The sequence below is a fragment of the Neoarius graeffei genome, chromosome 18, assembly GCF_027579695.1.
Source record: "Neoarius graeffei isolate fNeoGra1 chromosome 18, fNeoGra1.pri, whole genome shotgun sequence".
Taxonomy (NCBI): Eukaryota; Metazoa; Chordata; class Actinopteri; order Siluriformes; family Ariidae; genus Neoarius; species Neoarius graeffei.
The window spans coordinates 67,501,073-67,573,161 of NC_083586.1; the positions used below are offsets into that span (position 1 = coordinate 67,501,073).

The following is a 72,089-nucleotide window of genomic DNA, read 5'->3' on the forward strand; positions in this document are numbered from 1 at the left end:
ATCTTTGTGATCCGTTCTTTGAAAAGAGCCGTTCAGAAGACTGGCTCATTTGGCTCTTTTTAAATATTTATTCAGTTTTAAGAAGACAGCGTCTAAAGAAGCCAGATCCCTCTGCTTAGACAGTGACATCAATATTTCTGGACATACCTTTTATATAAAGCAACCTAGACTTACATTATTGTAACCCCTAAACGCTCATAAATAACCATTAAAAAACAATGAGGGCTTCAATGAATGTCCATGCAGAACGGCTTTTCTGTAAAAAAAAAAAAAAAGAACCCACTCAAGAACATAGTTATCAAGAACGCAAGAATATTTTATAGAAAAACACTTGTTTTACAAAAATATTTAAGTCTGAGATAGAAAATAGATACAACTACAATAAATATAACACAAGAACATTTTAATAAAAAAACTTATATTAAAAATATTGAAATTGTAACAAAAATAGATACAACTAAACAGTCAGATAAATAGATAAAGTTATAACAAGAAAACAAGATTATTTTAATAGGAAAAAACAAACTATTAATGCAAAAAATATATTATTAGAAAAATAGATACAACTAGACAAACAGATAAATAAATAAAATACACAAAAATAGAACAAACAAAATGACGATAGAATAAATTAAATGAACGTCCGTGCAAAGTAGTTTTCCCACAATATTATCATTAATATCACACAACATTATAAACTATATACAAAACAATTTGAACTATTAGGCAAACAGATAAAACCTGAATAAATAAAAGGCAAATGAATACTTGCTTGCACGCGCGCGCGCACACACACACACACACACACACACACCATTATGAATGATGTTTTTATATTTCATTTTCACCTGTTGCCAGGTGCGTTTGGCACTGCTATTGCCTCTGAAATGTTCACAGGACATACACCAACTTAGTCAAAGGGACTGAACAGTCAGTCATCCTAATTCATGTGACTCTGTGCACATATCAGCTTAAGTAGGCTACTCCATGAATTTACCATACCAAATTTTATTCAGGATTTTTCGGACATTAAACAAGCTATATATGACTGGGGCCACGTCGAAGGACCATTTTCTGTGACTTGTGATTGATCATGAAGCTTTCTCTCATCCTATACTTCTGTTCTGGAACATGTAGAAGGGAGAATGTACTTACGCATTTTCCCGATCGGCAATTCATTGCCAACATGCTTGCCGCTCCTTATTGGCAGCCGCTGTGTTAGATTTTGCTCTTAATGTTGTTTTGAACTCCTCGTAGCTTTGCATTATGACAGCGCATTCTTCCTCCGTGAAGTACGGCGACCATGCCATTGTGAACAGTGGTGGTTTGCGCTGATAACCTCCCCTTTAACATGAACGTGCATTAACTCTGATTAGGTTAACACCCTGGGTTACTTCTGGGTAGGTTAACCTCCGTTCGTAGTACAGGGCCCAACAAACTCGTGATAACAGCAACGGTATGTGAACCCACAAGAATAAAGTGGAGTGTCAAACGACTTAAACAAATCTGAGCTGTTTTATTTATGATTTATTGGCCCAACAGTAGACTTGAAAGAAACCTGTGAGACTTGGCAAAAAACTGTGTATATAATGGATAAGTCTGTGCATGATCTGAGGACACTTTGAGGTAAGCAAACGCAAGAAATTCAGATTTAAAACATGCTAAATTGGCCTCAAGTTGATAACTGTATGAGGAGCAAGCCTCCAAGACTTCTACAATTTAACAATAATAACTATGTGTAGGTTATTCTTAATAACAGCTGTAATATCACGAACCAAGCCACTAACAACATAATTGTAAGCCTGTAGCCCTTTGTAGGCTTTCAAGTCATCAGCAGTGTAGGCACTGGGTGTAAACTACAAATAGTTTACAATGTCTGGGTAGCAAACAGATGGTAGAATTGGTGTCCGGTCCTCCTTATGTATCTGACACGGAGAAATAATATAAATCGTGCTGCCTACCAGATTACAGTCGTCTGTTTTATTGTATCAGTACTAGTATCACTTACTATACTCATCAGTCATAGATTAGTCCAGTACAACATGACCAGCTTGCTTTTTTTCCATTTGACTGTCGCAAGTTTTTTCAGGCTGGTACAGTCAAAAATTGAAAAAAGTTTTGGCCTACTAAACTAGTCATCGATTCTACTAGTGTATTAATTGGAGTCGACATGAAAACGTTAGGTAAAAACTTTAAACCAGTACAATCTCTTCTTCAAAGTTTCACCAAATGGTTTTATTTATGCAATTTAAATCTCATAATACTGTATAACTTTGGTCGAGCAAAAGCACGGAGCAAAAACATGGCTGAATCCTGAATGACTCCTATTTGTTTAAATAAGGGACTACATAGGCGGCAGAATGTAGTTTCTTTTTCCTTGCCATGGAAGCGCACTTGTATACCGAGGAGGAAAGCAATTTGCATTACAGCCATGAGGTGGCTCAGCTCGGTTTTCCCTTTCGGGCGCTCTCGTTTTCTGTTAGAATTTGGTAAAGAAAAAAAAATAAATATTATTTACCAGCTTACCGGGTCCATTAACATAAATCTGACAGCTGACAAGGTCGGGATATAAATGAACTTTTGCGTTAAACTGTGTGCTTGGATTCGCATAATTTTTTCTGAGTCTTATCATATGGGTCAAACCCATCAATCACAGCCAGTTTCTCCACATACCGTGCCCTTTCTGCAACTGGTAATGTACTCACATAACCCGAGTTATCATCCATCGTGTCACTTTACTCTCGCTTGTACTTTGTTTTATATTGTGAGTGCATGTACTTGGTCTTCCAATATGGCGCCTAACAAAATCTCGCGGCGCAGTGACATCATGTGAAAGGGTAAGCCACGTACTTTTCCCTCAGATTTAAACTATAAAATATTTGAAATATGACCCCTTGAAAGTTCGTTTTGTTGAGTTATTTTGTATGTTGAAATATTAAGCTCTTACGAGCTGAGTGATTTGTGAATCTAATACTTGTATTTTTTGTATTATAAACGGTTTACACTATGACTGAAAATGAATGCTAACGGCAATGGGAATTTGTATGGAGCTGTATTAGCCTTTTATAGCAATGTCTCTTTTTTTACTGTTTGAAAACTTATTCGAGTATTGATAATCAACCCTATAGAAAAGCAACAATAAATCAACCCCATCAATCCCGAACCCCTTCGTGTGCATCTGAGTCCTTCCAACCGGCTGTGCCCCCGTCAGCCACCCACTACAGAATAACACAACGCAGAGCCAACGGCGTGTGGAGGTGCCAGAGAGCCGGCAGGCGAGCGTGGAGTGACAGAAGAGCAGGGTTACATCTTGGTGCCGTGACCCGGATGGTGGCGTTGCATTCTGAGGAGGATATCGTACATCCAGACTGGTATCGAATATTGAACTGTGAACTGTTTATCTGATGAATGGACTTTTGCCAGTGATTTCGTGATGGTCATCCCTTTATATCCTTTAATGACTTTTATGAATCTAAATCATTTTTCTATTGCAATTTGAGTATTTTTCTGCATATTTTGAGTATTTATGAGTGACATTTAAGTGGTATTACTGAATTTTTATGATATATGACATCTTTTGGAGTTTATCTATGCTTGTTAATGCAGCTAACTGATATTTAGTGACATTTTGAAGTTAAAACTGAAGTGAACTGATAGTATTTAGCTGAGCAGCCTTTTATTACTTATTTTACTTACTTTACTTGCTTTAAAGAACTAATATAATTGCTTACTCTATTAGTATTGAATCACACACTAATCGTTTTGAAACATTTTATTTGTGCATACAGTACATATCCACATACATATTACATTGCTATGACATTTCATTTGCTCTCCACATTCTACATGTAAACAAGATGACACAGAATTACACTAACCCAGCACTTGAGTTGCAGTCCCCCTCCAATGTGATGTCCAGCCTCTTACCTTCAGCTGCTGATGTGCCGCCACCCCTTGAGCGACACACTACCCCGCCCCTCATGCGCCCGTCTTACATGGATCAGCACATCACCTCAGCCCTTCCATCCAGGCTGCTCGGCTCCAGGGCTGCAGGACAGGTACCCCCACTCTGCCTTGACACCAGCCCTGTCACTAATCCCAGCAGTTTAACAGAGCAATTGGCAGGTGGTACTCTTCCCAACCCCAGTGTACATGGCTCCACAGGCCCCCTGCCTCTGCAAATAACCTCCTCTAGTGTCAGCACCATACCAGCAGCTCCATACCTGTTTACTAAGCCCTTCCCAGTTGCTCACCCCTATGCACTCCAGTCAATTAGACCAAGCCCTCAGGTGCTTCTAAGCTACCCACACTCCACCCCTGCTACCCAGGTGCCCGAGCCACGTTTTCAACCACCACTGTCAGTGAGCACAACCAGCAGTCCCGCCAGTACAACGCCGGCCCCCAAAGTGCATTTTTCTTACACTGCTCTGAGTCCATTGCCTCTACCCACTCCTCATGTGAGCGCCCCGAACACAAACACCTATAGCCCCCAAGTAGTGTCAGAGCATACCACTGCTGGTGTACACCCTGGCCCCACCACATTGCCCAGTCTGTACACTTATCCACATGTGCCACAGTCAGTCATCCCTGTTCAAGCCATGGCCAGCCAAGTCCCCCCAGTGTCAGCCTATGGTGGCTTCATGCAAACTCATCAAGTGAAAAATGTCCCAGTTTTCACCGGAAGCCCTGACTGTAAGATCCTAGTGGAGGACTGGATACGTGACATGCAATACCTTCTAGAAGTGATAGAGCTCCCTCTGCACTTGTGTTTTTCCATGGTGGTGAGGCTCGAAAGTTGGTTCTAAACCTGCCTGCCCATACCCAGACCCCAGAGAAAGCCTTTGAGGAACTGAAAGCAGAGTATGGTGACACGCGAGGTTCACTAGACCCATTGACTGACTTCTATGAGCGGAGCCAGAACCCCGGTGAGTCCGCCTGCTCCTTTGCCATAGCTCTAGAGTCGAAATTGCGGGATGTGGAGGAGAAGCAGAGGGGTGGCAGGCCCTTCCCTGATCGTAACAGCAAACTCATCTGAAAGTTCATGAGAGGCCTCACTGATGAAGAAGTGTATATGAGAATAGCACCCATGACACCCCGTCTTATGAGTTTTTGAGAGCTGCAGTCTGAGCTTCGCAACATGGCAAGAGAAAGCAAAAGGTTCCAGCCCCAAAACAGAACAAAGAAGGCAGTAACACAAGTTCATGTCATGTCAGAGGAAAGAGAAAATGTGGAAAGTTCTCAATTGTCTGAGCTGACAGAGATGATACAGAGGCTAGCTCACAATCAGGAGGAACAGATGGTAAAGTTGTCCCACCTTGAGCTAAGAATAGCTTTGCCACCCCCTGCCCCCCTACCAGCAGCCCAGCCAGCACCGGTGAGAGCAGCCCCGCGCCCAAACTTCATCTGTCACCGTTGTGGTAAGCCTGGCCACACCGCCCGAGTTTGTAGAGCCGTGCTCCCCCCTCTCAGCCCGGCTGGGACTCCCCAACCTACCACCCCTGCCGAGAGGCCCACACCCCAGTCTGCCCAGTCATTAAATGCTTAAAGCCTGTGGTCGCCGGGGCAACCATGGGCATCCAGCAAGAGCCCCACTCACCACAAAGAAATGAAAGCACTGGAGACAATGGAACACCCATAGTCGGACCTAGGAATGAGGGAGAGGTTGAAGTTAGCGGCATGAAGTGCAGGGCTCTCGTTGACTCTGGCTCTCAGATAACCAGTATCACGCACTGCTATTGGCAGAGCCACCCTGTCTTAAAGTGGCTGCAATTAAAGCCATCCAAGTTACCCATTGAAGGTGCAGCAGGCCAGGCTGTTCCCTACCACGGTGTTGTACATATTGACCTGAATGTCCTTGGAAAAGAGCATAAAGCTGTGCCTACCTTTGTCATTCCTGACTCTGACTACCGCTCTTCAGTCCCCCTTCTTGTCAGCACAAATGTCATTCGAGCCTCCCGCAGTCACCTCCAAGCATTCTATGGCCAACAGTTCCTACACCTGGTGAAGGAGAAGCACCCAGAGTGGTATACAGCACTGCTGAAGGTGGGGAGCGCTGAGCAGAGTGAAATGCATGACGTCGTAGGTCCTGCTGTGTACACCAGTCGCAAAGTGCGTATACCTGCAGGGAAAGAGATGGATTTGAGGTGCAAGATTCAAGCTGGCCCCCAGAGAAAGACCTACACCGCCCTGATCAAAAGCCAGGCTTCAGTGCGGCTTCCCCAGGACCTCCTGGTTGCCAAGGTCCTTGCCGATGTACAGAGAGGGTGTGCTCCAGTCAGAGTGATGAATCTCTCCCAGCGTGTCATAACCATCAAGCCCCACACTCACCTGGCCAATGCAGTCCTGGTACAAAGCGTCATGGAGTTTCCTGAGAACAAACAGGGTGAAGCTGGCAACGAAGGTGCATGCCTCAGTTTGGGCCAAGTTGTGACAAGTTGTGGAGTGGACGTAAGTGAAGCAGCTGTGGAGAATGAAGACCAGCGTGCCTGCCTCCAAGAGCTGCTTGACAAGAATGCAGATGTGTTCTCCCAGCATTCCCTGGACTACGGTCACACCACAACCATACAGTATGAGATTCCACTGGTGGACTCCAGGCCCTTCCAACTGCCATACCGGAAGATACCCCCATCCCAGTTTCAAGACGTGTGCCAGATGCTGACTGAGATGAAGGCAGCAGGGGTCATCCGTCCCAGTAAGAGCCCTTATGCCTCACCAGTGGTGGTCATGACCAAGAAAGATGGATCGCTGAGACTGTGCATTGACTACAGAAAACTCAATTCCTGCAGCACCAGAGATGCCTTCCCTCTACCAAGGATTGAGGAGGCCCTCAAGTCATTGGGGCAAGCCAAGTACTTCTCCACACTTGACCTTTCCTCCGGTTACTGGCAGGTGGAAGTTGCAGAACACGATAAGCACAAGACCGCGTTCAGCACTCCCATGGGGCTTTTCGAGGCAAACAGAATGCCATTTGGCCTCCAAAACGCTCCCTCCACCTTCCAAAGACTGATGACCTGCTGCTTCGGTGACTTGAACTTCACACAACTTCTTATTTATTTGGATGATTTGATCATTTTTTCCTCATCTTTTGATGAACACTTGGAAAGACTGCAACGGGTCTTTGACAGACTTAGGGAGCATGGCCTGAAGCTTAAGCCCTCAAAGTGCCAGTTTGTTTGGAAGGAAGTGAACTACCTCGGTCACCTGGTGTCGGCACACGGCATCAGGACAGACCCAGAGAAGATAAGCCGGATGAAGGACTGGCCGCGGCCAACAGATCGAAAGGAAGTACTCCAGTTCCTCGGGTTTGCTGGCTACTACAGATGGTACGTGAAGTCCTACTCCAGTCTGGCTGCTCTCTTGTACCACCTCACCTCAGGGGACCCCAGAATGAAGAAGAGAGGGGCCCAGAAAAGTCCACGCCCCGAAAAACCCTTTCTGTGGACTGCTGAATGTGAGGAGGCCTTCCAGGCATTGAAAGTGAAGCTGACCAACGCACCGGTGCTGGGCTATCCAGACTACAGTCTACCGTTCCTGCTGCAGACTGATGCATCCAGAGATGGGCTCGGTGCTGTGCTCGCACAGATCCAGGGTGGAACAGAGAGAGTCATCGCGTATGCCAGCAGAGGCTTGACCCCTCCTGAGACAAGGTATCCTGCACACAAGCTCGAGTTCCTCGCTCTTAAGTGGGCAGTCACAGGCAAATTCCATGACCACCTTTATGGGTGCAAGTTCTCGGTTCTCACAGACAACAATCCCCTGAAGTACGTGATGACCACAGCCAAACTCAACGCCACCGGCCAGCGGTGGGTTTCTCACCTGTCAATATATGACTTCGACATCCAGTACCGGAGAGGACAAGACAACTCCAACGCCGATGCCCTCTCACATCTGTCCTACCAGGAAGTCACTGAGATCCTGCAGACCTGTCCTCAGCATGTGATCGACGCTGGGCAGAGGCATGATGTGGCACAAGTCGCCCAGGGAGTGGAGTCCCCCACTGTGGAGATTGCTGCTGCAATGGAGGAGCCTGAGAGCCGTCAGTCACCAGAGTCCAGTGAGCTATATGCAGAGGTGGGAATGGAGGCACTGCCTGCTATGACAACACAGGAGATCCGAGCAGTGCAAAAAGAAGACCCAGCCATCGGCCCAGTCCTGCACTTCAAGACCCGCAACCAGAAACCAAGCCGTGGTGAGAGGATGGAGGTGAGCGCAAGTGGGGGCCTTCTCTTAAAAGAGTGGAGGAGATTGGTGGTGCGAAATGGTGTCATGTACCGCCGGGTCCGGGACTGCCATAGAGGACAGGTGGAGCAGCTAATACTGCCAGAGAGGCTGCGTGAAGCTGTGAAAACCGCTCTTCGTGATGACTCTGGGCACTTGGGATTCGAGAGAACGCTGCAGATGATACAGGAGAGATTCTACTGGCCAAGAATGTTCCAGGAGGTCAAAGCCTGGTGTGAACAGTGAGAGCGATGTTGCCTGAGAAAGACCCCCACGGCCAACATCAGGGCTCCCCTAGCCAGTATCCACACAAGTGCACCCATGGAGCTGGTCTGCATTGACTTTCTGACGCTTGAGAAGTCCAAAGGTGGCCTGGAGAATGTGCTTATTGTCACTGACCACTTTTCCCATTATGCGCAGGCCTACCCCACCAGAGACCAAAAGGCGGGCACAGTGGCAAGAGTACTGTGGAAGAACTTCTTCTGTCGGTTTGGCTTCCCCGCAAAGCTGCACGCAGATCAGGGGCGCAACTTCAAAAGTGCCATCGTGAGGGAGCTATGCAAGTGTACCGGCATCACTAAAACACACACAACACCCTACCACCCCCAGGGTAATGGGACAACCGAAAGGTTCAACCGGACCCTGATGAACATGCTTGGAACACTAGAACCTCACTTGAAGCCCCGCTGGCACGAACATGTGGATGCCATGACCCATTCCTACAATTGCTCACAACATGACTCCACGGGGTATAGCCCATACTACCTGATGTTCGGTAGGCATCCAAGACTCCCAGTTGACCTGATCTTCCAGTCCTCCACCGTTAATAAGCCCTGTGAGTACAGTGACTACGTCCAAACGCTGCATGATACAATTTTCCTTCCATGCAAAGTATGCCCAACACAATTATGAAGTACAAAAATATGTCCTAAAGTATACTTTAACGTTTTGTGGTTGAAAAATTACTCATACCGTAAGAAAGAAAGATAGCACGATGATGACACAACTAACACAACACTAGTTTCATGTAAAGCCTCGGTCACAACCGGCCGTATGTGCTCCTACGGCCGGTCTACATGCAAAAAATGCAAGACACACATGGAGAGCGCACATGAAACGCACGAGAGCGCGCGTGTGAAAAGCACGAGAGCGTGCATGTGATGTGCTGATTTTCGAGCCACAGACCAGCCGCAAAGGTTCTTTGTCATGTCAAACAAACTCTACGGGCGCTTACATTTTTTCAGGTTGCAAGACAAACTTACGGCCAACGCGCGTCTTTCTCCGTGAACAAAAAAAAACCGCAGCGATTTGGGAAACGCCAAAAATCACACGGCCAAAAAATCGTACGTCCGGTTGTGACCTAGGCTTAACCAAACCACAACACTCTCCGTTACATGCAAAAATAGCCACACAGCCTTAGATTAATAAACTCACCCCATCAGAAAGAGAAACGTCGCCTTGCACACACCAATGCCTCTGATGGAATAATGTAGTCCTAGAATGGTCCATGTATAATCTGATCATTCAAATATTCCATTCAATCTGGAAAATGAGGTTGCGGTTTTTTTTGCTAGAAATGGTGATCGATGTAAATACTGAGTGTCTGTTTGCTTCGCGGTGTTTCGGCTCCTCTGCGCTCTGTTTAGTAACTCATTCCATAGTGAAATCACATGCCTGTATGCAGTTAAGTAGCCATGCGCTCAACTTGGATCATACAGCTGATTCGCAGAAAAAAAAAAAATGACTTAAATCATCATGTGAATGGCCCATATGGTAATTTACCCACACCCCCCAGCAGGCTACAGTCCTGACAAAAACGAGACAATTTGCGACAAAAAATGTATGCTTTTCCAACAAAACAATCTATTATCTGAAATACTGATTGCATTCTTCAAGATCTCAACTTGCACATGATGGAAAAAAACAAAAATAACAAATTTAAAAAAAAAAAGCTTCTTTTGCGATTATCTCGGATTCGTTTCGGCCGACATGTGTCCCTGGATTCGGTGAGGGGTCACAAATCTTCCATTCTAACTATTTAAAGATTGGCACAGCGGCCTATTAATAGACAGTATGCTTATCATTTATTTTTCCAAAATACTCCACATCACAAGCATGTCCAGATTCTCCTCCCCCTCTCTGTTTCTTGTTTTGCTACAAGGGTCTGTGGCTGTTCTGTGTCCTTTGGCCACCCACGACCGCACGTAGGGCACCGGGTTGAATTTAGCCGGGGGGGCCCAACAAGATTAAGGAAAAGTATGGATGATTGGGTGGATGTCAGCAGAGAGGTGCAGTTAGAAGTGCAAATCAAATTCATTTGAGAAAATCCGCGCTCACATTCAGCACTTGCAATGGGAATGCTGTTGACAGCAGCAAGTAACTCCATCAGTTCATCAGGCATGTGGTTTCCATCGGAGTCTCTGTACTCTCTGTAGCCCCGCATGACTGCTCGTGGGTTGGCAATGTTAAAGCGCAGACACAGCGACTCAACTTCAGTCTCTACATACAATGCATCTGCGTTCTTGGGCCAATACTGTGCGTAAAGCACCTTCAACTCATCAATGAACTTGTTATATCCGGTTTTATCTGGCAACCGGCCTCCTTGGGAAAGCATGTGGTCCTCCTCACAGTTAGGAAAAACTGCTTGGGTTCGAGTGTTCTGTCGCTTGATTTACTGGCATGCAGTGTGACGCCCTGGAAAGTGTTTCCCTCAATAGCCCTTTGGCTCAGTTCAGTGTAGTGCCCTGGCCGATCTGACATTGCCTCAAACACTCTGATTTCCTGACAAATTGACCTGTGTGCTGAAATGATGGTAATATCACATTTTTGAAGCTCGACTGAGAGCTCGGATAATGCTTGCAATGCATCACACATTATGCCTAAATTGTTCACATGTCAGATGTTTGTGAAATACCGTGGTTTAAATTGTTCCCGTCTGCTTGAGTTGTTGCTCCGTGAAGCGGGCGGCAAATTTCTCTTTTTTTCCCTTCTTTTCTTTTTTTCCCTGCAACCAGCAACATGAATCGTTGCCCAGCAACATATAAACAAATCTCCAACTAAATGACGCTTCATCTAAATAAACATCACGAATTTCGTGGGATTTGTTCTGTAAATGATTATATGTACATTATTAATTTATTTAAGACATTTTCAAAATATTCTGTAATATTATTATTTTATATACATGTAGGCTATGAGAGGTTCTGGATCCATCCAAATAAGTACCGGAACGCAAGGAGGGCAAAATCAAGAGGTGCCGGATCCTGTTCCAGCAAGATCCGGCACAAATTAAGTTGTGCTTATATCCATATGAATGCTGATGCTTGCAAAAATGTTGTCAATCTCAGACTTTCTCCAGCTCAGCCTCTTACAGAAAACACTTTGGATTTTTGCCAAGATGGTAACAGAGCGATATAAAAGAGAGCCAAATGTTGACAGTGTCTCAGTTTGCAGGCGACTTCGGGACACTCAATTTGCACAGGTGAGTGTTGTAAAGATGCAAGTAATTAGTTCTAACAGAAAAATATAATTGTAGCAATTCTGACGGGTGGGTGGAGCACAGAAGGACATCAGGCCAGAACTGAGTTCAACAAAACTCTTTTATTTTCCACTTTTAAGTGTACTTATTTTCCACTCTCCCAGCCACACACACATGCACACACACAAGGCGTCTGGTTGGGGAGAGAGCTCCCTTCCTCTGCCCTCTCTCTCCATATATAGGGCACGGTCACTGGGGAAGACACACAAAACACACATTAACTGACATCAGGTGCAGTGATTCTGCCACTTATCTTCCCTGACTCCACCCTCTGGTCACAAACTGACACTTGACCACGCCCCTACTGCCACATACCCCCACCGCCCGACTCAGGCCGGGCGGCCATCCAGCCGCAGCCAACTCCCCCCCCCTTGATGGGAGAGGAAGTCCGCCACAACCATCTGCGCCCCTGGCCTGTGGATCACTTTGAAGTTAAAGGGCTGGAGTGCCAGATACCAACGGGTGATCCGCGTGTTGGCATCCTTCATGCGGTGGAGCAACTGGAGGGGTGCATGGTCCGAACAGAGGGTGAAAGGGCATCTCAGCAGGTAGTAGCGGAGGGCAAGGACTGCCCACTTGATGGCTGGGCACTCTTTCTCAATGGTGCTATAGTGCCCCTCATGCACCGACAGCTTTCTGTTGATATACAGCACTGGACAATCCTCCCCCTCCACCTCCTAGGACAAAACAGCCTGCAGCCCTCTGTCCAACGCATCTGTCTGCAACATAAATGGGAGAGAAAAGTCAGGGGAGTGTAACAGTGGCCCCCCACACAGTGCAGCCTTCACCTCAGAAAAAGCCCGCTGGCATTGCTCCGTCCACTGGACCGGATCTGGTGCCCCTTTTTTAGTGAGATCAGTCAGCAGGCTGGTGACGTCCAAATAATTAGGTATAAACCTCCGATAGTAGCCAGCCAGCCCCAGAAACTGTCTCACCCCTTTTTTGGTCTTGGGCCTCGGGCAGGCCGCAATCGCTGCTGTCTTGTTAATTTGGGGATGCACCTGCCCATTGCCCAAGTGGAAGCCCAGATACCGTACTTCCACCCACCCAATCGCACACTTCTTCAGCTTGGCCGTGAGACACGCTTGCCTGAGTGACCTAAGGATGGCCCTTAAGTGTTCTAAATGCCACGGCCAGTCATTACTATAGATTATGATATCATCTAAGTAGCGGCCGCATAGGTGGCGTGAGGGCGGAGGACCCTGTCCATAAGCTGCTGGAACGTAGCGGGCACCCCAAACGGCCCAAAAGGAAGTGTAACAAATTGGTGTAACCCAAATGGTGTGGAAAAGGCTGTTTTTTCTCGGGATAGTGGAGTCAAGGGGATCTGCCAATAATCCTTTGTTAAATCCAGTGTCGAGTAAAAGCGAGCCGTGCCTAGTCGATCCAGCAACTCATCAATATGAGGCATTGAGTATGCATCGAATTTAGACACCACATTGACTTTTCTATAGTCTACACAGAACCGGACCGACCCGTCAGCCTTGGGTACCAAGACCACCGGGCTGCTCCAGTCACTGTGGGACTCCTCGACGATGCCCATTTCGAGCATGGCTTCAAGTTCTTCCCGAACCACTTTTTTCTTGTGTTCAGGTAGCCTGTAAGGGTGGCTGCGCACTACCACCCCCGGGGGCATCTCAATGTGGTGTTCTATGAGGTCGGTGCGGCCGGGCAGGGGCGAGAACACGTCCGAAAATTCAGTCTGCAACTGGGCAACCTCCATGAGTTGGGTCAGGGAGAGGTGGTCTCCACAGGGGACCGGAGAGGTACGCGATGTCAATGTTCTCTTTTGAACTTCCGGCCCCAGCTCCGCTTTCTCCGGAACCACTGACACCAACACCACAGGGACCTCCTCGTTCCAGAGTTTGAGCAGATTGAGGTGGTAAATCTGTAGTGCTCCACCCCTGTCCATTCGCCTCACCACATAGTCGACGTCCCCGACTCACTGTGTGACCTCAAAGGGTCCTTGCCACTTGGCAATCAATTTGGAGCTCGATGTGGGCAACAGTATGAGTACTTTATCTCCTGGTGCGAACTCCCTAAGGCGCGTACCCCTGTCGTACAGGTGGGTTTGCTGTTCTTGGGCCTGCCGCAGATTCTCCTGGGTTAAGTGTGTGAGTGTGTGGAGTTTTGCACGCAGGTCAATAACGTATTGAATTTCATTTTTGCTGGGGGAAGGTCCCTCCTCCCAATTTTCTCACAGTAGATCTAGGATCCCACGTGGCTTATGCCCATATAATAATTCAAATGAGGAGAACCCCGTGGAGGCTTGTGGGACCTCTCGCACTGCAAATAACAGGAGTTCGAGCCATTTATCCCAATTGCGTGCGTCATCACGAACAAATTTTTAAATAATATTCTTGAGTGTGCGATTGAACCGTTCGACTAAACCGTCCGTTTGTGGGTGATAAACGCTGGTGCGGATCAGTTTAATTCCCAATAACCCATACAGTTCGCTCAGTGTACGTGACATAAACGAGGTACCTTGATCAGTCAGAATCGTTTTGGGGATTCTGAATCGGGAGATGACACAGAAAAGCGCCTCCGCAATACTGCTTGTTTAGATATTGCGAAAAGGCACTGCTTCCGGGTATTGTGTTGCATAGTCCACCAGAACTAAAATAAAGCGATACCCTTGTGTTGACCGATCTCATGGCCTGACAAGATCCATCCCAATTCTTTCGAAAGGGGTCTCGATTAATGGTAGAGGGTGCAAAGGCGCTTTTGGAATGGCCGCTGGATTTACTAACTGGCATTCACGGCATGCCGTACACCACCTACGGACATCGCCGTGAATCCCTGGCCAATAGAACCGGGCCATTATTCAGGCTAGTGTCTTATCCTGCCCCGTGTGTCCGGCCATGGAATTAAAGTGAGCCGCCTGGAATACCAATTCCCGGTGGCTCTTTGGAATCAAAAGCTGTGTAATCGGCTCCTTAGTCTGAGTGTCCTGTGTCACTCGGTATAATCTATATCTCATAATGGAGAAATAGGGGAAGGACGGGGTGGTGTTTGGCTGGAGCGTTTGACCATCGATTACTCTCACTTGGTCAAACGCATGCCACAGAGTCTCATCTCGCGACTGCTCTAACGGGAAATCCGCAAGGGATTCACCGAGAGAGGGAGGAGGAGCCTGCGGCTCCTCGCTCTGATGCGGAGATGACATAGACAGCTCTGTGACAGCTGCTCCTGCCAATGCCACACCGGGACCTCCCCCTGCTGAACTACAGCAGGACCCACTCTTCACTAAATGCCTCATTAACTCCTGAAATCACGGCCAATCAGTCCCTGAAATTATTGAGTGGTTAAGGCGAGGATTAACCGCTGCCTTTACACTAAATTTTTCTCCTCGATAAAGAATGTGGACCAACACTAAAGGGTAGTTGTGAACATCCCTGTGCATACACAACACCTTCACCAATTGTGCTACCCCCAATGCTTCGTCTTGCACCAGGTTTTGGTGGATTGAGGTCTGATTACAGGCAGAGTCCACCAACGCCTGATATGTATCCCCTTGGACACTCACCGGTATGCGATATGCTCCGGCCCGATCGAGGGCGGCTCCTGGTGTGTCAGGGATCCGGACCACCGCACCCACCTCCATTACAGAGCATTGCTGCTGGAGGTGCCCCGGCTCCCCGCAACGCCAGTAAACCGACCCGGGCTTTCTCTCTGCACCGGTACTCTGGGGCTCACTCACCTGAGGGGGAGAAGAGACGGACACGGAAGAGGGAAACGGGAGGGCACCTCGGGTGCGGCAGGCTGGCTGGGGTGGAGCCGGCCCCCGCCTCCATGGTGGGGGAACGGGGCAAGGACGAGACACAGAAGGGGAGGGGAGGAGAGAGAGGAGAGGGGAGAAGAGGAGATCTGCTGTCCTGCCATCGGAACAGCTGGCAAATGGTCCTCCACCAGCTCGATGACCTGATCCAGCGATGCCGGGCGATGGCACTGGACCCACTCTGCGGTCCCTTTGAGTAGTCAGGCAATTAACTGTTCCAGTACCACCAGATCAACGATTCCCTCGGTGTCGCGGTTGTCAGCCCTCAGCCACCACCAGCAGGCATCCCAAAGTTGCTGGCCAAACGCGAATGGCCGGCCGACTTCCTCCAGGTGCAGAGCACAGAAGCGCTGTTGTTTGGGGGTGAGCCCCACACGCTGGAGGATGGCCCGGCAGAGGTCCACATAGACCAGTCGGCTGTCAGCAGGGAGCTGTAGCGCGGCCAGCTACGCCTCGCCTGTTAGCAGGGGGTGGAGGCGTGCCACGTGCTGTTCCACTGGCCAGCCCGAGGCCTTGGCTGCCTGCTCAAAGAGCATGAGGAAGGCCTCGGGGTCATCGTGCGGGCCCATCTTCATTAGGTTGAGGTGGGGAGGGCCCGCGGCGGTGGAGGTGGTGGACCCCGCCAACGCAAGGAGGTGCCGGAACGTCTGACAATCTTCCTGCTGCGCCAGCACCAGGGCCTCGAACCTTTGCTCCTGCTCCTTCTGGAGGGCGATTAGCACCTTGTGCTGGCTCTGCTGGGCCATGGCGATGGCGTGGACCAGGTCTGCGAAGGGGGAGGACTCCATGGGGCTGTTCTTCTCTGTGCTCCGATCCCGGGTTTCAGCACCACTGTAGCAATTCTGATGGGTGGGTGGAGCACAGAAGGATGGCAGGCCAGAACTGAGTTCAACAAAACTCTTTTATTTTCCACTTTTCAGTGTACTTATTTTCCACTCTCCCAGCCACACACACGCACACACACAAGGCATCTGGTTGGGGAGAGAGCTCCCTTCCTCTGCCCGCTCTCTCCTTATATAGGGCGTGGTCACTGGGGAAGACACACAAAACACACGTTAACTGACATCAGGTGCAGTGATTCTGCCACTTACCTTCCCTGACTCCGCCCTCCGGTCACAAACCGATGCTTGACCACGCCCCTACTGCCACAATAATGAAGAATTTATAACAATTAAAATAAAAGAAATTCAAACTCATTTTCAACAGGTAAATTAAAAATTCTTCACAATGCTCAAATATCATTGAGAACTGAAAATTATTTGCCTGTAATTTATTCATTGTTTTATTTTTATCTTTTGTTTTTAAGAAAGAATCTTCACAGCTATGGTGAGCTTTTGTCAATTCTTGCCTTTTTTCTAAACTGTTAATTAAAAAAAATTATTTATCCCTATAAGTCGATGGTTTGGGGATTGGTTATGTGTCCAATATGTATTATTATTATTATTACAGAATCAAGTCATGCTGCTGTTGCTGACAGTAGCAATGTCCTCGCTGGCCCACTCAGCTCATATCCGTAACATGTCCCAGCCGCTGGACTGTGAGGATGTGTACAAAATAAAGATCAACTGAAATCACAATGCCTCTGTTCCCAGTGGAGCGTACACCATTTACCCAGTAGGGCCTAATAAACCCGTGAAGGTGTACTGTGATATGGGCTGTGCAAAAAGTGATGGCCATAACGATGAGAAATGGACTGTGAATGAGATCATGAATCTCTTTAAGGCTGTTTGAGAAACAAATGTAACTGTAATGGTAAATAAACATGAGGTAAAAGTTTGTATGATTCAAGTTTTCTGAAATGTATTCATTTTACCAATTAATTGTTTTCACATGTACATCATGTTGTATAGTCCACCAACCAGGTGATTCAGAGGAGAATCGATGGCAATTTGAGTTTCTACCAGCCATGGGAGCAGTATAAGGAAGGATTTGGTAATGCCGTGGGTGAATACTGGCTAGGTGAGAGAACGCTGTGGCATTTTCTAATCATAGGAACAAAATATCCTCATCAAAGCAACCTTGATCACCTGGGTGTAGATAATGGCTCTGAGGTTGGCAGATTTTTCTTGAACAGACACATCAGAGATGAGCTTGTCAACAGTGTCTGGATCAGGGACCCCTTTAGCTAGATTGATTGATTGATTCATTCATTCATTCATTGACACAGAAAGGTTTTTCAATGATGTCTGACAGACTGAGCAGAGCATTGCTCCTCACTGCAGAAACTGTGAAATATGAAATCTTCCAACATCACCTGTGTCTATATGAATTATTAATCTTTATCTTCCCAACTCATGATTTGAAATCATTTTTAAAATGAATTCCAGGTCTGGAGAACATCTTCCTGATGATCAACACTGACAAGTATATGCAGAGAGTGGACATGGAGGATTTTGAGAAAGGCAGTGCCTACGCCCAGTACACTTTATTCTACATCGACTCAGAGTCCAGCAAATACAGGCTGCACATCGGTGGCTACATCAATGGAGGAGCAGGTGAGCAAATCAGTAAACACCACTTCTGTCACTGCAATTACACACATCAGTATTCAGACTTCAGACATAACCACTGATTTAAACACAAATTTTTTATGGATAAAATTATGAATGAAGATAAATTTTCTCTGTCACTGTAGCAGATGAGCGCTTGGTCAGATTATTCTTCACACTATGAGCACATTTCCTTTACAGCAGAGTGCATTGAATTAACACAAACGGTGGCATTATTTTATTAATTCAACAAATCTAAATAGTGAATTTAAAGTGTGATAAATGCGCCTATACCTTGCACAAACATTATCATTTCATGACCCCCATTTGGTATCTCATGTCTATTGTGTTCTGGACATGAGTAGATAAAACATAATGTCAGAGGTGTGAACAACATGCAGAAGACTTAATAATCTGAATGTGGAGCTCAAAAAATCCACTTAAGCAGCAGCTGGTTGGTGACAGTCACCTGACAGGTTTGATTTGTCAGCATAGGACAATCCAAACACTTTTCTTTCCACTATCTTTGACTTTTTACAGAAGATTTGAGTTGTCTGTCCTTCACACTGTCCTCTGCTTTGCCTTTTCCAGGTGATTCTTTGTACTATGTGAATGGGAGGTATTTTTCAACCTTTGACAAATCCTACACAGGAAGCTGTCCAGAGAAGTACAGTGGAGGATTCTGGTACTACTACTACAGATACTATTATTTGTGTCACAGAGCCAACCCCAACGGCTTGTATAAATACAGGAATGTGGGCACATCTTACACAGGGATCATATGACAGTCCTGGAAAAATTACTACCCTCTGAAGTCCATCACAATGAAGATCAGGCGGATTGGTCTGGAAGATGTTGGAAATCTTTAACTTTTCAGACCTGAAAAATGGAAGATATAATAGTTTCCTCATTTCCAGTTCAATGGTGTACAATGGCTTTTGTCTGTGAAAAATGCCACATAAATAAATATTTACTTTCTTGCTTAATTAGCTTAGAGAGGAATAAGTGTGATATCTCTGACTGCTGCTGGAAGCAGATGTTCAGTAAAATGGCAAGAATACTTATCAATTTCCAGTACTCTTCAGTCTTTGGGTTTATTTAGTGGTACATCTCTCTGTAATGTCCTCCATTCTCAATCGTATTAGCTTACTCTTTATGGAAATCAGTATAGGTATTATAAGGAATATGTAATTGTTAGTAAAATGGGTTAATTAAATGTTCTTTGTGTTTAACAATCCATCACTTTGGTGTGTTTCAAAATGGTGGCGCATGATGAGGATGCTGCGGCTACAAGCTCTCCCTACCTGTGCACGTTTTTTATGTTTTTTGTGTGTATTTTTGTGTGTTGTTCATCTGTACCAGACTTCAATATCCACTACAACCGCATGGACTTACTGGACATCGGTTTCCAGCAGAAAATGACGGTTTGTAGCGATTTCCATCGCATGCACAACATTCCGGATGAGATAGCGAGACCAGCAGGGTCTCCGTGGATTGTTATCGGCTCTGGCAGTCGTAGGAGGCGGCGTCGGGAGAGGAAGCAAAAACAAGTCTGTAGAGCCGGCCTGTTGACTAAGCTCAGAAAACAACCACTCAAACCTCCACTGCCAAGCCTCTACCTCTCCAACGCCAGATACATGGTAAACAAGACGGACAATTTGGAATTACAGCTGGCTGGAAATCATTACGTTCGAGAATGCTGCACATTAATCATCACAGAGACGTGGCTACATCCACAAATACCCGACGCTTCGGTGCAGCTAGCAGGCCGCACACTACACAGATCGGACAGGACCAGCGACTCTGGGGGAAAAAAGAGGTGGTGGGCTTTGCATCTACATGAATGAAGGTTGGTGTAACAATAGCACTGTATTGGACAGACATTGTTCCCCGGACTTAGAATTCATGTTGGGGAGATGCAGACCCTTCTTTCTGCCCAGAGAGCTAGCCGCCGTTATCATCACTGCCGTCTACATACCACCGGATGCTAATGTAAGAACCACTCTCTCTTTACTGCTTGACGCCATAAACAATCACCAGAGTGCCTACCCAAATGGCGTGCACATCATCGCAGGAGATTTTAATCAGGCAAATCTTAAAACTGTTTTACTGAAATTTCACCAACACGTGAAATGTTCAACAAGGGAGGATAAAACTTTAGATCATGTGTACTCTAACCTCAAGAGTGCATACAGAGCCATACCCCTCCCTCACCTGGGACAGTCAGATCACCTCTCACTGTTCCTGGCTCCAGCATACACCCCCCTCAGCCGACAAACAAACCCCAGAAGACAGACCATTATCACCTGGCCTGACGATGCCCTCCCCCGACTCCAGGACTGCTTTGAACAAACACAATGGGAGACTTTCCACCATGAGGACCTGGCCACATTCACAGACACAGTACTGTCTTACATCAAGTACTGCATGGGTATGGTCACTGTGGAAAAGACCATCCAGGTGTACCCAAACCAGAAACCGTGGATGACCAGCCAGGTCCGCTCACTTCTACGGACCCGCGATGCAGCCTTCAGATCCGGTGACAGAGCACTCTACAGCACAGCTCGCGCCAACCTGAGGAGAGGCATCAAGGCCGCTAAAGCAGACTACAAGGGGAAGATAGAAGGGCAACTCAACAACCCCCGACAGGTGTGGCAGAGTATACAGTCCCTCACCAACTACAAGGGCTGTGCTGTGACACCTGGGGACTCAGACGCGGCACTGGCAGAAGAGCTAAACAGCTTTTTTGCCTGCTTTGAGTCCCAAGCTCAGAACTCAGTCACACCACCCCAACCCCCACTACAACCCACACCAACCTCTGACACCACCCCACTCACCGTGGAGGTGGAGGATGTGAGACTTGTGCTCCGTGCTGTTAACCCCAAAAAGGCCACAGGACCGGATGGAGTACCAGGGAAAGTACTCAAGGCATGTGCTGACCAGCTAGCTCCAGTCTTCACTGACATTTTCAATCTGTCACTGGAACAAGCCAACATCCCAGCCTGCCTAAAATCGGCCACCATTATCCCAGTCCCCAAAAAGTCACCCACAACCAACCTCAACGACTTCCGCCCAGTAGCACTCACTCCGGTCATCACAAAGTGCTTTGAAAAATTGGTGATGAGACACATCAAAGCCTGTCTCCCCCCCACCCTTGACCCACAACAGTTTGCATACCGGTCAAACAGATCCACTGAAGATGCAATAACCACCGCCCTCCACGCTGCACTAAGCCACCTCGAGAAAAAGGGGAGCTATGTCAGGATGCTCTTCATTGACTACAGCTCAGCCTTTAACACAATAATACCGGACATTCTTATCCCCAAGTTGGCCAAACTAGGGCTCCCACCCTCCACCTGCTCCTGGATTAAAGACTTTCTGGTCAACCGACCCCAGCATGTGAAACTGGGTCCCCACCTCTCATCCGCCTGCATGCTCAGCACCGGCTCGCCCCAAGGCTGTGTGCTGAGCCCACTACTCTACTCACTCTACACGCATGACTGCAGACCCACCCACCCTGAGAACATCATTGTGAAATTCGCAGATGACACAATGGTGGTGGGGATGATCACAGAGGGGAATGAGGCAGCCTACAGAGATGAGGTCCTTAGACTCAGCGAGTGGTGTGCCTTCAACAACCTGGCGCTGAACATCTCCAAAACTAAGGAACTCATCCTGGACTTCCGACGGAACAAAGCCGCCCCTGCCCCCCTGTACATCAACGGCGAAAGCATGGAGCGAGTGGAGTCCTTCAAATTCCTTGGGGTCCACATCTCTGCTGACCTCTCCTGGGCAGCCAACACCACCGCACTGGTTAAAAAGGCACAGCAGAGACTACACTTCCTGAGAGTGCTCAGGAAGGAACAACTTGACACAAACCTGCTGGTGACCTTCTACCGGTCAGCCATTGAGAGCCTGCTGACCTATGCTGTGTCAGTGTGGCACTCAAGCTGCACAGAAGCGGACAGAAAAAGACTGCAGAGGGTGACTAACACAGCACAAAAGATCATCGGCTGCCCTTTACCTCCTTTGTCCACCATCTACAACTCCCGGTGCCTAGGCAGGGCAAAGAGCATCATAAAAGACTAAACACACCCTGGCTTCCACCTCTTCGACCTGTTGCCCTCTGGCAGGCGCTACAGGGCCAAACCAGCCAAAACAAACAGACTCAGGGACAGTTTCTTTCCAAAAGCTGTCACAATACTCAACTCAAGTTTGCACTGAGGAACTGTCATGCTTGTATCACCACTGACAAGGTAACCATCACCACAATGCTGCTAACCACTTGATCTCAACCTAGTCTCTCCTTGTCAGACTGTAAACTGTCATATTTGCACTGTAAATGTCACAAGACTGTCATATTGCACTATCATATCGTCAGTTCATCTGTTCTTAGACATCCACTTTCTTTGTCATTTTAAGTACTGCAAACTGTCATATTTGCACTATTAATATCATAGCTATCTGTAAACTGTCTTATTGCACTATCATACCAAGTCAGATCATCTGTTTTTTTTTTTTGTTGCCTACATACTGAAAATGGGCGTCTGCACATGCCAGTGCTACCTCTATCACTTGATGCAGCTAGTCACTTTATTCTCAACCCTGTTACTGTTATGCACCTGTGTTCCTTCAGGGACTTGCACAAGTTTATGTTTAGTTTATGTATAGTTGTCAGTAGTTTTTTTTAGTAGTAGTTTTATATTAGTTTTATTGTACATATTTTCCTATGTCTATTTTTGTTGGGGTTCACCCAGTCGGAAACGGTCAACTTACTTCTCGGGACCCCCGCCCTCGTACCACCCAGAGCTCTGGGGGGGTTAGTCACAAAGAAAGACAGGAACCCCAATGTAGTTCACATCTTTATTTGTAAGTTCCCCCAATTGGACAAGAATACAGAGGGTTATTATATACGAGTGTTATCTGTGTGTAAATGACATCACTGTTTGATATCTATGTGTGTGTGTGCATGAATGTGTGTATGTGTGTTTCTATGGGAGGGTGTGAGTGAGTGACATCATTTTGATATCTGTGTCTATGTGTGTGTGTGTGTGTCACATCTTAATTACATCACTGTTCTGATGGAATGTTCAGATGTATGTGTGTGTGTTTGACTTGCGTGCAAGTGAGCAGCTTGATCTTGGGGCAGGTCAAATAATCTCCATCAGTGTGTGTGTAAATCATAACATAATGACATATTTCTGATCATATGACATGATAGCAAGGTACAGACAGATTTTAAAGGTCTTTGCTTACGTGCACCCCTTCAGGTTAGATATAACATAGGGCAATATGTACTTAAGATGGTGATGGAATTTTTAAACACAGATAATATGTCTAGTCTATGAAGTCAGAAATTAATGCCAAGTTAAACAGAAATAGTTTAAAGGATCTAAAAAGCTAAAGGATGAAAAGATCATAAATTCGTAACACATGAATGTGTGCTAAGTCAGCAAATTACATTGATTTCATCAATATGTAGTAAGACAATCATAAGCAAAATAACAAATAAGAATATGTCTTTAACAATCCTAAATTATATTCTGTAATTATAAAACTAACTTAAAACTATAAAACTAACTTAAATCATTGAATGCATCTTAGATCTAACAATTAAATCTAAATCACTACCATCGTATATGCAATAGTCCAAAATAATAAAGGATCTTAAAAAGACATTCATCCAACATTCAATCATTTCAACTTCAGATTCAACATTAAAGAAACTGGTTAACTCTTAACAATCTTAAATCACAATACTAGCTATAAAACTAAGTTAAATCATGGCTTTAAATTTAACTTTTAATCCCAAATACATGTTGGATATGCAGCTGTGGGTGTGTGTGGGTGGATCTGACATCATTGCAGACCTTGGCGCCGTTCAGACACATCTCTGATCAAAAATACACATTTCATATCAAAATAAACAAAATGTTCCCAAACAATGTCCAGCCGAGACATAAGGTCATTTTAACTAAGAATATAATTTTGTCACAAATAAATTACTGCCTTCTTGGTCAAGAATAATACTTATATAGACCTAACAATCCCCCCCTTTGATAATAGTATCACTATTATCAAATCCTAGGATCATATATGATCATTATCACCTCATGATCATATATGTGATTACATCAAGAATTAATCTTGAGTTAATCTTTGCCCTTCTTGACGTATATTAGTGCTCAGAGGGCGGGCATGCCCGATCAGCCCTCGTCTCACCTCACCGGAGATTAGAGAAACTCAAAACCTCTTAATTCGTCCCAAATACACACTACTTTCTTCTGAGTAATTTGTTCTAAAACAGTGAGGGAAAATGAAATTAGAAGGCATATCGACCTATAGTGAAAACAGAGTCCTGTAAGAATACAGAGTTTCAGAGCACAGAGATGTGTAATAATAGTAGAAAACAGCATCAGATGAAAGACGTAACACATTCGTGTGGTGTGCGCTTGTGCAGTCCAGTTAGCAAATTGCCAGATGATGTTGTCTCGAAGTCCAGCTCAAGCGGGTAACCCTGCTCCAAGCAATGAAGTGGTCCAGAAGGCTCGAGCGGGTAACCCTGCCCCGAACAAAGATGAAGCAGTCATGAAGGCTCGGGCGGGTAGCCCTGCCCCGAGCAACAATGAAGTCACGAAACCCGTGATGAGGACTGTCATGGTTGTAGTGAGGATGACTGGTCCCAAACAGAGCGCACAATCTCTTCCCCTCTTTGTTCACAACATCTTGAGGATTCTCAGTCGAATCTGTGTAGAGCTCAGAAATAGAGAGAGAGAGAGAGAGAGAACAGAGACTGGAAAGGGACACAGAGAAAACGTTAGTAGCAAACTTGTCATTGTAACGCAACTTTGTTATAGAGCCTTCTTCAATCGCGTGGCATGGATCCACTGTGGAAAAAGATCAGTTAAAACAGCAGTAAAAGTAATGGCAACTATGTCTGCAGGCCCACCATATCTAGGTTTTCCCAATTGTCCAAATCGTTACTTTAAAAAGTCACACCAGTACTTGTCTCCAACTTGGAAGGGGTGTGTGGTGGAGATAATATTGTATTATTGACCTTGGTACAAATTTTATGCAACTTATCTATAAGGGCTGCAGAATACTCATCCATATGCATTTTCAAATCAGAGGTACCCGGAGCCGGAGTTCCCTTCTTCCAGGGGAGAGGGAAAGGTCTTCCAAAAATAATTTCTTGGCGTCATGCGAATTTCAGCCAGAATGAATTATGGATTACAGAACCAAACCTGTCCTGCATGACCTTAATTAATTTGTCTTTCAATGTTCGATTAGTACGTTCTACGATATCAGAGGATTGAGGAATGTGAAAACACCAGTTTAGTTTAGAGATACTTACAAAGGTTTTGTGTGACTTTTGAGGTGAAACGGGTACCTTTGTCTGAGTCTATGGCATTTGAAACCCCATAACTATAACAATAATTATTATTATTGATTTCTTATTATTTTATTGTTGTTATTTTATTGTTCTGCTTTTATTGTTTGTTTTTCCTTTTACTGTTCAGTGTCCTTGGGTACCTTGAAAGGCACTTATAAATAAAATGTATTAGTATTATTATTATAACTAGGTACTATTTCTTTTGCCAGAATACGAGTAACTACCTTCATGTTCTCTTGAGAACAGGAAAAAACTTCTACCCATTAAGAGAATTTGTCCACAATCAAGATGACAAAAATCAAATGAGAAAGGAAGAGCGTATGCCTCATGCAGAATATCAGGCAGTGAACACACAGAGTAACCACAGAGGTATGATAAATATCATAAATTATAAAACAAGAACTGTTTAGAACAAAAACCATCAACAAAGAGTACTTCCCCCATCCCTAAAGGGCTGGAGGAGAGATCAGACCTGATACTAGTAGTATGTACGATTTTTAGATAGACAATATCAATGTCATCCCAAGAGTTAAGGAGGCGTGCAAGAGCATGACCTACATTATCAAAAGAGGATGTGACACGAATTTCAAGATTGTTAGTAGAACAGAGATCAATAGTCATATGTTAATTTAATTATCTATTAAATTACTGATAAATTAATTTAATGGGTCTGTAAATTTTGCAACACCTGTTTAACTTGATGTGACGAGTGCAAGATCAGTGGGTGAGACAAAACCAATTTTTCCGCATCTAAAACCATCAAAGCACATGCAGAGACAGCCCCCAGACACGCAGGTAAGCCTTGAGCAACAATGTCTAATGTTTTGGATAAAAACACACAATGACGCATTCCCCCCCTCCATGCTCCCGGCCAACAGCTGTGCCTTGGTGTTCACAGGCATAGAGGTGGAAGGGCTTGAAGTGATCAGGTAACCCCAGGGGCAGAACAAAGGGTGCTTTTGAGGGAGTGATAAGCGACCACCATAGTGTCAGTCCAGGTCAAAGGATGTTGCAGTGGATCGTGATGAGAGATTGCAGAATGGAGAAGCTTGTCATATAAAGAGCAGTCAGGGATCCATTTTCTGACCCAGAAAAGACATCAGTGCATGTTTAGTTGCAGGGCGTTTTGTGTCTAGAATGACAGCCTTGAGAAAGTTCAAAACTTCAAAAGTTCAAATACTTAAGTGTCCATGCAATATTGCAGCTTGGTCCTGAAAACCTTAAAGCCCTTATGCGCCAGATGTTGGAGCAGGCGCAAGTGTCAGTGTCTCGGCAGATTTCTGGTGACTCAGCAGATACCAGAACACACAGACCACAGAGTCCTGAGGGAGGGAGAAGGTCACAGAGTGCATTATGAATTTGAATTACAGCTGAAAAAAACAGCAGGAGAGTCAATGAAACCTCGAGTCCAAATGCTATCTCCTCATGTGCGTGAAAAAAAAGGCAGAACAGAGATCATTAATGGAAAAACAGCAGTGATGAGCAGGAACCTGTGACATTACAGAAGAAACAATCAATTCATTAATCTTACGTAAATCTTGTGTAAAACGCCAGGTACCATCAGGTTTAGGTACTGGATTGACAGGTGTATTGTACGAGCTGGTGCACGATCTCACCACGCCTTGCTCAAGAAGAGACTGTAGGATGACATCGATCCAGAGAGAGAGGTACTGCTTAACATAAACAGGATGCACATGAATATTGAATCATATTTTGTGTAGTTTCATGTCAATTTAAGTTCCAGGTTGCAGTTCAACAAAATGCGGAAAAGTTCAAGGACAATGAATACTTATACAAGCCAATGTATCATAATCATGATAATTTATGACGTTTTTTTCTTAATGGTTAAGTAAAGATAAACCCAAGTCTCCAATTTATAAACACCACTGGAAGGAAAAAATTTTTCTCCTTTTTTTTCTCTCAACATTCTTCAAGTAAACGTTTGTTAACTCTGTTTCTTGCTGGAAAAAATTATGGTTAACTAAATACATTAAAAGCCTATCCATTCCATATCCTCTGTGGTTTTTAAAGACAAAAATATGGAGGTTTAAAACTCAGCAAACAGTTAATCAGAATATTTCATATCAATAGTTCGAAATTAGGAGGAACATGTTTAAGCTTAGCCTCATAAGGAGCAATAAGTTTAAAGAAAGAAAAGGAAATATAAAACAGGGCAAATTGAAATGACAAACAATTTCACTGAATGTAATTGAATAAAATTGAATAGCTGATAAGCACTTTTTGTTGGATTCAATATGTGACAGAGACTCAAAATACATTTTTAATTCAATTAACAGTATTAATGGGAATGAGAATTGGTTATCTTGGACATTTTGAATTTATGTATATGGAATTTACCTAGTAATATAAAGAGATTACTTATTAAAGTTATTATTGTGTGAGAAAGTGCCAAAAATAATGATTTTCTCTGCCCATCGCAGATATCTGTGTGTCCTTGTCTGCTATGCTTGCATGGGTTGTTTATATTATAGCTATCTGTAACGAGTTCAGTCTGGGAGCCCTTATCTCCCAGAAAGAGACAGAGAGACTATAGAGACGGAACAATTATTCAAAATATTATATTTATAATAGGACAATTATTCAAAAATGTCAAAAATGAAGTAAAAAGCGGGTTAGCTCGCTGTTGATCGAATTGCATGTTTCCCAGACAAGACAAGTCCACATTTCGCTAAAACGCATCAGAAACAGGAGTATATAGGATATTTAAAGGTTAGAATTACATATGATTAATAAAAATACCACTACACGATCAGTTTTAAAATGTTTTAGATCAACATTAAGTCGTTGTTAAACTTTTCGGCATTTCCATTTCCTGCTTCTCCCATCTAGTGCGCATGCCTAGCTCACAAGCATTATGGGAACTGGAGTTCTAATGTTATTAACACGTCATCATCACAATTTTGCCGTCACATACTTCTGTCTTAGTTTTAACTACTTCGTATTCATCATTTATAAGATCTAGACATGAAACTGCATTAATAGCTGCACTATTAATTATTAAAACACATTAATAGTCTTGTAGACTGCTCAAGGACCTGTTCAGAGATCACCTCGCAGACCACTCGTGACTTTCCAGTTACAAGTTTCGGACTATCGACACACAATGAATAAAAAATACAGATGGTCTACTCACCAAACGCTGAAACTAATTGATTAAGAAGCAGCCATTCTGTGTTGAGGGAAGAGGATCTCTTCTCTCCTCCCGTAACAGTGATGAGATTCACAAATGATTCGGATCTTTTTCGGGATGAAACATAAAAATGACTCGATCAAGCGAATCGATACAGACGCATGGACTGCATTTGTTTGAGTTCATGCACACGTAATGGTTTGAGGAAAGTGCATACTTTAATTTCATGCAGCATGAAAGTGTGATTATTGTTTACAATTTGAAAACAGGAATACAAATAAGGTTTCCGTAGATTCTGAGTCAAAAATCAAGTAAATTGATTCACACGCATGCGAGTTTGTTCTAAAGAATCGATTCAGTGAAGCTTTCGTTGAGATCATCGTGAATATACAGAATGTCCGTATTTTATACGGATTTGATTCAATAAACATAGTATACGGGCGTACAAATAAAGTTATACGGATTCTTTTTAACAAAAAACACTTCAATATTTATTTAGAGCTATAATTAATTCCCACGATGATAAAAGAGCGCATAACATTTACACTTTGTGTTTTTTTGTCAAACATTGAAGCTTTGTATTCATTCTTAAAGTTTATTGTTATTAATATTGAATAAAAAGTAACTGGGATATATCATTGTTAATTATCATTCAAATTTTAGGTAAATCATTTTAATTTGCATCTTATAAGGATTTTATAAGGGAAATAAGGATTTTGGAAGTTGGTTATACAGGTTTGATTGACCAAAGGTTTGATATTTATGCACACCAGGAACACAGTTCTAACTGTTCATGTCCAGAATACTGATTTGTTGTTTCATTATTTTGTGCATATCCAGTAATGCCATATATAAATGCTATAACAATTAAAGATACATTACACAGCTCCTAGAGATTGCAAATACCTGAATGAGGATAAATCAAAACTGAGCTGGCCAAATTGTCTAGAATTTGTGTAGAATGCTAAACCACAGCAATTCATCCAATCCCGTGGGTTTTTTCTCGGGGTCTGGGTACCTTAATACAATACAATTTTCCCCCCATGGTGGCACGAAGGAATCAGTCCCGAGATTAATTAGGGTAATTATTATGGGTTTAACATAAAAAGCGCGCTCTTCCCATGACAGCTCCTTTACTTCACGAGGATCACCTTCCCATAAACAAATTACGAGGATAGCCTTCCCGTGCTTTTACACGAGGTTTAACCAATCTTCCCGTGGCTCTTCCACGAGGATCACCAAAAAACATCCCGTAAACAAAAGTCTACGAGATTCACCAAAATAAAAACGTCGTCTCGTGCCTATACACGAGGATTACCAATAACATAACCAAAATAATAAACAACTGGGTTTTTTTCTGATACTACCAACCAAGCGGAAGTCCCCCCCAACTAATCAATTAAAAGAGACCCCTTACCTGATTGGAAGTATCCCACTTCTGACACCAAATTGTTGGGGTTCACCCAGTCGGAAACGGTCAACTTACTTCTCGGGACCCCCGCCCTCGTACCACCCAGAGCTCTGGGGGGGTTAGTTGCAAAGAAAGACAGAAACCCCAATGTAGTTCACATCTTTATTCGCAAGTTCCCCCCAATTGGACAAGAATACAGAGGGTTATTATATACAAGTGTTATCTGTGTGTAAATGACATCACTGTTTGATATCTATGCGTGTGTCTATGGGGGGGGGGGGGGGGGGGTGAGTGAGTGACATCATTTTGATATCTGTGTGTGTGTGTGTGACATCTTAATTACATCACTGTTCTGATGGAATGTTCAGGTGTGTGTGTGTGTGTGTGTGTGTGTGTGTGTGTGTGTGTGTGTGTGTGTGTGTGTGTGTGTGTGACTTGCGTGCAAGTGAGCAGCTTGATCTTGGGGCAGGTCAAATAATCTCCATCAGTGGGTGTGTAAATCATAACATAATGACATATTTCTGATCATATGACATGATAGCAAGGTACAGACAGATTTTAGGAAGGCGAGGGCCTTTCTGTGTGGAGTTTGCATGTTCTCCCCGTGTCCACATGGGTTTCCTCCAGATGCTCCGGTTTCCCCCACAGTCGAAAGACATGCAGGTTAGGTTAACTGGTGACTCTAAATTGACCGTAGGTGTGAATGTGAGTGTGAATGGTTGTCTGTGTCTATGTGTCAGCCCTGTGATGACCTAGCGACTTGTCCAGGGTGTACCCCGCCTTTCGCCCGTAGTCAGCTGGGATAGGCTCCAGCTTGCCTGCAACCCTGTAGAGCAGGATAAAGCGGCTAGAGATAATGAGATGAGATAAGAAGTTTGAGTTCAGTCTTAGATTCCTCATTTTTGCAACAACACACCTTCCCTAATATTCCCTTTATTTGTTCATGATAATGTTGAAAATTTTCATGAACATTATTGTACACTAGATATTTACACATTCAAGTATGTTGTGTTGCACACAGCGTCAATTCTGGGTCTGTGTGTGTGTGTGTGTGTGTGTGTGTGTGTGTGTGTGTGTGTGTGTATATATATATATATGTAAGGTCCTCTAAAATAACACTGTATTTTATACTCTATATTGGATTGCCCTATTTTCTGTGTAATTAACTCCATTTACCATAATGCCTTGTGGTTTGGAATATTTTCACTGTTCTGATGTGTTATGACGTTCTGTGCTTTCGGACCAATCAGACTTATTTGCTCGTTGTAGTTTTATTTGAATTTTGATGTCAGCCAATGGTAATTGGTATATGTTTAATGCCCGCGAGTTCGCGGGCTTTTTGAGATGTTTCATCACTTCGCGAGGGAGAAGCTCACGGAGTTCCCGCCTGCTGCCGAGCAGAGAGAGATCGCGTTGTTTGTGAGCTCTATTTCAGCACTTATTTTGCAGACAGTCTTTTTATAGTTTGGTCTGCTTGTGGCCATAAACTCCGGTGTCACTCCAGTGAGTGATCTTGCTGTTTTTTTTTTCTGCAGACACATCTGCCCTCCGTGCTGTGCCCACCGGAGCGTTTTCGTCAGTCCCGGGAACTCACTGTGTCGGGTCTGGGACCCAGCCAGCTACCGAGGGGTTTGGGGTGAGCAGCATCTTATTCGAGCGAGCTAACCCACAGCAATAGCTAGCCCTCTGCTCAGGAGCATCTGCTGCGTGACTGTACCGACATCTGTAACCTGATCCGTCTGGTTTGACCGGTGGATTGTGAGTAACGCGAACCCACACTTACACTGACACACACACACGCGTTCCTCTGGTCTCGCCTGGATAGCCAGCGTTTTAGAAGGGCATTGCAGCGGTTGCTGTTCTGCCTGCAGTTCAGAGAGCTGCCACCTGTGCACCAACGGGCCCCAACTGCGCGCGCGTTTTTCTTTCTTGTCCACTTCTTTTCTTTTGATACTTTACCCAGTTTTATTTTATTACTATGTACTGCTGGTATACACACTGTTGATGTGCTATCTGTAACATCTCTATTATGTAGGCTAATTGTTTCCGCTCTTCTTGTGCCGGTGTTACTATTTTCTTGGTGATTACATTGCATGCTTCTTTGGGAGCATTTATTGTCAAATACTATTATTATTATTATTATTGATATTATTATTATTATTATTATTATTACTGCTTATTAATAAATATAATCATTATTATTTAATTATATCTTGGGTGTATTGGCTGCTCATTTGGTTCTTTATATTTGAACATTCTGACATGCGCACTGCAGACTAGTTCTTTCACTCAAGCTACTGTTATTTTAAATTCTGAGGAAATACACCATACACTAGCTTCAAAGGTAAGTGTAGTATTTTCGCAGTGGAGGCACCGCGCTGTTAAATTTATCATTTATTAGATTCATGCTTATTATTCTCTCTCTCTACTCATACTTGTACCCTTATGGTATCAGGAATCTCAGCCAGCTCACCACTCCACCGCTGAGAACTTAGGACCCTGTTGCGCCATTATTTATTGGGATTTAGGGTAACTCTTTAGCCTATAGCCTACTGTGCTGGGTGATCAGCACCTGTCCAAAAAAAAAAAAAGGGGGTTACATTTTGGAGGCACCGCTGGGATTTTCCTGTTTACCAGAACAAGTAGATCGCTGTGTTTTGCTTAGTGTTTGTGTTGTGTTAGTTATTGCTGTTTGCTGGGCAGTTTTTTTAAACATGGACCTTAGTCAGGCTGTTGAGTGGAGCCGTGAGGAGAATGTGGAGTTGTGTCATGCCATTTTACTTAGCAGAGTGCCATTGGAGGCCACTGATGATGTGGTTAGCCGTGTGCTCAGCACAGTTAAGGTTCTGGGTAGGACCCGGATACGCGGTCGCCGTGGTGACAAGACTGGTAGGCACCTGTACATTTTAGTCGAGACTTCTGCTGAGTTGGATCAGAGCTCTGTCCCTCCTGAAGTGGGAATTGTAGGTGAGGCAGGTCCATGGGCTGTTCATGTAGTGAGTAGTTTGCTGCCTGCTAGTCCTGTTCTTGAAAGTGATGGATTCGAAGCCAAGCTATTTTCATTATTACAGCAGGAAGGCAAGTCTATGGGTGATGTGAAGGCTGTTTTGGGCACGCAGCCTCCTAAACCTGATGTCAGCATGGATCTTGTGAATGCCATAGGCCAGCTCGTTGATCGCTGTAACCAGGCATCTGTTGATGTGCCTGGCTATAGAAAACTGAGGCTGTTTTCCGGTTTACGGCCCGTTCCCCCAGGCGAGGAAGAATATGAGGCCTGGATGGAGCAGGCTACTCAGATGATTACTGAGTGGCAGTGCAGTGATGCTGCTAAGCGACAGCGCATTGTTGAGAGTTTGCGTGGGCCTGCTGCGGATATAGTAAGGTTTTTGAAAGTCAGTAGCCCATCTGCTACTGCTACTGATTACTTAACCGCTCTTGACACTACTTATGGATCGACTGAGAGTGGGGCAGACCTTATGGCATCGTTTCGCCATACTTTTCAAGAAGATGGTGAGAAACTTTCTGCTTTCTTGTATCGCTTGGACAAGCTTCTCCACCGTGCTCTTTTGAGAGGAGGGATTGAAGCTGCAGGCCTGAATCGTGCACGTCTGGAGCAGTTGTTCAAGGGTGCTCTCACCACTGACATTGTGGCTTTACGTGTGCGACTTTTGCACACTTTGCAAGCTCCGCCTTCTTTTTCCCAGTTAATGCGAAATGTGAGAGAGGAAGAGCACTGGGTAAGTGCAAGGGAGAGTGCAAAGGTTTCTGTGGCCTCATCTACATTTCGCCAGGTTCCTGTGACTGCTGCTGTCGCTCTTCCTCATGTGCCTGTTACTCCCCTGGCGTCTGAGGTTGACAGTCTGAGGAAAGAGGTCAAGGAGCTGACGTCTTTAGTAACTAAACTTTTGACTGCTACTACCGTGGCTCCTGAAAATCCTCAAGTCTCACAGTTTGGTGTAAGCCACAGCACAGAAACCACAGCCCCAGCTGTTCCCACAAGGGCTGTTTCTTCGAACCTGCCGAAGTCTACGACATCCTCTTCTGTTCCTGCCATTTTTTGTTACAAGTGTGGAGAAGACGGCCACACCAAGCGAGAGTGCACACGTCCTGAGAACTTGAGGGTAGTGAATCAGAAGCTGCTTAAGAGGGTCATGCAGCAGGGAAACTTCCCCGGAGCTCAGTGAAGGAACGGCACAGAGCTCCATCACACAAAACACGTTCCGCTCATTGTTCACCTCCAATCAAAGTCAGCCAATCACAACTGCCGTCTGGGTTAGTGGGGCCCTCGGCTGAGGTGCCCGTGCAGATAGAAGGTATTTATGCTAAAGCTCTGCTTGATAGTGGTTCTCAGGTCACCATCTTGTATCATAGCTTTTATAATGCATATTTGAAGCATTTGCCACTGCAGCCAGTGGAAAATCTGGAAATATGGGGTTTGAGCTCTCACAAATACCCATATGATGGATATTTACCTCTTAGGCTTGAGTTCACTGAAGCGGTCACTGGTGTGCCTCAGGTGGTGGACACTTTAGCTCTTGTGTGTCCTGACCCTCAGACAAAAGAGGGTATAGCCATTTTGGTAGGCACAAACACTCACTTAGTGAAGAAGTTGTTCCACTCTTGTCGTGAACAGGCAGGTGACGGGTTTCTTAACACGCTGACCATACACCCGGTGATAAAAGAGGTTTTTGAGTCCATTAAGCACACAGGTGTATCACCGGAGGATGTGAATAAACACGGTACTGTGTGGTTCACGAAACCTAAGCCTGTTGTTTTAAAGCCTGGGCAGGAGCTGCAGCTTTCAGGACTGCCCAAGTTTCCTGGTGAACTCAATGACTCTTTAGTCCTGGTAGACCAGCCTTTTAGTGCTGATGATACATCTGTCCCTGAGCTTGAGGTTCGGCCTGAAGTCCATCCAGTCTCTGCGGTGTCCTGCCATCGTATTACGGTAAATGTGAGGAATGTTTCTTCCAGGGATGTTCTTGTGAAGAGAGGTAGTCCCCTCGCTCACATATACCCTGTAGAGATGGTGCCACAGTTTCCGTCCACTTGCAGTCCCATAGCTGCTGGTTAGCTTACTTCTGCTTCTTTTGATTTTGGCACTTCTTCTATGCCAGAGGAGGCAAAACATCGCCTCTGCGAGAAGATGTTGCAGAGGAAGGAAGTGTTTTCTTGTAGCGAGTGGGATGTAGGCTGCTCAAAAAGCACTCAGCATGAAATCAGGTTAAATGACTCACGGCCTTTTCGGGAGCGATCTCGACGTTTAGCTCCTGCTGATCTAGAGGATGTGCGTCAGCATTTGCTGGAACTCCAGAATCATGGCATCATTTCGGAGTCTTGGAGTCCGTATGCTTCGCCCATTGTTGTAGTGTGCAAGAAGTCAGGTAAAGTCAGGATGTGTATTGATTATAGAACGCTTAACCAGCGGACCATCCCTGACCAGTACACAGTTCCCAGGATCGAAGACGCCCTCCATTGTCTCTCTGGTAGTAAGTGGTTCTCGGTGTTGGACTTGAGAAGTGGCTACTACCAGATTCCCATGAGCGAGGCTGATAAAGAAAAGACAGCATTCATCTGTCCTTTAGGTTTCTATCAGTTTGAGCGTATGCCTCAGGGAATCTGTGGTGCCCCTGCCACATTCCAGAGAGTCATGGAGCGGACAGTCGGAGACATGAATTTTCTGGAGGTTCTGGTGTATTTAGATGACCTGATTGTCTTTGGTAGCACCTTGGAGGAGCATGAGGAGAGACTCTTAAAGGTTCTGGACAGGTTGAGAGATGAAGGTCTCAAACTTTCGTTGGATAAGTGTCAGTTTGGCAGGACGTCTGTGAACTATGTGGGGCACATAGTTTCACAGGATGGCATAGCCACTGACCCCTCCAAAATAGAGGCTGTTGTTTCATGGCCTCGACCACAGACTGTCACTGAGCTACGGTCATTTTTGGGTTTTTGTGGATATTACCGTTGTTTTGTGAAGGGTTTTTCCACATTATGCCGACCGCTGAACGAGTTGCTGCAGGGCTGTCTGCCTCGGAAGAAGAGCTCGAGTTCACAGGCTGCTGACTCGAAACCTTCTTTCCGGCCCTCTGAACCTTTTGGCCCTAGATGGAGCGATCAGTGCGAATCCGCTTTTCAGGAGTTGAAGTCAAGGTTAACTCAGGCCCCGGTGCTAGCTTTTGCAGACCCCCAAAAGCCATATGTTTTGCATGTGGATGCAAGCCTGGATGGTCTAGGTGGTATCCTTTATCAAGAGTACGTTGAAGGATTGCGTCCTGTGGCGTTCATCAGTCGTAGTCTTTCCCCTTCAGAGAGGAATTATCCAGCTCACAAACTGGAGTTTTTAGCTTTGAAGTGGGCTATTGTGGATCAGCTGCATGACTACCTTTATGGAGCCAGTTTTGAAGTCAGGACGGACAACAACCCCCTGACTTATATAACCAAGTCTGCCACATTGGATGCCACTGGTCATCGCTGGTTGTCGGCATTGTCCACTTACGACTTCAGCCTGAAGTACAGGCCTGGGCGGAAGAACATGGATGCTGACGCACTGTCGCGACGCCCTCACGTCAGTCTGTCCCTTGACGATGAGTGGCAAGAGATTCCCGCCCCTGGAGTGCGAGCTATTTGTCAGGTGGTGGCCACACAGAGAGCTGGTTGTTCTCCATTCCCCCGGGTTGCTGATCAGATTTGCAGCCATGAGTCAGCTGTTCCAACAGCATTCTGTCATGTTGCTGCTGTAGCACCTGATCAGTTGCCTACTTTTAGTTCTAGTGAGCTTCAAGAAGCTCAGAAAAGCGACCCTGTTATAGGAGATGTCTGGCAAGCTATAAGTCTGAAGAAGCCTGCTAGTAGTATCCTGACGCGGCATCCTGACTTTAAGATCCTGAAAAAGGAGTGGGCAAAGCTGTCTATTGACAAGGGACTGCTATACAGGACTGTTAAGCAGGGTGGTCAGTGTGTGAGACAACTGGTGCTCCCTAAGCAATTCCATGGTCTGGTTTTTAAGCTGCTGCACGACGATAGTGGCCACTTGGGGTTTGACAAGTCGTATAGTCTGGTTCGGGACAGGTTTTACTGGCCTCGTATGAAGCTTGATGCAGAGAAATACTGTAAGACATGTGAGCGCTGCATCAAGCGGAAAACGTTGCCTCAGAGGGCTGCTCCTCTTTCCCACATACAGAGTTCTGGACCCATGGATTTGGTGTGCATAGATTTTCTTTCGATTGAGCCTGACTCTCGAAATGTTTGCAATGTGTTGGTCGTCACTGACCATTTCACGCGTTATGCACAAGCCTTTCCTACTAAGGACCAGACAGCTGTCACAGTGGCAAGGACTCTCTGGGAGAGATATTTTATTCATTATGGCTTGCCCACCCGTATCCACTCCGACCAGGGTAGGGACTTCGAGAGTAGACTGGTGACTGAGATGTTGACAATGTTGGGTGTGAAAAAGTCGAGGACGTCTCCTTACCACCCCCAGGGTGACCCACAACCTGAGAGGTTCAATAGGACTTTGTTAGACATGTTGGGCACCCTAGAGTCACATCAAAAGTCAAAGTGGAGTCAGCATATAGCACATTTGGTGCATGCGTATAATTGCACTCCTAATGAGGCTACCGGGTACTCACCCTATTTCTTGATGTTTGGTCGGGAGGCTCGCCTCCCTGTTGATGTTTGCTTTGGTGTTTCATCTGATGACACGTCATTTGCATCACATTTAAAGTATGTGGCAAAGATGAAAGAGGAGTTGCAAGCTGCTTACCAGCTGGCATGTGCCTCTGCGGATAGGATGAATCAGAGCAACAAGGAGAGGTATGACCAGAAAGTTCGCTATCATAGCCTGAGTCCTGGGGATCGGGTTTTGATTAGAAACTTGGGTCTGAAAGGGAAGCAGAAGCTAGCGGATAGATGGAGCTCATGTCTTTACAGTGTTGATGGTCAGCTTTCTGACCTCCCTGTGTACAGGTTGACGCCTGTTGATGGTAATGGACCAGTCAAGGTGATGCACCGTAACCATATCTTGCCTTTAGGACAGGAGGTAAGACTAGGTCCAGGGGTCGCCACCACTCCAGCCGTGGGCCCAAGAGCTGTGAAACACAGAAGGGCTAGGGAAAATCGTAGGACTGGTGTCTCTGAGGTGTTGCCTCCTGTGGTACATGCACAGTCTAGCACTTCTGATTCTGATTCGGAATATGGTTGTTATGCTGAGGATGCAGTGCAACATGCTCCTCTGACTGCTGGCACGCATAATGCCCAGCCTGTACCAGATTCTACTGCGCCGTGTGTCTCCACCACAGTTAGAAGCCCTAGGTTAGTGCCCACACCTAGAGATGTGATAACTCCACTCAACCCTGCACTCCTTACCTCTCCACATAGGTCTCCTGAGGTAGTGAAGGATTTAGTAGCCACAGACCAGGATGTTAGTTGTCCTGATGTTCACTCTGTAGTTTATTCTGCAGCTCCCACAGACTCCGTTCTTCCCTTAGTACGTAGGTCACATAGGGATAGGAAGCCTACTGACCGCTTGACTTATGGCAAGCTAGGAGTGCAGAGCAGGAATGTTGTAGCATCACACTTTGCACTTGCCGAGCCATTCCCTGCACGGTATAAAGTTTCTCATGCCTGGTGGTGTAATCCGCAGGCTCTTTGCAGTACATGCACAGACCGGCCATTCCTTATGCCATGCACTTCACCTGCCTTTACACCCATAGCTAGTTTTTAAGCAATAGGCCATGTTTGTTTTGGGTCTTTGTTTTGTTTTGCTTATTTGTTTTCTTACCTATTTTTCCTGTTCACCTTATATGTAACCCAACATGGGGGCATGCTGTTTGTTGGTGGGGGGAGAGTGTAAGGTCCTCTAAAATAACACTGTATTTTATACTCTATATTGGATTGCCCTATTTTCTGTGTAATTAACTCCATTTACCATAATGCCTTGTGGTTTGGAATATTTTCACTGTTCTGATGTGTTGTGACGTTCTGTGCTTTCGGACCAATCAGACTTATTTGCTCGTTGTAGTTTTATTTGAATTTTGATGTCAGCCAATGGTAATTGGTATATGTTTAATGCCCGCGAGTTCGCGGGCTTTTTGAGATGTTTCATCACTTCGCGAGGGAGAAGCTCACGGAGTTCCCGCCTGCTGCCGAGCAGAGAGAGATCGCGTTGTTTGTGAGCTCTATTTCAGCACTTATTTTGCAGACAGTCTTTTTATAGTTTGGTCTGCTTGTGGCCATAAACTCCGGTGTCACTCCAGTGAGTGATCTTGCTGTTTTTTTTTTCTGCGGACACATCTGCCCTCCGTGCTGTGCCCACCGGAGCGTTTTCGTCAGTCCCGGGAACTCACTGTGTCGGGTCTGGGACCCAGCCAGCTACCGAGGGGTTTGGGGTGAGCAGCATCTTATTCGAGCGAGCTAACCCACAGCAATAGCTAGCCCTCTGCTCAGGAGCATCTGCTGCGTGACTGTACCGACATCTGTAACCTGATCCGTCTGGTTTGACCGGTGGATTGTGAGTAACGCGAACCCACACTTACACTGACACACACACACGCGTTCCTCTGGTCTCGCCTGGATAGCCAGCGTTTTAGAAGGGCATTGCAGCGGTTGCTGTTCTGCCTGCAGTTCAGAGAGCTGCCACCTGTGCACCAACGGGCCCCAACTGCGCGCGCGTTTTTCTTTCTTGTCCACTTCTTTTCTTTTGATACTTTACCCAGTTTTATTTTATTACTATGTACTGCTGGTATACACACTGTTGATGTGCTATCTGTAACATCTCTATTATGTAGGCTAATTGTTTCCGCTCTTCTTGTGCCGGTGTTACTATTTTCTTGGTGATTACATTGCATGCTTCTTTGGGAGCATTTATTGTCAAATACTATTATTATTATTATTATTGCTATTATTATTATTATTATTATTATTATTATTATTACTGCTTATTAATAAATATAATCATTATTATTTAATTATATCTTGGGTGTATTGGCTGCTCATTTGGTTCTTTATATTTGAACATTCTGACATGCGCACTGCAGACTAGTTCTTTCACTCAAGCTACTGTTATTTTAAATTCTGAGGAAATACACCATACACTAGCTTCAAAGGTAAGTGTAGTATTTTCGCAGTGGAGGCACCGCGCTGTTAAATTTATCATTTATTAGATTCATGCTTATTATTCTCTCTCTCTACTCATACTTGTACCCTTATGGTATCAGGAATCTCAGCCAGCTCACCACTCCACCGCTGAGAACTTAGGACCCTGTTGCGCCATTATTTATTGGGATTTAGGGTAACTCTTTAGCCTATAGCCTACTGTGCTGGGTGATCAGCACCTGTCCAAAAAAAAAAAAAGGGGGTTACATATATATATATATATATATATATATATATATATATATATATATATATATATATATATATATATAATGTGTGTGTGTGTGTGTGTGTGTGTGTGTGTGTGACAGTTCATATGGGTGGGTGGAGCACAGAAGGACGGCAGGCCAGAACTGAGTTCACAAAACTCTTTTTATTGTCACACTTTTCAGCGTCACACTCTCCCAGACACTCAGACACATGCACACACATCAGTTGTCTGGTTGGGGAGAGAGCTCCCTCTGCTCTCGCGCTCTCTCTCCTTAAATAGGGCATGGTCACTGGGGAAGACACACAAACACATCAATTAACATCAGGTGCAGTGATTCTGCCACTTACCTTCCCTGACTCCGCCCTCCGGTCACAGACTGATGCTTGACCATGCCCCTGCTGCCACATACCCCCACCGCCCAACTCAGGCCAGGCGGCCGTCCAGCTGACCCCCCCCCCCCTTGATGGGAGAGGAAGTCCGCCACAACCATCTGTGCCCCCGGCCTGTGGATCACCTTGAAGTTAAAGGGTTGGAGTGCCAGATACCAACGGGTGATCCGCGCATTGGCATCCTTCATGCGGTGGAGCCACTGGAGGGGCGCATGGTCCGAACAGAGGGTGAAAGGGCGTCCCAGCAGGTAGTAACGGAGAGTGAGAACCACCCACTTGATCACCAGGCACTCTTTCTCAATGGTGCTGTAGCGCCGCTCATGCACTGACAGCTTCCGACTGATATACAGTACTGGACGATCCTCCCCCTCCACCTCCTGGGACAAAACAGCCCCCAGCCCTCTGTCCAATGCATCCATCTGTAACATAAAGGGGAGAGAAAAGTCAGGGGAGTGTAAAAGTGGCCCCCCACACAGTGCAGCCTTTACCTCAGAAAAAGCCTGCTGGCATTGCTCCATCCACTGGACCGGATCTGGTGCCCCCTTTTTAGTCAGATCAGTCAGCGGGCTGGTGACGTCCGAATAATTAGGTATAAACCTACGATAATAGCCAGCCAGCCCTGGGAACTGTCTCACCCCCTTTTTGGTCTTGGGCCTCGGGCAGGCCGCAATTGTCTTGTTAATTTGGGGACGCACCTGCCCGTTGCCCAAGTGGAAGCCCAGATACCATACTTCCACCCACCCAATCGCACACTTCTTCGGGTTGGCTGTGAGACCCGCTCACCTCAGCGACCTAAGGACGGCCCTCAGATGTTCGAGGTGCCTCGGCCAGTCATTACTATAGATAATAATGTCGTCGAGGTAGGCGGCCGCATAGGTGGCATGGGGGCAGAGGACCCTATCCATCAGCCGCTGAAACATAGTGGGCGCCCCAAACAGCCCAAAAGGAAGTGTGACAAATTGGTGTAAGCCGAACGGTATGGAAAAGGCCATTTTTTCCTGGGATAATGGAGTCAAGGGGATCTGCCAATAACCCTTTGTTAAATCCAGTGTCGAGTAAAAGCGAGTCATGCCTAGTCGATCGAGCAACTCATCAATACGAGGCATTGGGTACGCATCGAATTTAGACACCGCATTGACTTTTCTATAGTCTACACAGAACCGGACCGACCTGTCGGCCTTGGGTACCAAGACCACCGGGCTGCTCCAGTCACTGTGGGACTCCTCGACGATGCCCATTTCGAGCATGGCCTCGAGTTCTTCCCAAACCACTTTTTTCTTGTGTTCGGGTAACCTGTAAGAGCGGCTACGCACTACCACCAGCGGGGGTGTCTCAATGTGGTGCTCTATGAGGTTGGTGCGGCCAGGGACGAGAACACGTCCGAAAACTCGGTCTGCAACTGGGCAACCTCCACGAGTTGGGTCAGGGAGATGTGGTCTCCACAGGGGACCGGAGAGGTACATGATGCCAATGTTCCCTTTTGAACCTCCGGCCCCAGCTCTGCCTTCTCCAGAACCACCGACACCAACGCCATGGGGACCTCCTCATTCCAGAGTTTGAGCAGATTGAGGTGGTAAATCTGTAGTGCCTCACCTCATAGTCAACGTCCCCGACTCGCCATGTGACCTCAAAGGGTCCTTGCCACTTGGCGACCAATTTGGGGCTCGATGTGGGCAACAGCACGAGTACCTTATCTCCCAGTGCGAACTCCCTAAGGCGCGTACGGGTGGTTCTCCACTATAGTTGCAAATTGGTGTCACCTCACTTAACAAGTATTCTGAGACCAGGCCTTTAAATAAAATCAGGGTGTCTGTGTTCATATGCCTTCCTATTGATTATAAAAATTAATTGATAAATTTTATCCACTCAAATATAATAGTGTTGGTAGAATTTTTCATTGGAAGTACCCAAGGGAGTCCAAAATGCATGTCTCATACATCCCAGAAGGAAAATAAACCCTTGCTGAAAAATATTTATTGGTGTTATTATTTTGTGTCACCCATTTAAATATGATCAATATTGTCCATGCAGCATGAAGAAAAGCACATTTTGAAAATATTTCCAATACTAGTCAGAAATTTTCCCACCAAGAAATTGATTTTTGGTGTCCCAAGTAATTAAGTCAGTACACTAACAGTACTAAATACTAGAGACACCTGGGGAAAATGGACAGAACTATTCTAATGAGATGACTGCAGTGCATTGTGGGAATCCCACAAGTTCAAGGGAGGGAAACATTGAATTTCATATTGTGGTAGTTTTCCAGCATTGTTCAGGTTTGTATGGCAATTTTTAACAGAATTTATAATAGCAGTCAATACACTAACACTTCTAGAATGATGTAGGCCCAGCTTTGTCATGAAAACATGTTTGTGCCATGAATGTGAGTTAGAAGACCTTTCAACTAGACTACAATGCACAGGCATCATATACACATCTGCACCCTGGTGACCAGATGATGAACTATTTGTCCATACACTAACAGTCCATACACTAACACCGGGGTCCGTTTGTGTACTGACTATTGTGTTAGTGTATTGACCAATTTGATAGGATGACAGTTTGATGTCTCTCGATCCCTTTTGTCAACCTATTAGTAATATAGGCCTATACCTAGTACATGTATCCTACCAGGATATCTTTAAAGGTTTTCTGATTAGGCCTAGTCAATTTCTGAGAGTGTCTGGGTACTGACTTAAAAATTTGAATTTGCCCCTCCCCCCCATATTCACCTTTTACAAACTGTTAATTTTACTTCCAGCTTCCCCTACTTACTACCTGGTTGAATGATTGATCTTTACTGTTCTGCTCAAATAATCAACTTCGTTGTCTTATTTTTGAACATATCAGTACACAAACATGCTGTCAGTACACAAACACTGCACCCTTTTAATACATATATTTATTGTTCTATTGTGATAAATATACGTTTTCAAATAGAATTATTTATAATAAGGCCCAGATTTGTAATTGGGGTCAATTACATTTTGATTTTGGTCAGAGATTATGGATTTATTAGGCATTTCAGAGACCTGTTTGTGTACTGACAGAGACAAGGGCAACCTTGACCTTGAAATGACCTTGACCTTTGACCTTGAATTTTGCCATATCGAGCAATAAGAAGATACTTTGATAAAACTCCAAAATTGGCTACCAGAGTTCTGCCTTATGAACTTATCAGTTTGCTCAAGGTCCATATCCCAATTTGCAACTATAGTGGAGAACCACCCGTACCCTTGTCGTACAGGCAGGTTTGTCGTTCTTGGGCCTGCCGCAAATTCTCCTGAGTTAGGTGCGTGAGTGTGTGGAGTTTTGCGCGCAGGTCAATAACGTATTGGATTTCATTTTTACTTGGTGAAGGTCCCTCCTCCCAATTTTCCCACAGCACATCTAGAATGCCGCGCGGCTTACGCCCATATAACAATTCAAACGGGGAGAACCCCGTGGAGGCTTGGGGGACCTCTCACACATGCAAATAGCAAGGGTTCAAGCCATTTATCCCAATTGCGTGCGTCCTCACTTACGAATTTTTTAATTATATTCTTGAAGATGCGATTGAACCGTTCAACTAAACCGTCCATTTGTGGGTGATACACGCTGGTGCGGATCGGCTTAATACCCAACAACCCATACAGTTTGTTCAGTGTACGTGACATAAACGAGGTGCCTTGGTCAGTCAGAATCTCTTTCGGGATTCCAACTCGGGAGATAACGCAGAAGAGCGCTTCCGCAATACTGCGTGCTGAGATATTTCGAAGAGGCACCGCTTCCAGATATCGCGTTGCATAGTCCACCAGAACTAATATAAAGCGGTACCCTCGTGCTGACCGATCTAATGGCCCGACGAGATCCATCCCAATTCTTTCGAACAGGGTCTCGATTAATGGGAGAGGGCTCAAAGGCGCTTTTGGAATGGCCGCTGGATTTACTAACTGGCATTCGCGGCATGCCGTACACCACCTACAGACATCGCCGCGAATCCCTGGCCAATAGAACTGGGCCATTATTTGGGCTAGTGTTTTATCCTGCCCTAAGTGTCCAGCCATAGGATTAAAGTGAGCCGCCTGGAATACCAATTCCCAGCGGCTCTTTGGAATCAAAAGCTGCGTGACTCGCTCTTTAGTTTGAGTGTCCTGCGTCACTCGGTATAATCTATCCTTCATAATTGCGAAGTAGGGGAAGGACGGGGTGGCGTTTGGCTGGAGCATTTGACCATTGATTACTCTCACTTGGTCAAACGCATGCTGCAGAGTCTCGTCTTGCGACTGCTCTAATGGAAAATCCGTGAGGGATTCCCCAATAGAGAGAGGAGGAGCCGGCAGCTCCCGCCAACGCAACACCGGGACCTCCCCCTGTTAAACTATGGCAGGACCCACTCTTCACTAGATGACTCATTAACTTCCCAAATCCCAGCCAATCAGTCCCCAAAATTATCGAGTGGGTAAGGCGAGGATTAACCGCCGCCTTTACTATAATTTTTTCCCCCTCAAAAAAGAATGTGGACCGACACTAGAGGGTAGTTGTGAACATCCCTGTGCACACACAACACCTTCACCAATTGTGCTCTCCCCAATGCCTCGTCTTGCACCAGGCTTTGGTGGATTGAGGTCTGATTACAACCAGAATCCACCAACGCCTGATATGTATCCCCTTGGACACTCACCAGTATGCGATACGCTCCGGCCCAATCGAGGGCGGCTCCTGGCGCATCGGGGATCCGAACTACCATGCCCACCTCCATTACCGAGCACTGCTGTTGGAGGTGGCCCGGCTCCCCGCAGCGCCAGCAAACTGGCCCGGGCTTCCTCTCTGCACTAGTGCTCTGGAGCTCACTCACCTGAGGGGGGAGAGAGATGGACACAGAAGGGAGAAACAGGAGGTCACCGCGGGTGCGGCGGGCTGGCTGGGGTGGCGCTGGCCCCCGCCTCCGCGGTGGGGGAATGGGGCGAGGAGGAGACACAGGAGGAGGGGCAGAGAGAGAGGAGAGGAGAGAAGGGGTTGTCTGCTGTCCTGCCATCGGGACAGCCGCCAAATGGTCCTCTGCCAGCTCGATTGCCTGATCCAGCGATGCCGGGCGGTGGCACTGGACCCACTCTGTGGTTCCTGCTGGTAAACGCACGATGAACTGCTTCAGTACCACCTGGTTGATGAGTCCCTCGGCATCGCGGTTGTCGGCCCTCAACCACTGCCAGCAGGTGTCCTGGAGTTGCCGGCCAAACGCGAATGGCCGGCTGACTTCCTCCAAGCGCAAAGCGCAGAAGCGCTGACGTTGTTGCTCGGGGGTGCGCCCCACACACTGGAGGACGGCCCGGCGAAGGTCCGCGTAGGCCAGCCGGCGATCGGTGGGGAGCTGTAGCATGGCCAGCTGCACCTCTCCCGTTAGCAGGGGGAGGAGGCGCACCGCGCGCTGTTCCACCGGCCACCCCGAGGTCTCTGTTACCTGCTCAAAGAACATGAGGAAGGTCTCAGGATCATCCTGCGTGCCCATCTTCGTGAGGGTGAGGGGGTAAGGGCCCATGGCAGTGGAGTTGGTGGGCCCCGCCAATCCGAGGAGGTGCCGGAACGCCCGACGATCTTCCTGTTGCGGCAGCACCAAGGCCTCGAACTGTTGTTCTTGCTCCTTTTGGAGGGCGAGCAGTGCCTGGTGCTGGCTCTGTTGGGCCGTGGTGAGGGCGTGGATCAGGTCTGTGAAGGGGGAGGACTCCATGGGGCTGTTCTCTTCTGTGCTCGTCCCGGGTTTCAGCACCACTGTGACAGTTCGTATGGGTGGGTTGAGCACAGAAGGATGGCAGGCCAGAACTGAGTTCACAAAACTCTTTTTATTGTCACACTTTTCAGCGTCACACTCTCCCAGACACTCAGACACACGCACACACATCAGTCGTCTGGTTGGGGAGAGAGCTTCCTCTGCTCTTGCTCTCTCTCCTTAAATAGGGCACCGTCACTGGGGAAGACACACAAACACATTAATTAACATCAGGTGCACTGATTCTGCCACTTACCTTCCCTGACTCTGCCCTCCGTTCATAGACTGATGCTTGACCACGCCCCTGCTGCCACTATATATATATATATATATATATATATATATATATATATATATATATATATAAACTTTCAGAAAATGAAGTTTGAGCCCTGTGATGACCTGGCAGCTTGTCCAGGGTGTACCCTGCCTCTCGCCCTTAGTCAGCTGGGATAGGCTCCAGCTCGCCTGCGACCCTGTACAGGATAAGCAGCTACAGATAATGGATGGAAATTAAGTTTGAGTTCAGTCTTACATTCCTCATTTTGTAACAACACACCTTCCCTATTATTCACTTTATTTGTTCATGGTGTTCATGAAAATTTTTAACATTTTTATGGTATACTGGGTAGTTACACATTCAAGCATGTTGTGTTGCACACAGCGTCAATTCTGGGTCTGTGTTGCCTGATTATTATCCAATAACCTAATATTTTGTTTCATCAGTATGCAGATGACACACAGCTATACATACTCGACTATATGCTTAGTATGTGATGAACAAATGTTTATTAGCTCTTTGTTTGACTGCATAGAAATCATGAACCACTGGAAGTCTCAGAACTTCCTTGGTATTACATATGAACCTCTGAAGAAAGTTATGCTTGTTTAGACACTTTGTCTGTAAACATGAAAAAATCAAATCAGCTTGAAAAATCACATCAGTGATGTCTGAAAGGCAACATAACAGCATTGTAATATCTAATTGTGGCATTCTTTCATTTGTATTTTATACAGAACATGTGTTTGTACAGCTCTAGACCTTTTATTTACCTTTTTACCTTTTATGCAAGTTAAAAAATAAATAAAAAGGACCAACAAACACCTGGCCATGGAATAGCTGAACAGCTGATTGTCCAATTACTTTTGGACCAATTACATTTGACTTAGGCTCCCTATTTTTTAATACAGATTTTATTGTAGATGTTTATGATATGATTCCTGCATTATTGAGTCAGCACAGAACAGGTTATACAGTGGTGCTTGAAAGTTTGTGAACCCTTTAGAATTTTCTATATTTCTGCATAACTATGACCTAAAACATCATCAGATTTTCACACAAGTCCTAAAAGTAGATAAAGAGAACCCAGTTAAACAAATGAGACAAAAATATTAGACAAAAATGAGACAAATAACTTTTGTTGGCGCATGCGCATTCTGTGCGATGTACTTCCTGGTTTCCGAGTTGTTTGCGATGAGTCTTTTTTCTGCAAGTGTTGGCATGAATCACGAAGCTTTTTTATTTTCTCTGTAAATAATTTTCCAGTATCCTTTTCATTTTTTATTGTACTTTCACTTTTGCTTTCCTTTTTCCACATTTTTTATTTTTGGAAGAATGCCAAGACCGGAACCTTTCTTTTTTCTCCTCCTGTGTAAAGTCCACAAGTGGAGGCCATCCACATCAGATTTGCTTTAATATCAGTGATCCTCGATTAAGGTACGTGAATCTTTTCAACATGGCACACCTTCAGCTTGTTCAGTGTGCTGAGTGCAGGATGTTTAGTCATTCTTCCTCCATCGCTAGTGACAGCTTTATTTGTGAAAACTGCAGATTAGGTAGCTCTCTGATGGAGAAGACTGCAGTTTTAGAAGTGCATATCCAGGCTTTAGAGAAGGCTAGTGAGAATAAGAACAGTGTAGTTTCTGCAGGGGAAAGTTTGGATGCCCTAGGTGGAGTTAGTAATACCCCAACTCCGGCATTAGAGTCTTCACAGTGGGGCGAATGGGTGATGACTTGGCAGCATAAACGTAGAGCCAAATCTACTACTGAGGCTCGCCCACAGAAGCACCACTCCTCTCCACTTCACTTCACTTGTCAAACAGGCTTGCCCTCCTCAGTGATGCACCCACTGAGAAACCTGAAAGAGCTCTGGTTATAGGGGACTTCTATCATATGGCATGTAAAATTAGCGAGGCCTTTGGGGCACCAGCAGCTTTAGTCAGGTGTATACCGGGAGCCAGGGCGCTGGACATAGCAGGTAATCTTTGGAATACTTCAAGGATCTCATGAATCTCATTGACATGCCTTCCATAGAGGAAGCATAATATGGAGACTCGGAGTGAGGGCTCTCCCGTTAGTAGGTCTGAGGTCACTGTTAGGTCAAATTTTATTATATGTAGGTTATGATCAGAATATGAATCAGAATCAGTAGGTTAAATCAAGATATATGTAGATATATGTAAGTTTAGTTAAGTATTAATTCTTGGCTTATTCTGTGTCAAAATTAGTTGAAACGACCTTAGGTCCGGCTGGACATTGTTTGGGAACATTTTGTTTATGAAATGTGTATTTTTGATCAGAGATGTGTCTGAACGATGCCAAGGTCTGTTTTAGTGTCAGATCAACTCACACACACTCTGAAATGGTAGAATTAAAGTTCATGTTTATGTTAATTCATTTAGTTGAAACTTAGGTCATAGCTTCATAAAAGCTTGAAATATACTATGATAGTGATTTGGATCCCGTAATTAATGAATGCATTCCGTGATTAATGTTAGTTTTATAGTTTTAGATTAGTTTCATAATGACATTATAATTATAATTAAGATCTTGTGATTCTAAGGGTTTTTAGTTTAAAAGCATTAACCTAATTTAGTTATGAGTTTAATCCTTTAGTTGTTTAATTGTTCTCTCTCTTTCAGACATATTCTCATTGTTCTTGTGGTTAAGTTGTTCTTATTTTTTATGTTTATTTTCTTATAACATTTCTTGTTTTAGCATTATTAAAGACATATTGTTATTTGTTATTTTACTTATGTTGATGAAATCAAGATGTAATTTACTGACTTAACACACATTTATGTGTTAAGAAATTATGTTTAATTATTAAGATCCTTTCTGTGCAAACTTTCTGTGTGTCTTTGACCTTCTCTGAATAGACATTATCTATGTTTAGACATTCCATGCTATTCCATGAAAATTAGCCAAAATATTGATTATAAGCCAAAACTCTGATATCTATCTGTACCTTACTGTCAGCAAAAATATGTTATTATATTATGAATGATTCAAGATCATTACACACTTCCACATAGACGCACACCCATCACACACACACACACACACACACACACACATGAAGACAAAACATAAACACAGAGACACTATAAGACATTTTCAAAAATGTTTTCATTTTGACGAAGTGACTGTGCGAATAAACCAGCATGTGAAACCTCTGGTTTTCTGTCTGTTTCTCTCGACCTGATCATTCTCGTCCTCGGATCCGAGGCATCGGCACGAAGGAATCGGGGTCTCTTTCTGGGTGAACCCAACAGTCACTGAGGTAGTTAACCCTTGTCAAGTGTTCACATGTTTGTTCCACACCCAGTGTTTATGGTAGGTCTGGTAGACCCACTACATTATTTGAATTGCAAAGCAATACAATCATACAGTATCAAGTTGTGGTAGCAGGGGCGTGGCCAAGCAGTGGTCTGTGAATGGAGGGCAGGGTCAGAGACGGTAAGTGGCTAAGTCATTCCACCTGCTGTCAGTTAGTGTGTGTGTGTGTGTGTGTGTGTGTGTGTGTGTGTGTGTGTGTGTGTGTGTGTGTGTGTGTTAGTTACAGGGATGGAGCCTAACAGGAGGGAGAGAGCAGAGAAAAGGGGCTCCCTCCCAACCACCATGCATGTGGGCATGTTGAGTGAGTGAGTGAGTGAGTGAGTGCCCGCCTGCCCGCCCGCCCGCCCGCCTGCCAGCCAGCCAGCCAGCTGAAAAGCTCAAATAAAGTGTTTCTGTATGAACATCAACTCTCGCCTGCCATGCTTCTGTGCTCCACCCACATCAGGAATTGCTACAGTGGTGCCGAAACCCGGGAGCACAGAAGGGAACCACCCCATGGAGTCCTCCCCATTCAAAGAGCTCATCCTTGCCCTCACTACCACCCAGCAGAACCAGCATCAAGCGCTGATCACCCTCCAAAAGGAACAAGAGCAACGCTTCGAAGCCTTGATGCTGGCCAGATAGCCAGGTGTTCCGGCACCTGCTCAGGTCAGTAGGGGCGTCGACCACCGCAGCCAGCACCCTCATGAAGATGGGCCCGCAGGACGATCCAGAAGCGTTCTTCATCCTCTTCGAGCAAGCAGCCGAGGCATGGGGGTGGATGCTGGAGCAGCGCACAGCGCGCCTCCTCCCACTCCTGACTGACGAGGCCCAGCTCGCAGCGCAGCAGCTCCCTGCTGACAGCCAACTGGTGTATGCTGACCTGAGGAAAGCCATCCTGCAGTGGGTCGGCCGCTCCCCGGAACAACATCACCAGCGCTTCCGGATGCTGGCATTGGAGGAGGTTGGCCGGCTGTTTGCATTCGGCCAGCAACTCCGGGACACTTGCCGGTGGTGGCTGAGGGCGGAAGACCACGACGCTGATGAGATCATTGATCTGGTGGCACTGGAACAGTTCATCTCTCGACTTCCAGAAGGAACTGTGGAATGGGTCCAGTGTCATCACCCGGCATCGCTGGAACGAGCCATCGAGCTGGCGGAGGACCATCTGGAGGCAGCTCCAATGGCAGATGAGAGTTGATGTTCATACAGAAAAACTTTATTCAAGCTTTTCAGCTTTCTTTCACTCACTCACTCAACATGCCTACATGCGTGGTGGTCGGGAGGGAGCCCCTTTTCTCTGCTCTCTCTCTCCTTTTATGCTCCATCCCTGTAATAAACACACACACACACACACATTAATTGACAGAAGGTAGAATGACTTAGTCACTTACCTTCCCCGACCCTGCCCTTCATTCACAGACCACTGCTTGGCCACGCCCCCGCTGCCATACAAGTTATGCAGAAATACTCAACAAATGATTGCTTCATCTCATTTACAGTAAGTACTAACACAATATTTGGTTAAAAATATATTCAGTGGCAGGGCCCAGGGGTGGATGAGATTCACCCTAAGTTCCTTAAGGCTCTGGATGTTGTAGGGCTGTCTCGGATAACATGCCTTTTCAACACTGCATGGAGGTTGGGGACAGTGCCTCTAGAGTGGCAGACTGGGGTTTTGGTTCCCCTTTTTTAAAAAGAGGACTGGAGCAGATTAGTGTTTGGGACTGAGACACAGTCACACATTGTCATGATGAAACTGTTTGAAATTATATCCAGCATTATTTAAGCTAGTTGGACAGAAAAAGGTATATTGTCACCTTATGTGTAATAGCATAGAAAGCAACAGAGCAATATAGGATAACCAGCATAAGTTTTATACTAGCCTATTTCAATGTGTGCATAATATTATACTCATAAAGAGATGACATAGCTACATGCCTTTATTTTTTGCAAGTTTCTCCTTTTCTTTTTTCCTCTTTTTCCTAAACTGGGCACCTGATGGATGACTCTTGACCTTTTCTGATCCATGTGTGTTGATTTGGCACTCAAGCATCACTACATTCCCCATAACCCAAGACTGTCAACCAAGAATCAAGACTAAACCAATTCACCTTGGTGGGCAGATTGGTTTTATATTATTCTTAACTATTTCACAAAAACCAGAAAAATGCAACAATATAGTATGTCTGTGAAACTACAGAATATATTCATAATATTATGAATGAATTGTGGTTTAATTGGTAGTGTTTCATTGTGTGACTGATTTTACTCTGCATTAGTATGATGTGTGCTACTGTATTTAATTGATTCCTTCACTCCCCCTAACTTAGGCTTCCAGTGGAGAGACTTGAGGCTATAGGTCAACCTATCCCTGCCCCCTCCCCATCTTGTACTTTTGAATGGGAAACCAAGTAGCCTGGCTCACAAACTAGAATCAGGGCACCAGTCTGACAAGTTAATTCACCTACATGGTGGCAGGATATCATTGATGTGGCATGCAAATGAGTGATAGAAAACTGATTGTGCAAAAAATTTGGATTTTTTTTTTTTGTGCTGGCGGCCCATGCTATCCCCACCAAGATGTCGCCCTGGGTGGTTGCCCATGTTCTCTATGCCTAAATCTGCCACTGGTTTTAGGAATAGTATATTTGAAGTGCATCACCTCTGTCCATTCACCTGATCTCACATTCGACTTCTCCAACTAGCCATGTGACCTCAAAGAGCCCTTGCCACTTTGCAAGTAATTTAAAGTTTGACAAGGGTGGTCAAATGGGCACTTTAACTCCCTGTGAAAATCACATAGCTGAGCATCCCTATTTTGCAGTCATGATTGTAAGCAAATTCTCCTGTGTTTTTGCCCTACTGTGTGGAGTTCTGCTCTCAGGTCAAGAACGTACTGAATTTCCTATTTACTATTAGAAGTTCTCTCTTCCCAATTTTCTCTATAGAGATCTTGCAGTCACGTGACCGGAAAGTACACAACCGCCATCTTGTCGGTCAAAAACACCGCTGAATACTGCTGCACTTGTGTGCAGAATGGATCAATTTCAACCGACGGACTACACGGCTCATTTTTCTAATGAGCAGATAACTAGATCTCATCTCATCTCATTATCTCTAGCCGCTTTATCCTTCTACAGGGTCGCAGGCAAGCTGGAGCCTATCCCAGCTGACTACGGGCGAAAGGCGGGGTACACCCTGGACAAGTCGCCAGGTCATCACAGGGCTGACACATAGATACAGACAACCATTCACACTCACATTCACACCTACGGTCAATTTAGAGTCACCAATTAACCTAACCTGCATGTCTTTGGACTGTGGGGGAAACCGGAGCACCCAGAGGAAACCCACGCGGACACGGGGAGAACATGCAAACTCCACACAGAAGGGCCCTCGCCGGCCCCGGGGCTCGAACCCAGGACCTTCTTGCTGTGAGGCGACAGCGCTAACCACTACACCACCGTGCCGCCCAGATAACTAGATATATGTCTAAAATAAAGGATCTACAGATTTGTGACCCTTATGGCTTACCGGATGGAGTTTTCACGACCGGATTTTGAACTGCCAGCGGAATACCCGGACGTGTATAATTACCTCATTAACTTTCCCTTGCTGTTCAGTGGTGAAGCACTGCATGCTTATAAATCTCTGGACAGTTATCTCTACAGAAATTCAGGATTTGTCAGCGACTCAGATGTGGCATCTTGTAAACAAGAATCCTCATTGGACGGGTAAGTCACTTAAGTATTGAGTATAGCACTGACCAGCCGATTATAGAATAGAATAAGGTAATTCCAGCTCGTCCGTCTTGTTTACATGGATGTGACATTGGAGAGGTAGAGGCTTGGCAGTGGAGATTTGAGTAGCTGTTTTCTGAGCTTAGTCAACAGGCCGGCTCTGTAGCCTCGCTTTTGCTTCCGCTCCCGGCACCACCTCCTTAGCTTTGCTTCCAATAACAATCCACGGAGACCCCGCTGGTCTCGCTATCTCGTCCGGAATGTTTTTTTTTTTCTCGTCCGGAATGTTGTGCATGCGATGGAAATCACTACAAAGCGTCATTTTCTGCTGGAAACCAATGTCCAGTAAGTCCATACGGTTGTAGTGGATATTGAAGTCCGGTACAGACAAACAACACGCAAAAATACACACAAAAAACATAAAAAACGTGCACAGGTAGGGAGAGCTTGTAGCTGCAGCCGTTGTAGTAGAATTGTATATAGTAGGGTTTTCCAGAAGAAAAGGTAGAAATAAAAGCAGAAGTAGAACCAGAAGTAGAAGTAGAAGGCGGAATATGGCGTTTGACCGACAAGATGGCGTCTGTCACAATCTGGATCGGCTGTGACATCACATGCAAGTGCTCCATTGGCATCTTAAACACCAGGGGCTTGTGCCCATACAATAATTCAAATAAAAAAAAACCCATGGAGGCTTACAACACCTCTTGTCATGCAAATAATAGGGGTTTGAGCCATTTATCCCAATTCTGAGCATCATCTTGAACAAACTTATGCATCATTTATAAACATTTGATTGGACTGTTCGATCAGCCCATCTGTAAACACTAGTATGAATCGATTTGATCCTTTATAATTTGTACAGTTCATGAAGTGTGCATAACATAAAGGTAGTGTCCTGATCAGTCAGCGTCTCTTTCAGAATCCCAACACAGGGATCTCATGGAAGAGTGGTTCAGTCACACTGCATATGGAGATACTATGCAGCAGCACCACTTCTGGGTATCAGGTTGCATAGTCCACTAAAACTAGCACAAAGCAATGCTCTTGTGGAGACCAATCTAATGGCCCAAAGAGGTCCATACCAATTCTCTCAAATTGGACCTCAATTAATGGAAGAGGGTCCAATGGTGTATCTGTGAAGAATCTCAGCCATCCAGGTACATAGTAATCTCTGATTGGTAGAAGAGAGCAACTGGACTTGCTTGAAGATTCTTGAAAACGTTTCGCCTCTCATCCGAAAGGCTTCCTCAGTTCTGTCTGAAAAATAGAGATCTTGCATGTGACGTCACAGCCGATCCAGATTGTGACAGACGCCATCTTGTAGGTCAAATGCCATATTCCGCCTTCTACTTCTGCTTTTACTTCTACCTTTTCTTCTGGAAAACCCTACTATATACAATTCTACTACAACTGCTGTGGCTACAAGCTCTCCCTACCTGTGCACATTTTTTATGTTTTTTGTGTGTATTTTTGCGTGTTGTTTGTCTGTACCGGACTTCAATATCCACTACAACCGTATGGACTTACTGGACATTGGTTTCCAGCAGAAAATGACGGTTTGTAGCGATTTCCATCGCATGCACAACATTCCGGACGAGAAAAAAAAAAACATTCCGGACGAGAAAAAAAAAAATTCCGGACAAGACCAGATTGCGAGACCAGCGGGGTCTCCGTGGATTGTTATCGGAAGCAAAGTGAAGGAGGCGGCGCCGGGAGCAAAAGCGAGGCTACAGGCAGAGCCGGCCTGTTGACTAAGCTCAGAAAACAGCCACTCAAATCTCCACTGCCAAGCCTCTACCTCTCCAATGCCAGATCCATGTAAACAAGATGGACAATTTGGAATTACCTTATTCTATAATCGGCTGGTCAGTGCTATACTCAATACTTAAGTAACTTACCCATCCAGTGAGGATCATTTTCTTGTTTACAAGATGCCACATCTGAGTCGCTGACAAATCCTGAATTTCTGTAAAGATAACTGTCCAGAGATTTATAAGCACGCAGTGCTTCACCACTGAACAGCGAGGGAAAGTTGATGAGGTAATCATACACGTCCGGGTATTCCGCTGGCAGTTCAAAATCCGGTCGTGAAAACTCCGTCCGGAAAGCCATAAGGGTCACAAATCTGTAGATCGTTTATTTTAGACATATATCTAGTTATCTGTTCATTAGAAAAATGAGTCGTGTAGTCCGTCGGTTGAAATTGATCCATTCTGTACACGAGTGCAGCAGTTTTCAGCGGTGTTTTTGACCGACACGATGGCGGTTGTGTACTTTCCGGTCACGTGACTGCAAGATCTCTATAGGGAGTATCAAGTATTTATCCTCTCATGGATCACCATAGAATCTGAATCAGAATGCTGATGGCTGCACCTACAATGCAGGATGAGTTCCCTTCGACTGGTGCGGGAGTATGAGAGGACTTCCAGAAAACTGGCAGACATCTTAGCCAGAGAGGTTCGTTCATTTTTGCCAACCTGGAATGACCATTACTGAACAGAGGTGGGTGTCTGTGACATCTTTTATCAGCCACCTACAATGTAGCCATCAGCATTCTGATTCGGATTCTATGATGATCCATGAGAGGATAAATACTTGATACTCCCTATTAGTCAAACAGAACTGAGGAAGCCTTTCGGATGAGAGGCGAAATGTTTTCAAGAATCTTCAAGCAAGTCCAGTTGCTCTCTTCTACCAATCACAGGGTCCAGTGGTGCTTTTGGGGTGACAAGCAGATTCACCAGCTGACGTTCGTGACATGTCGCACACCACCAGCAAATATCACCACAAATGCCTAGCCAATAGAGGCCTCCCCACCTATTAATGTCTCCAGCACTGCCTCTCCAGCCAATACTGCAAAGGAGTCCACTCATGCCTCACTATTGCAGGGCCCATCCACCTGCAAACCTGCCCGTGCTTTGCCTGAGACCTAATGGCTGTGGACAGTTCTATCTGTACAGAGAGAGGAGGAGTTAGGGAAGACAATAAATTGGAAAGAGAAGGGGGTGAGACAAATAGGGAGGTGCCCAAGTTCAGGGAACTGGTTTGGGGATTTAACCCCCTGTTTCCATAGTGTAGGAATGGGGAGGGTGAGGAGAAGAAGGGGATGGATGAGCGAGACAAAGAGAGAGAGAGAGAGAGAGAGAGAGAGAGAGAGAGGAGTTAAGAAGTTTGCTTGCTGGGGCAAATACCATCACACAGTCTTTCAGTAGTCAAATCACCTCTTCCCAAAACACCGGATGATGACACTGGACCCATTCTGCCATACCCTCTGGTAGCTGGTCACCATTGTACTCCTTCATCAGCAGTCATCTTCAACAGGTGCCCTGGAGCTATTGGTTGAAGGCAAATCTGACTGTGCGTCAGTGAATGGAAGCACTGATGCTGTTGTTCCAGTATCTGGCTGACTCATTACAAGATAACATGCTTGAATTCCAGGTACTCCAGCAGGTTGGCAACCCACTGTGAGGCTGGTCAGTCATATGCTTCCATGGCACACTCAAAGAGTCTACAAAAGGCTTCCAGATCATTCCGTGGACTTATCTTGGCAAGCACAATGTAGGCTGTGCCTGCAGCAGCTGCTGGGGCTCCTACTGGGGTACCATCTAGCTGGACCAGGCTCCAGACCACCTGCTAATCCTCTGCCTGAGCCTGGAGAAGGGCCTGGAAGCACTGCTCCTGCTCCATGCACAGTGCAGTGATGGCTTTTTTTGGGCAGTTCTGGATGCTGATGAGGGTCTAGATGATCTCAGTGAAAAGTGATGAATCCATGATGGCACTTCTTCCCCAAAATCCTGGGTTTTAGCACCAGTGTAACACTTGTGGGTTCAAGAGGAAAATGAGGAGACAGGACGCAGGCTTGTGACAATTCAAAGGTGCATTTTATTGACTTATCATTTTCTTAATGATTTTATTTTACTCAGTACACATGCATACATGCATGGCTCTGTGCTGCTCAGCTCTCTGTCTCTCTGGTTACAGGCTCCCTGCAAGCATACAAAAGACACATAAATAAGCTGGCATTGACTAAAGAATCATCACGTATTAACTGTGGGTTCAACCTGCCTCCTCACCATCCACAGCTGATGTTCAGCCATGCCCACACTGCCACAGATGTGGTCTATTCTCTTCACAGTACAGTGCAAACTGCCTCCCTATCCATTATCCATAACCACTTATAATGTGCAGGGTTGAGGGCAAGCTGGAGCCTATCCCAGCTGACTATGGGCAAGAGGTGGGGTACATCCTGGACAAGTTGCCAGATCATTGCAGGAATGACACATAGAGACAAACAACCATTCACACTCACATTCACACCTACGGTCAATTTAGAACCACCAGTTAGCCTAACCTGCATGTCTTTGGACTGTGGGGCAAACTGGATCACCCAGAGGAAACCCACACAAACATGGGGAGAACATGCAAACTCCACACAGGCCTCTGTCAGCCACTGGGCTCAAACCCAGAACCTTCTTGCTGTGAGGCGACAGTGCTAACCACTACACCACCGTGTCACCCGCAAACTGCCCCTAACCAGGATATTAAGAGAAGTGCAAGGCCCTAGTGTGCAACTGTTCAGGAGGATAAATACATCAGAAGCTCTAGTTTCAGAAACAGATGCCACACAGGTCCTCAGCAGCTTTATTACAGTAAATAGTACCCACAAAACACCAAGCTCATCTTCAACAGTGTAGAAATGAGTCCAGGGTGCTGGCCTTCTCGTCATTGTTCCATGAAAAATTCATGATGGTGGAGACGGTGGGGACTTCGACTGGCTATCGTAGCCTGCAGGGAATCGGCCGTCAGACATTCTGTCGCATGTCCCAGACCCGGTGAAACGTAACTGAATTGTCTTGGCCAGGCCTAAGGGTCCCATCTGCATCTCATCATTGCTGAGGAGTGTGCTCCCATCACCCAATCAAGCATCCAGCCAGAGCAGGTCATGATATATTTTTACCATATTAACATGTCATTGTGTGTTATGCTTGATGTAAAGACTCTCGTCTCTGCGAGCCTACCACACAGATTTAATACTTGTCATTTTTAGGGCATACCTAACAACGTGTTTTCTTTCTCTCTCTCTCTTCCCCCCCCCCATCTGTCCCTCTGAGTTACATGTTGATCCTGGGATTGAGATGCTGGCCTCTTCTGCCCCTCGGACCTGCTTGATCCATCCTGGTGCCCTGTGTCTGGTCAGAGTTTTATCGCCCCACTCCTGTGAAGGACGGCCCCATGAGGACAGTTGAGGGTTATACCTGTTAAAACTGTTAATATTATAGTCAGGCTGTCTGTTGTTGCCCAAATGAGGATGGGTTCCCTTTTGAGTCTGGTTCCTCTCGAGGTTTCTTCCTCATGTCATCTGAGGGAGTTTTTCCTTGCCACCGTCGCTACAGGCTTGCTCATTGGGGATAGATTAGGGATAAAATTAGCTCATGTTTTAAGTCGTTCAAATTCTGTAAAGCTGCTTTGCGACAATGTTTATTGTTAAAAGCGCTGTACAAATAAACTTGATTTGATTTGATTTGATGATATCTGTGACTGACCAATAAACATAAAAGGTTAAAATGGGTAAAAGAATACAGACACTGGATAGGGAATGATTGGGCAAAAGTGTTATGGACAGATGAAACTAAGTTTGAGATATTTACATCACAAAGAAGAACAATTGTATTGTACAGAATAATGAAAAGATGTTCGAGGAAAGCTCGATGCCGTCTCAAATATGTTGGAGGAAATGTGACAGTCAGGGGTGCTTCTGGTAAAGTGGGAAATTGTATAAGGTAAGAAGAATCTTGAACAAGAAAGGTCATGTATCCATTTCGCAACCCTTTGATATGCCTTTTGGGCAGTGCTTAATTGGAGCTAATTTCATCCTACACCAGGTCAATGAACCAAAGCACAACTCCAAAGTATGCAAAACCTCTTTAGGGAAGAAGTAGCCAGCTGGTATTCTTTAAATAATGGACTGGCCAACTTAATTACCAAATCTCAATGTTATTAAACCCAAATGTGGTTGCTGCTCTAGTGCTACATATTTAAAGACAACAGAATGTAACTTTCATTTCCTTACTATAGTGTACCAGTTTCTCTACAGGAAAGCAGGGACTCACCTATCATACACCATAGAGGTATAGCTGTGTTCACTGTCACTGGACAAAGTTTACCAAAGGAAACTGATTTCCTTAATACTACATATAAATATCTCTCTCTAGCCGCTTTATCCTTCTACAGGGTCGCAGGCAAGCTGGAGCCTATCCCAGCTGACTACGGGCGAAAGGCGGGGTACACCCTGGACAAGTCGCCAGGTTATCACAGGGCTGACACATAGACACAGACAACCATTCACACTCACATTCACACCTATGGTCAATTTAGAGTCACCAGTTAACCTAACCTGCATGTCTTTGGACTGTGGGGGAAAACGGAGCACCCGGAGGAAACCCACGCGGACACGGGGAGAACATGCAAACTCCGCACAGAAAGGCCCTCGCTGGCCACGGGGCTCGAACCCAGACCTTCTTGCTGTGAGGCGACAGCGCTAACCACTACACCACCGTGCCGCCCACATATAAATATTATAAATAATAAATGTTTTCTCTGGAGCTTACCTATACACTGAGAACCAGATTACAATAAATACTGGTGTGTTTATTCAATGTGTGTGTTCTCTTTCCTCCACCATGTAACTGATTTCCCCTACAGACCTTGTGGCTAAAGAACCTGAATGCTTGGACAACAGACTCTTGATCATGAACAAGTGGAATTGACCAAAATACCATCACAGTGAATTACACAGGAAGGAATCTGAACATAAAAACAGATTTCATGACTCTAGCATGGCAGAAATAGGTTCTTGTGTACACACAAATATGATGCACATATAATGTAATCCATTCATCCATACATTTTCTTCCACTTGTCCAAGGTTGGGTCACAGTGGCAGCAGGATAAGCAGAGAATTCCAGGTGTCCCTCTCCCCAGCAATGCTTTCCAGTTCCTCCTGGGGGATCCCAAGGCACTCCCAGGCCAGATGAGATATATAATCTCTCCAGCATGTTCTGGGTCTGCCCCGAAGTCTCCCCCCAGTTGGATGTGCCCAGAAAACCTCCAAAGGAAGGCACCCAGGAGGCATCCTAATCAGATGCCAAACCACCTTAGCTGACTCCTTTCGACATGAAGGAGCAGCAGCTCTACAGTCCCTCTGGATGTCCGAGCTCCTCACCCTATCTCTAATGGTAAGCCCAGCCACCCTATGAAGAAAGCTCATTTCAGCCGCTTGTATCCATGATCTCATCCTTTTGGTCACTACCCAAAACTTATGACCATAGGTGAGGGTTGGAACGTAGACTGACTGGTAAATTGAAAGCTTTGCCTTCTGGCTCAGCTCTCTCTTCACCACAATGGTCTGGTACAACGCTTGCATTACTGCTGATGCCACCCCAATCTGCCTGTCTGTCTCATTTTACCATCACTCGTGAACAAGACCCTGAGATACTTGAATTCCTTCACTTAGGGCAGCAACTCACTCCCAACCTGGAGGGAGCACTCCACCATTTTCTGGCAGAGAACCATGGCCTCAGACTTGGAAGTGCTGACTCTCATCCCAGCGGCTTCACTCTCAGATGCAAATCATCCTAGTGTGTGCTGAAGGTCACGCTCTAAAGAAGCTATCAGAATCACATCATCTGCAAAGAGCAGAGATGCAATTTTAAGGTTCCCAAACTGGACATCCTCCTCACCCCAGCTGCACCTTGAGATCCCATCAATGAATATCACAAGCAGAATTGGCAACAAGAGGCAGCCTTGGCGGAGTCCAACACATACCAGAAACATGTTTGACTTTGTGCCAAGAATATGGACACAGCAAACACTTTGGTTGTACAAGGACTGGATGGCTCATAGCATTGACCCCGATACCCCCTACTCCTGCAGTGCCCCCCACAAGAGCCCCTGGGGGACACGGTCATAAGCCTTTTTCAAATTTACAATACACATGTAGACTGGTTGGTCATACTCCCATGAACCCTCCAACAACCCTGCCAGGGTAAAGAGCTGGTTCACCATTCCACAGCCAGGACAGAATCTGCATTGCTCCTCCTGAATCTGAGGTTCAACAATCAGTGGAAGCCTCCTTTCCAGCACCCTGGAATAAACTTTCCTGGGGAGGTTGAGCAGTGTCCTGACTAGACCTAGAAAATATGACCCCATCACCCCTGTCTTATCCACACTGCATTGGCTCCCAATCAAATTTCGTATTGATTATAAAATACTACTATTGATCTTTAAAGCACTGAATGGTCTTGGACCACAGTACCTGAGTGAACTTCTGGTCCTTTATGACCCGCCACGCCTACTTAGATCAAAAGGTGCAGGCTATCTGCTGGCATCTCGTATAGTGAAGGCTACATCAGGGGGCAGAGCCTTTTCTTACAAAGCCCCACACTTATGGAACAGCCTTCCAAGTAGTGTTCGGGAATCAGACACAGTCTGGCTAAGTCTAGTCTATGTTTTTTTTAAGTCTAGGCTAAAAACATATTTGTTTAGTCAAGCCTTTTGTTAATGGTGTTTATGAGGTAAAGGTGCAGATCTGGAGGATCCTCAGACATAGAGTGTTTTGGTAAACTGGGATGTATGGATGCTGTCAGTCCCCCACTTGGTTGCTTACTCGAGTTTGTTGATGGTGTAGTGGCTGGTTGCTTAATGTCCTGGGGCTCCCTCATGCCTGTGTTACCTTCTGGCTCTCCCCTTTTAGTTATGCTGTCATAGTTAGTTTTGCCAGAGTCCCTGCTTGTACTCAGTGCAAAATGTATACTGTACCTACTTATTCAGGTGACATTGGGCATACCTAACAACCCATGTTTTCTCTCTCTTCTCCCCCCAAATCTGTCCCTCTGAGTTACATGTCAATCCTGAGATTGAGATGCTGACCTCTTCTGCTCTTCAGACCTGCCTCATCCATCCTGATGCCCTATGTCTGGTTGGAGTCTCATCACATCACTCCTGTGGAGGACAGCCCCATATGGACAGTTGAAAGTCACACTTGGAAGACGCTCTGGAAGACGCTCTTACAGTAATGCTTTTATGACTGAGGATTACAGTTGACTTGTTAACTTTAGGACTGCAGTTGTCATGAACAGTTTTGCACTCAAGTTTCCATTAATGAAGAGTTATAACATCAACAAAACTGACTTCATGTTAAAACTGTTAATGTTATAGTCATGTTGTCTGTTGTTGTCCAGGTGAGAATGGGTTCCTTTTTGGGTCTGGTTCCTCTCAAGGTTTCTTCTTCATGTCGTCTGAGGGAGTTTTTCCTTGTCACCATTGCCACAGGCTTGCTCATTGGGGATAGATTAGGGATAAAATTGGCTCATGTCTTGGGTCATTCAGATTCTGTAAAGCTGCTTTGGGACAATGTCTATTGTTAAAAGTGCTATACAAACAAATTTGACTTGACTTGACAGTGTGATACTCCTATAATTGGAGCAGACTCTCTGGTCCCCCTTTTTAAAAAGAGGAACCACCACCCTGGTCTGCCATTCTACAGGCACTGTACCTGACCTCCATGCGACATTGAAGAGACGTGTCAGCCAAGACAGCCCAACAATGTCCAGAGCCTTCAGCATCTCAGGGTGAATCTCATCTACCCCTGGCACTTTGCCATCAAGGAGCTTCTTGACTGCCTCAGAGACCTCTGTAAGATATATGGGTGAAGCTTCCCTCGAGTCCTCAGTCTCCAGCTCCTCCATGGAGGATGTGTAGGATGGGTTCATGAGTTCCTCAAAGTGCTCCTTCCACTGCCCAACAATATCCTCAGTTCAGATCAGCAGTTCTCCTCCCTGGCTGTCCACATCCTAAGGCAAGCCCTGCTTCCCCTTCCTGAGTCACCAAACAGTTTACCAGAACTTCCTTGAGGCCAACCAAAAGTCCTTCTCCATGGTCTCCCCAAATTCCTCCCACACCTGGGTTTTTGCTTCAGCAACTGCTGAAGCTGCAGCCCTTCTGGCCTCCCAGTATCTGCCTGCTGCCTCAAGGGACCCCTGGGCCAACCAATCCTGAAAGGCCTCTTTCTTCAGCTTGACAGCTTCCTTCACTGCTGGTGTCCACCAGCAGGTTCTTAGGTTACTGCCATGACAGGCACTGACAACCTTTTGTCCACAGCTCCTACCAGCTGCCTATACCTTCCCCCGGGATGCATGAAAAGCTGTTCTGGAGGTGGGAATTGAAGACCCCACAAACAGAGGACTTTGCCAGATGTTCCCAGTTCACCCTCACTACATGCTTGGGTTTGCCAGGTCTGTCCAGCAGCCTCCCCTGCCATCTGATCCAACTCACCACCAGGTGGTGATCAGTTGACAGCTTTGCTCCTCTCTTCACCCAAGTGTCCAAGACATACAGCCGCAGATCTGATGATACAATCACAAAGTCGATCATCAATCTTTGGCCTAAGGTGTTCTGGTACCAGGTACACTTATGAACCACCTTATGCTCAAACATGGTGTTTGTTATGGCCAATTCATGATGAGCACAGAAGTCCAACAACAAAACACCGCTTGGGTTTTGATCAGGCAAGCTGTTCCTCCCAACAGGAGGTTTCTCCATCATTGCCCACATGATCGTTGAAGTCCCCCAGGAGAACTATGGAGTCCCCACTCGGCACCCCTTCCAGGACACCACCCAGTGACTCCAAGAAGGCAAAATATTCTGCACTGCTGTTTGGTGCATAAACCCAAACAACAGTCAGAGTTTTCCTCTCAACAACTTGCAGTTACATTGAGGCAACCATCTGGTTCTCCAGGGAGAACGCCAATACAGTGATGCTCAGCCAGGGGCTCATGAGTATCCCCACACCTGCCTGGCACCTCTCACTCTGGGCAACTCCAGAAAAGGAGAGAGTCCAACTCCTATCTGGGAGTTTGGATCCAGAACTAGTGCTATGCATGGAGGCAAGCCCAACTTTATCTAGTTGGTACCACTTAACCTCCAACACCAGCTCCACTTCCTTCCCCACTAGAGAGGTGACATGCCACATCCCAAGAACTAGTGTGCACTGCCAAGGATCAGCATGTCCAGACTCCTGCCTTTGCCTGTCACCTGGCTCAAAATGCACCTGACCCTGGTGCCTTTCCTTGTGGATGGTGAGCCCACATGGTGGTGGCTCCATGTAATTTCTTCAGGCTGTGCCCAATTGGGCACCATGAGCCAAGGTCCAGCCACCATATGCTCTCCAGTGAGTTCCCCTCCCAGGTCTGGCTCCAGGAGAAGGCCCCAGTTTCCCACTCCTGGGCGAGGTGCTGCAGCTCCTACTTTACCATGTCATCAGGGTCTATGAATCGCTCTTAGTCTGGCCCCTCCCCTGGAACCAATTTGCCTTGGGAGACCATACCAGGGGCTAATACCCCAACAACACAACTCCCAGGATCAGTGGGGCACACAAACCCCTCCACCATGTTAAGGTGCTGATTCTTCGGAGGAACATATAATGTAAAGAAATATAATTATTAAGTCAGCTATGTAAATTCAAGGAAATGTTCTGCTTTGGTAGAAATGAACAACCATTTTTCAAATATTTTGATAAATGTTGTAGCCATATATCTGCAGCCATATACACACACACACACACACACACACACAGTGGTGCATGAAAGTTTGTGAACCCTTTAGAACTTTCTATATTTCTGCATAAATATGACCTAAAACATCAGCAGATGTTCACACAAGTCCTAAAAGTAGATAAAGAGAACCCAGTTAAACAAATGAGACAAAAATATTATAATTGGTAATTTTTTAATTGAGGAAAATGATCCAATATTACATATCTGTGAGTGGCAAAAGTATGTGAACCTTTGCTTTCAGTATCTGGTGTGACCCACTTGTGCAGCAATAACTGCAACTAAACATTTTCAGTAATTGTTGATCAGTCCTGCACACCGGCTTGGAGAAATTTTAGCTCATTCCTCCATACAGAACAGCTTCAACTCTGGGATGTTGTTGGGTTTCCTCACATGAACTGCTCACTTCAAGTCCTTCCACAACATTTTGATTGGATTAAGGTCAGGACACTGACTTGGCCATTCCAAAACATTAACTTTATTCTTCTTTAACCATTCTTTGGTAGAATGACTTGTGTGCTTAGGGTTGTTGTCGTGCTGCATGACCCACCTTCTCTTGAGATTCAGTTCATGGACAGATGTCCTGACATTTTCCTTTAGAATTCACTGGTATAATTCAGAATTCATTGTTCCATCAACGATGGCAAGCCGTCCAGGCCAAGATGCAGCAAAACAGGCTCAAAACATGATACTATCACCACCATGTTTCACAGATGGGATAAGGTTCATATCCTGGAATGCAGTGTTTTCCTTTCTCCAAACATAACGCTTCTCATTTAAACCAAAAAGTTCTATTTTGGTCTCATTTGTCCACAAAACATTTTTCCAATAGCCTTCTGGCTTGTCCATGTGATCTTTAGCAAATTGTGATGAGCAGCAATGTTCTATTTGGAGAGCAGTGGCTTTCTCCTTGCAACCCTGCCATGTACACCATTGTTGTTCAGTGTTCTCCTGATGGTGGACTCATGAACTTTAACATTAGCCAATGTGAGAGAGGTTTCAGTTGGTTAGAAGTTGCCCTGGGGTCCTTTGTGACCTCGCCGACTATTACACGTCTTGCTCTTGGAGTGATCTTTGTTGGTCGACCACTCCTGGAGAGGGTAACAATGGTCTTGAATTTCCTTCACTTGTACATGTGGCCTTGGGCAGAAAAGCATGTACTGACTAAATTTGACCTTAAGCAGAAGAGCAATTGCTGACTACGCCACCAGGGGATTTTCACCCCAGGAATAGACCCCTTCGCAGTAAACGTCATTCATACATAAGAGGAAATTGCACGTGCAGCCTGGACTCAAAAAAGACTCAGTTGTTGTGTTGTCGGGTGTCAGAATCATAGCAGGGATGGGGTTAAAATGTACATAATTCCAGCAGGATCTCACCCATTCCAAAAAAATCGCCGACGTCTATGGCTACAAGCCATCAAATGTGTAGACTGGGATGAAAGCACTATCAAAAATGCGTGGGTTTGCAGCGCCCACTTCATCACAGGTAAGATCAGGCTATTTATTAAATCTTTCTTTTTTATTCTTTCTAGTCTTCCACTGAGGAGACTGAGGCTGATGACTCAGAGGTGGACTCGTCCATTACCCAAGCCGAAGTCACTGAGGTGGTTTGCAAGCTCCTCGGTGGCAAGGCACTGGGGGTGGATGAGATCCGCCCTGAGTATCTCAAGTCTCTGGATGTTGTGGGGCTGTCTTGGTTGACACGCCTCTGCAACATCGCGTGGCGGTCGGGGACAGTGCCTCTGGAGTGGCAGACTGGGGTGGTGGTCCCTCTTTTTAAGAAAGGGGACTGGAGAGTGTGCTCCAATTATAGGGGAATCACACTTCTCAGCCTCCCAGGGAATGTTTACTCCAGGGTACTGGAGAGGAGAATTCGACCAATAGTCGAACCTTGGATCCAGGAGGAACAATGCGGTTTTCGTCCTGGTCGCGGAACACTGGACCAGCTCTATACCCTTCATAGGGTGCTTGAGGGTTCATGGGAGTTTGCCCAACCAGTCCACATGTGCTTTGTGGATCTGGAGAAGGCATTCGACCGTGTCCCCCATGGTATTCTGTGGGGGGTGCTTCGGGAGTATGGGGTTCAGGGCTCTTTGCTAAGGGCTGTCCGGTCCCTGTACGAACGGAGCAGGAGTCTGGTTCGCATTGCCGGCAGTAAGTCAGACCTGTTCCCAGTGCATGTTGGACTCTGGCAGGGCTGCCCTTTGTCACCGGTTCTGTTCATAATTTTTATGGACAGAATTTCTAGGCGCAGCCAGGGGCCGGAAGGAATCCTGTTTGGGAACCACAGGATTTCATCTCTGCTTTTTGCAGATGATGTTGTCCTGTTGGCTTCTTCAAACCAGGACCTTCAGCATGCACTGGGGCGGTTTGCAGTCGAGTGCGAAGCGGCTGGGATGAGAATCAGCACCTCCAAGTCCGAGGCCATGGTTCTCGACCGGAAAAGGGTGGCTTGCCCTCTCCAGGTTGGTGGAGAAGTCCTGCCTGAAGTGGAGGAGTTTAAGTATCTCGGGATCTTGTTCACGAGTGAGGGAAGGATGGAGTGTGAGATCGACAGGCGGATCGGTGCAGCCTCCACAGTGATGCGGTCGCTTTACCGGTCCGTCATGGTGAAGAAGGAGCTGAGCCAAAAGGCGAAGCTCTCAATTTACCAGTCGATCTACGTTCCGACTCTCACCTATGGTCATGAGCTTTGGGTAATGACAGAAAGAACAAGATCATGGATACAAGCGGCGGAAATTAGTTTCCTTCGCAGGGTGGCTGGGCGCTCCCTTAGAGATAGGGTGAGAAGCACAGTCACTCGGGAGGAGCTCGGAGTAGAGCCGCTGCTCCTCCACATCGAGAGGAATCAGCTGAGGTGGCTCAGGCATCTTTTCCGGATGCCTCCTGGACGCCTCCCTGGGGAGGTGTTCCAGGCATGTCCCCCTGGGAAGAGGCCCCGGGGAAGACCCAGGACACGCTGGAGGGACTATGTCTCTCGGCTGGCCTGGGAACGCCTCGGTGTTCTTCCCGAGGAGCTGGCCGAGGTGTCTGGGGAAAGGGAAGTTTGGGCTTCCATGCTGAGACTGCTGCATCCGCGACCCGGTCCCGGATAAGCGGAAGAAGACGAGACGAGACGAGTCTTCGTTTATTGATGTAGCAAAATACTTTGGTAACGTTTGTCTGATGAGCTGGGTCATAGTTACACAATGTAATGAATATTGTTAACATGTTAACTTAGCTTTGCATGCAATTTTGTTTGTAGGAGAGGTCTCGCTTGACTCAAGCAGTCCAGATTTTGTGCCATCATTATTTGTGTATGCCGAAAATCACAATTTTAAAGCAAGGATGGAATTGTGTGCCCTCACTCTAAATGCCAACTTACTTTGACTGCTCTAACCTAGCTCCCGCCCCATTCAGTTTCATTTCTGGTCTCTGCCTCTCTCTTTTTACGCAGCTCTGATTTCTCTTCACTGCACTCTTTACACTATCATTCCTTTCATGCCATTACCTCCTGCAAATTGCTGTTTAGTGTTGGTATTTGCTGTTGTAGCTAAAGCCACATTGCCATCACATCACTGGCATAATTTGATTAAAACAAAATGAATATGAATGTCCCATTGTTAATCAAGTTGTAGTCTCGCTGTAACCAGAATGTTGATGGCAGGCTACTTTTGTAAATAGGTTTTTTTTTTTAGTTTGACATTTTTTGTAAATAGTATGACTGCCTTCAGGTGCAGAGGAAAACTTACTAACATCGTCCGTCCACTCTTTAATTAAATATGGATCTGGTAGGCGATGTCCACTTGTTAGAGTTAACTTATTTATAGTGCTGTCAAAGTTAACGCAATAATAATGTGTTAACGCGATCTCAATTTAACGCGATTAAAAAAAAATAGTGCCATTAACGCAAATTCTAATTTGGCCCTGCGAGTCACCCGTAGTTCCTGTTGAGGCTTGTCGCGCGCTGCTTCAATAAGAGTACGTGTGAGTGATGGAGAAAGGCATAGACATATAAGCATCCTCGCCGCCATATTGGATGGGGCAAAGTGGAGATTCTTCAACCGTCTCTGGTATAGCGTCTAGACCAGGGGTCACCAAACTACGGCCCGCGGGCCAGATCCGGCCCGCCACCCCCCTTTGACCGGCCCCCCAGCCCCTCTGCCCCCCATCACTTGAACCGGCCCTATGAGGCAATCCCCAAAAGTGGTCATGGCCTATTTTTTTTAAATTGCCTTTTGGCAAATAATAACATGTCTGCATCTTGTATTTTGTTGATTTTATGAATTAAAATTGATATTTAGTTATAAAATGAACTATTCATATTTTCCGAATTTTCGTCATATGCTCACGATCAAGCAGTGACAAGCAGCGCATGCGCAGAGAACTGTCAGTGTTCAGAACAGCAAAATGGCTAGCGGTAAGCGAAAACCTGACAGAGAGTGCAGAGTTTTTAAAGAACAGTGGACCACCGATTATTTTTTCGTTCAGTGTAAGGACCGTGCAGTTTATCTTGTATGTGAAGAAAGTGTGCCGGTTTTCAAAGAATATAATCTGCGTCGTCACTATGAAACCCGCCACAAAGAATATGCTAGTTTGCGAGGGCAAACAAGAGAAGACAGGATTTGGAGGATGAAATGCGGACTGGCTGCACAACAGAATGTATTCCTTCGCCAAACCCAGATCAACCAGGCTGCTGTCTGAGCTAGCTATAAGGTAGCTCACCTACTAGCTACCCATGGAAAGCCGTTTACTGATGGGGACTTTGTTAAAGTATGCATGCTTGCTGTGACCGAGGAGGTGTGTCCCGACAAGAAGGATGCGCTCAATGCAGTGAGTCTCTCCGCACCTACTATGACCAGGCGAACCGAAGATTTGGGGGACAACGTGTATGACCAGCTGAATGAGAGAGCATCAGAATTCGAGTTTTTTTGCTTTGGCCATGGATGAGAGCAATGACGTGCAGGACACAGCACAACTGCTGTGATCTATTGATCTATTGCTCATATTATTATAATTTCACTGTTTTTTAAAATGTATTTATTTTATAGGCCTATTTATTTGACCTTTATTAAGTGCTGCATACAATAATTATTTATATTATTAATAATATCAACAGGCCTACCTACAATTTATAATTTTTCACTCACCTTTGCCAGTGTCAATCACCTCAAATAGGCAGATGTTTCTTACCTTGACAGCTTTGATATTATTTTTATTAGAAAATAAATTAATGGAATATCAGTGGTATTTCAAATTAAAACAAAGTGTGAAGACTTGATTACTACTTTTGCAAACCACTAGTAAAGATAAACAAATATGTGCCAGGAATCAAGTGTTGATATAGTAGTATAGATATAGTAGTGGGGATGGCCGTGCCAGGCTAGTAATCTCTACTACACAATGAGGCCTGCTGGTGGTCATATTTGTCTGGGTCATACAATTCTATGTGATATAGCTGACCCAACCCTGGCCCCCATCACAGTCAGGAATGACAATGTGGCCCCCAGAGAAAAAAGTTTGGTGACCCCTGGTCTAGACAGTAGCCAAGAATAAAGATGCCTCATTCATGTGCTGCGTTTAACTGTACCAACAGGTTTACCGTCCAAACAAGAGATTACCTTTCACAGGTGAGACTGGAAAAATACTTTTCAATACTGTTCCTTCAGTCTTCAGTCTCCCAGCTCATCTCCACTGGGTAGGTGAGAATTAGATAATACAGTGCCACACTATGATGAATGTTTTTGAACTTATGATGAATGCTTTTATTTTTGTTATCTGTTTTTTCTTTTTTTATGGCAAATACTTCTCTTCAAAAGAAACTAATGAAGAGTAAAATAAAACATTTTTTTATTTTCACAGTGATATGCACTTTATTTTTCATCCCTTGGTTTTCTCATCTAATATGGAAGTTATGGATGTCAGTGGCTGTGACAAGACGTGTTATGCTCTGCAATAAAAAAAAAAAAAACATTGGTATAAAGCAAGCCCATTCACTTTTTTATGCTGATAAGAGAATTACAATGTTTTTTCATGTGACAAAAATGTGCGATTAAATTGTGATTAATCGCGAGTTAACTATGACAGTCGCGACATTAATCGCGATTAAATATTTTAATTGCTTGACAGCACTACTTATTTATGTAGCATTCTTGATCTTGTAACGACAATTGTTTTGCATAATCTGACAGCTCATAATGCCGGTCTATGGGCAGCGCCATTGTTTCTGAGTCCAGGCTGCGCGCGCATCCTGGCAATGGTCCGTTTGTTTACAAACATGCGAAGGGGTCTATATTAACCAGAAAACACTTCACAATGTTGACACGCAAGGTTCATTTGACTAAAGACACCAGAGACCAAAGCTATGAAAATACAAAAAGGTTATTTTATTTTATTACAATGTTTACAAAAATAAAAATTCTTTCCTTTACTTCACAAACAATCACTTTCATTCACACTCACAATCCAAAGGTTTGACTGACATGTATGTGGGGCAAGGGTAAGGGAGAAATTGATATTAACAGGGCTGAGGCCTACCAGAGGGGGCAAGATACCAGGAGACGAAGGAGGGATCCAAAGAGACACACCATGCAAGCACACGTGTCACACTCACTGCAAACCAAATCGAAATAAATCAAATAAATCAAAAGCACGGCAAAAGGAGAATTCCACACAGACACGCG

At 45.5% G+C, this 72,089-nt stretch overlaps 2 protein-coding genes and 1 long non-coding RNA gene across 3 annotated transcripts; 2 read left to right on the forward strand and 1 right to left on the reverse strand.

Moving 5' to 3' along the window:
- The first annotated feature begins 17,210 nt into the window (after window positions 1-17,210).
- Window positions 17,211-18,807, forward strand: LOC132865840 (microfibril-associated glycoprotein 4-like). Its single transcript, XM_060898334.1, has 4 exons — window positions 17,211-17,300; window positions 17,384-17,492; window positions 17,861-18,028; window positions 18,614-18,807. Exons 1-4 carry the CDS (start codon window positions 17,283-17,285, stop codon window positions 18,805-18,807), a joined length of 489 nt encoding a protein of 162 aa, XP_060754317.1. The 5' UTR covers window positions 17,211-17,282.
- A 7,230-nt stretch (window positions 18,808-26,037) lies between these two features.
- Window positions 26,038-28,652, reverse strand: LOC132866844 (uncharacterized). The gene is made up of 3 exons (XR_009650633.1): window positions 28,570-28,652; window positions 26,947-27,085; window positions 26,038-26,737 (listed from the first exon to the last, which is right to left on the reverse strand). It is a non-coding gene; the product is annotated as an uncharacterized LOC132866844 (long non-coding RNA).
- A 4,039-nt stretch (window positions 28,653-32,691) lies between these two features.
- LOC132865841 (paraneoplastic antigen Ma1 homolog) lies at window positions 32,692-34,161 on the forward strand. Its single transcript, XM_060898335.1, has one exon. It carries the CDS (start codon window positions 32,692-32,694, stop codon window positions 34,159-34,161), a length of 1,470 nt encoding a protein of 489 aa, XP_060754318.1.
- Window positions 34,162-72,089: the final 37,928 nt, after the last annotated feature.

Coding starts and splice junctions, on each gene's coding strand:
- LOC132865840 (XM_060898334.1), top strand. Junction 17,493..17,860: donor CGTGGGTGAATACTGGCTAG/GTGAGAGAACGC, acceptor AATGAATTCCAG/GTCTGGAGAACATCTTCCTG. Junction 18,029..18,613: donor CTACATCAATGGAGGAGCAG/GTGAGCAAATCA, acceptor TGCCTTTTCCAG/GTGATTCTTTGTACTATGTG.
- LOC132865841 (XM_060898335.1), top strand. CDS start 32,692: ATGGACCTTAGTCAGGCTGTTGAGTGGAGCCGTGAGGAGAATGTGGAG.